We start from the raw sequence: 72,089 nt of genomic DNA on the forward strand, positions 1-72,089 counted from the left end.
TGCAAGAAAGGTTTTATTTCAAGAAAATTGACGAATATAGTGAGACATGCGACAATCCATGATGCATTGGTTTCTACTAGATTACAAAAAAGAAAAGAAAAGGTAAACCTATCATGACCAAATCATAGCATTTGGAAGTCTTATAAGCAGATAATGTTGCTACACATGACTATATTACTCGTTGGATAACTCCAGATTCCAGAAGATGAACGTGTGAAATTACATTAATGGATGTCAGATGCTCGCATATGTCTATAAGTATTCTCAATTTTCTTAAGTTTCTAATTATGGTGAATATCAACGACTAAAATAGCATATACTATTCACTATATAGTTAACCCTACTAGGCATTCTAATCATGTAGTCAAGTATGTCAGTAGATGACTCTCGTAGAAAAAATCAATAGGATTGCGGGGTCCATTCTTTTGATACAAGTTTATGAAATAATGATCTTTTAAGATATATTGTATAATAACAATGGGAGTAACTGTGTCTTAAACATATTCATGGAGGATTAAGTTATGAGTTTCATAAAAAATAAAAAATAAAAAATAAACAACAAATATTATTTATTGTGTATGTAAGGATGCAAGACAATAGGCTCACTGGGATTACAAAATGAAATTCATAAAAACGGAAGGTAACTATGAGATGGTGGGATGTTTAGTTGCTCCAACTTTTAATAGGAGAACCTAAAAAAATGAATATACTAATTCAAACACATACCCATGTCTTATTTCACATTTGAGTCCTAGTAATTTAGGTTTCAAATGATTTTACAAGTCAATAATTAACAAAAGTGGTGAGGAAGCATAAAGTATCCTCGCTCGTGCAAGTGTTTCAAGAATAGTTGAAAAGCTAAAATCTTAACATCAGCCATCCATGAGATATTTCCATACACTAGATATTTCATGATAGAGAAATTAGTTGTGATGACATAATTCAGATATTACTTTGAAGGATGGGGCCAAAGAACCCAACTTGCTTATTATAGTCGGCACTTTTCCACCCAAAGGGGCTGTTTGATGCAATCTCGTCATGACTAAATCCACGTGAAAGCTCTTGCAAGAAAGTGGTCGACAAATATAAACTCTTGGCTATCATCATCGTTGTTCGTCACTGATCTGTATTTGTCAGCATCAAGCTGCAAAGTTTATCGCCTGTCGGTTTCTTCTCTTCACTATCATCTTTCCCTTTCAACGTATCTACCTGTATATTTTGCAACATTGGATATAAAGAACTAATAGTTTATTGTCATCAAGACACGGTCACCATACTACAATTTCCCGGTAGGTCACCTTAAGAATTTACCCATTCCTCTAATTGCTAAAACTCACACCACCCTTTTTCTCTTCGTTGGCCCAAAAAATAAAAAGGAAAGAAAAGAGGATCCTGATAATGCCTCCATTAAACATGATATGCAACATTATTGATATTTATGGAAAAAAGGAAAACAACAATGAAATGACACAAATAAAAACAACAAAAAGTTAAAAATAAGAGGCAAAAACCCAACACCAAAAACTAACACAAGTCCATGGCTAAAGTTCAACAATCTAATTTTCAAGAGAAACGATTCAAGAACTAAAAGAGAAGACTGATGAAAAATGCAAAATGAAGTACCCAAAATTCTATATTAATTCCATGATTAGCAACTCTATTCTTTCAAAATGACTCATCACAATAAAAAAGAAGCATTACCTTAAAAGCATGATTATTCCAAGTTTAACTTTCCAGTTTGCACCTTTGCTGCAAGAAAAGGTTTCAAGCCAAGAAACCATGTTACCATAATAATCAGATAAATGTTAACCTTTACGCAAGTGTGACAATAAATGTGAATTTATATAGCTTCTTTTCTTAGATACTTTTCTTAGTTCCTTTTATTTTGTTTTCATTTTGAATTTAATGAATGAAAACCGAATGTCATTAACCAACTAAACTCCTAGTATAATAAGATCGACCTATTTGCTATATATACTTAACTAGTTGTAAGAGACCTCATTTCAATGTTTAGCGTTCAAGGTAATGTCGGAAGCTCAAGGTCATTTATTTTTCGAATGTGCTAGGTTCTCGAGTTTTGGACGTTATTTTTCAATTGGTGGCTGATTTCATTTTGCCCTGTGTTTCGAGCTTTTTGCATGGCTATTTAGAGTTTAATTTCACAAGTATTGTCAAAAGGTTATGGATTATTAGCTGCTATGCGATTTTTGGTTGGGGTGTAACGCGGCTTGGTTCGAAAGTAAACAATGGAAGATTACTGACATCTTCTTCTAATGCAAATTGAGAACATTGTATTGGATTCAAGCTCTGAAAGAAAATCTGTGTATCTTAGAGTCAACATGGTAGGATAACCGACTTTTATGTGTATCATCAAGCCGTGGGTGTGTTGTTCATAGAGGCATATTGTGGTCTCCACCTCTAAGCAGATGTTTCAAATTTAATGTCGTTTGATCCACAAGGGGTAAGTCGAGTCTAGGGAGATATTGGGGAGTCTTAAGGAATTCGACAAGAGATATTTCAGCACTGTTTTCTAGCCAGTCGGGCATTACCGATTCTAATGCGGTAGAGGTATTACCATCAAGACAACATTGAATACTTAGGAAAGTATTGAATGAAAGAATTTGGTTCCACTTATTATCTAATCGGACTCAGTTGTGGTGGAGAATTGGTGTCAATTTACTTTGTCTCGTCCTTCGAAACTTTGGGAGATGTTTAATCAAATCGACAACAGCATTTGTCAACTATAAACAACTGTGTTATGTCAACGAGTTTCAAAGAGGCAAATGACATGGTAGATGCACTTGCAAAAGTTGGAACAAATAGAACAAGTCTCTTATTGGCATGGTGGTGAAGCTTGCCAATTTGGTGTATTGTGTGCTGGTTTTGGGCCTTAAGATGGGGAGATTTTTCCTGATTAGGGTTTGTTTTATGCTTGTATATGGATTTGAGAGTATGATTTTTTCTGTATTTGTTGAACACTTTTTTTACTGGTGGTGTTTTGTCTGGTGGGAACATTGACTTGTCTTTGGGTCTTTATTTTGCCACTAATTTAGTGGCTTTCTTAATAATAAAGTTTTCTGCTGAGAAAAAAAAAAGTTTTGCTTGATTAGCTCAATGACCAAAGAAGTTGAAGCATAAAAAAATATTGAAACAAAAAAGGAGCAACAAAACATATATTTATCTAGTAGTTTCGCATGCATGGTGTATGGTGCGAGAAAATTTTGAGTAGCCTCTTCTCACTGCACCATCTGGAAGCATTTTACTAACAGACATCTTCTTACAAGGAAAAAGAAATATCTTCAATACCTACATTAATATTAACTATCGTGCATACAAAAATCCCTAACAAAAAATGAAAAAAATCAATTTCTTATTCACTAAAGAAAAAAATCATGTTATCCATTCCATTAACATAGCACGGTGTTGATTGTGTCGACCATTAACTTTGGGTGATGTGGCTAATCACTACACCAAAACAGACTTTTAGCGGCATATTTTGTGGCGTTTTGACGGAAAACGCCGCTAAAAATCGAGCATTAGCGGCACAAAAAATAAAACGCCACTAAATATCTGGCATTAGCAGCGGTTCCATCAAAACGCCGTAAAAGAACATCACTAGCGGCGTTTTTGGTTTTGCGCCGCAAAATCTCAAGACCAAAACGCATCGTTTTTGTCTTGATGTATACAATAATTAGTGGCGATTATGATAAAACGCCGCTAAAGCAAGTATTAGCGGCGCATTGCGGGAAGTGCCGCAAAAATCTTAACGAAAACGCATCGTTTTGGTATCGATGTATATTAGAATTAGTGGCGTTTACAAAAAAACGCCAGTAAAACAAGTCTTAGCGGCGCTTACGGAAAGCGCCGCAAAATATGATAACCAAAATGCAGAGTTTTGATCTTGATGTATATTAGAATTAGTGGCGCTTTATAGAAGCGCCGCAAAAAATGTTAACCAAAATGCAGTGGTTTGGTCTCGATGTATAATACAATTAGTGGCGTTAGGGAAAAACGCCGCTAAAGCATAACATTAGCGGCGATTTTCTAGAATCACCGCAAGATATGCACACCAAAACGCAGAGTTTGGTCTTGAGGTATATTAGGATTAGTGGCGCTTACTGTAAAACGCCGCTAAAGCGTACTATTAGCGGCGTTTCTCCAAAAGCGCTGCTAAATTTCTTAACCAAAACTCAGAGTTTTGGTCTTGATGTATACTATAATTAGTGGCGCTTACGAGAAAACGCCGCTAAATAATAGTATTAGCGGCCATTTGAGTTAAGCGCCGCAAGATATGCACACCAAAACGCAGAGTTTGGTCTTGAGGTATATTAGAATTAGTGGCGCTGATTGGAAAACGCCGCTAAAGTATACTATTAGCGGTGCGTTTTTAGATGCGCCGCAGAATATATTAACCGAAATGCTGCGTTCAAATCTTGATGTATACTGGAATTAGTGGCGTTCACGATAAATCGCCGCTAAAGCATATTATTAGCGGCGCTTTTTGGTAAGCGCCGCAAAATATCTTAACCAAAACGCACAGTTTTGGTCTTAACCATGCATTAATATAATGTAGGTTATTATATATTTAGTTTATCGTATTTGGGTTACGTTTAGGGTATTAGGGATCATTATATAATGTTTATTATTTTGGATTATATATAGTTTAGGGTTTAGGGTTTACTATGTAGGTATATTGTTTTTAGTTTAAGGTGTGAGAGTTTAGGGATTAAGGTTCAGTGATTATTATAAGTTAAAAAGTTTATCGTATATAGTTTAGGGTTTTAGGGTTAATCATTACATAATGTTTAATATTTTGTGAATATTAAAGTATTGAGTTTAGGGTTTATGATGTGAGTTATGGTGTTTTGGGTTTAGGGTTTAGGAGTTTAGTATTTGGGGTTTAGGCTACTTTAGTCATGTTAAGAGGTTAATTACTGTTTTAGGGGTTGATGCTTGTGGTTAACGGTTTGCAGTTTATAATTTAACGTTTACAATGCATGGTTTTGGGGTTTGGGCGATTTAGGGTTTAATGACTTATTTGGTACCAATTTCAAAAAAATGACAAATATGTATTGTTTTTTAATTATTATTATGTTACTATAGTTCTAAGTGACACAAATGACTAGTTTACTAATTAATGACGAATGACATATTTATATATTATATATGATGAAACAAATTATTTTAATATTGTGTTATTTACATATATATATTAATCATTTATATATTCACCTAAAAATAGAGTATATATAATTTTAAAATTATAATACATTAATTTAATAATATAAATAATTTATAATTTTAAATATTGATAATATTTAAATTTTAATGTATGAATTAAAAATAATGTCTACAACAATGTAAATAATTTATAAAAAGCTAAATATTAGCGGCGTTTGTTAATAAAACGCCGCAAAAATATATAAAAATGAAGTAGTACGACACCGTTTCGTTGACGAGTTGCAGGTTAGTGGCGTTTTTTGTGAAAACACCGCAAAAGTTGTGAAAGTAGTGGCGTTTATTCGTAAGCGCCACAAACATTATAATATAAAACGATGTCGTTTTCATAACAATGATCGATTAACTTTTCGGAATGCGGCGTCGTTTCAGTGTTGGCAAAAATTTTATAGTGGCGTTTTTGAAGGGAAACGCCGCAATAATTAATTAAATTTCTGGATTCGGCGCCGTTTCTGTACTGGAAAATAATTTAATAGTGGTGTTTTGTTATAAAGCACCGCAATTATATATAAACTTCGCCAATGCAGCGCCGTTTGTGAGCTTCAAAATTCCAATAGTGGCGTTTATTATAAAAACGCCGGAAAAAGCAATGCAAAACATTGCCGTTTCACTTACTAAAAACAATTTTGGGGTATACCCCCGAAGCAGTCTTCCCCTAGCCCCAAATTCGTCGCCCCCAAATCCCTAAATTGCCTTCTCTTTGAAATTCTTGCGTCCTTCTTGCCCAATTTCTTGAATTCCCAAATCCGTAAATCGCCTCCTTCTTGCCGAATTTCTTGAAATCCCAAATCCCTAAATCGCCTCCTTCCTCCTTCCAGAGAAGACGAGCGTCGCACAATAGGCCTTCAAAGGTTCGATTTTGTTCCGATTCTGCGTATGTAATCTTTGGGTTTTCTAGTGTTTATTAATTTTATTTTGTTTTTTATTCGTGAATTTTATTTTGATGTTCCTTACTTTAAAAATTTTCTCTTCCCTGATCTGTATAGGGTTTTCGTTCGTTTCAGTTCATCATCCTGCAGGTACTGTACTTGTTTGTTTTTACTTCTATTTGGGAATGGTTTCATTATTAGGTATGCAACTGATGTCATGTTGTTTCGGTGATACTTTTTAGGTTTATTTCATTTCGCCATTGAAAGTGGTTTTCCTCATCATCCTACAGGTACACTGTTTTTCTTTCTGTTTGAAATTGTTTTTCTCGAAATGGTTTCAGTGGGTGGCTTCATTTCATTTCATTTAACTGGTTTTAGGCAACATTTCACAGACCATTGCTGTTGTCTTTCGATGTGTTACTGTTTTTCTGCATTTTTTATGCATACTGGTCTGTTACTATTTTCTATCGATGTGTAAACTGTAGAAATCTTAAAGTATGCAGAAACATGAAGTATCTAGCAACAGAGCTTGGATTTAATCTATTTTATTTTTATTAAATTATTACATGTACTTAGGTTAAATAAATTTTTAGTATAATGTGTGATAAGTTACAGAAATTGAAGCTAAAATTGGTAATTTAGAATTGTCGAAATTAACAGATCATGAAATTGAGTATGTCATAATTTACCTAATTACTTGAAAATGTTGTTATGTTAAGATTTGTTTGAGTATTTACATATGCTAAATGTTGTGAATGGATTACTATGAAATGAGCCTCTATATTGAATGGTAATGATGTATGGTATTTGTACAGTTATGAATAAAGTAGTACTGCTGACAATTGAATTTGTTAAGAACATATTTAGCCAGAAATGTGGTATAAAAATGTGAATGGGCTGATTATGTATTTGCAAGTTGGTATCGAAAATTTGGTCTTTTGGGGCTCCGATTTTGTATACATTTTTTGCTGGTTTTCCTTTCAAATATTGGATGATTTTACTTACTTAAAATTTCCATCTAGTTTTCTACCTTATATTTTCTGCTTTAATCTGGCATCCAGTTTGCCATGTTTTGGTATTAAATTATTTTGGTCCTTCACAAATCAAAGACGGTATATTAATGTTTAGGGACTAATTGATGATACTTTGACTAAAGGAATCTAAATATGTTCTCATGTGTCCTGCCATCACCATTGCCGTTAATTACAGCATAAGTTACTGCATAGGATTCTAAAGACCCAAATATTATACAGCTCGTAAATTACATAATTATATAAAATTGAAAGTATCCTTTTTCAATCTACTTTCTTCTCACATTTAACTTTCATTAATAAATAATTAAATCTTCTTCCATTTCTTAAGTAATTCATTTCCAAAATCCCATTTGAAATGTGTAAATAATATTAACATGGATAAATAAATTGGTCCAAACTATACAAATATTTATATATTTTCCTTTTTCATTATCTTTTTATTTTAATTTTATGCTATTTTAATCACGAAAAATATATTTTGTTTTATTCTGTTTTATTTTTAATTTACCTAATTAAATAAATTGTATTTAAAGTTATATTTTAAATATTTTATTTTATTTTAATCACGAATTTTTTTAAATATTTTATTTTATTTTAATCACGAAAATTTTTAAATATTTAAATCTTTTTAAAGTTCAAATTTCACAACTTACGTAATTTACATAACTTACATAATTCATAACTTACATAATTTAAATTTATAATACATAACTTACATAACTTATTAATATATATATAGTTTTAATATATATATTTAAAATTTATATATATTTTTAAAAATTGATACATTACATAACTTACATAACCTACATACATAAGCTTACATATAATACATAACTTATATAACTTAAATTTAGCAATCATATCATAACTTACATACATAATTAGTAATCATATCACAACTTACATAACTTACATAATAATACATACCGTACATAAATTAAATAAGTTACAGAATATACAAAAACAAAAACTTACATAACTTACATAATATCTTACATAATAACTTACATAATATCTTACATAATAACTTACATCATAATGCGTACCCTACATAAATTAAATAAGTTACATAATACACAAAAACAAAAACGTAGTGTAACTTACATAATATCTTACACAATAACTTACATAATATCTTACATAATGACTTACATAATACATAATTTACATAACTTACATAAGTTTCATAATACACAACTTACACAACTTACATAACTTACATAATACATAACTTATTCCTAAATCCGAAACCCGTGCAATTTATTGTCAATGTCAGACTTCAAGAATTAAGAAATGGACCGTTCTTGGATGAATTTGTCAAGAGTTAGCGACGGTTATCGAAATGGAGTGCAGAGTTTTCTAAATTTTGCATTTCAATATGCAAGCCAAGAGAACATGATTCTTTGCCCGTGTAAGAAGTGTGTCAACATAAACTGGCATTATCGTGAGGTTGTATACGAGCATCTAATTGTTGATGGGTTTGTTCGGGGTTATAAGCAATGGCATTTTCATGGAGAATGCCTGCCTAGTACTTCCTCTTCAAAGATGGATGTATCTTATCCTGGTACTGCTAATTACCATCAGTCTAAAAGAGGGGATGACATGGAAGGTATGTTGCGGGATGCATTTAATATGCACAATCATGTTGTGCAATCATTCACAGTAGATTTTGTGGCATCTGATGATTGTAATATTGGTGGAACTGCATTTACTGAACCGGGCAGTAGTGTACCTCATGAAGAGCCGAATGGAGAAGCGGCAAAGTTCTACGCCCTACTTAATGACATGAACGAAGAACTGTATGATGGATCAAAGTTTTCAAAAATGTCATTCTGTGTTCGTCTCTTCCAGTTAAAATGTTTGGGAGGGTGGACCGGAAACTCGTTGACAATGCTGTTAGAGTTTTTGAGAGAAATGTATCCGTTTGCAAAAATCCCTCAGTCATGCAAAGATATGAATAAAATGATAAAAGATTTAGGCCTTGGGTACAACAAAATCCATAGTTGCCCAAATGACTGCATGTTGTATTTGGGCGATCGAAAAAACCAACAATGCTGTCATGTATGCGGCCGATCCCGTTGGATTAGTAGAAACGCAGAAGATGAGAACGACAATGAAAATGATGCACAGAGGAGAAAGAAGCCAATCAAGATTTTTTGGTATTTTCCCCTGATACCAAGGCTTCAAAGGCTTTTCATGTCGTCGAAGACAGCGGAGTCAATGACGTGGCACCATGATGGACGAACCGATGATGGATTACTAAGGCATCCGTCAGATTCTTTAGCTTGGAAATCATTTGACAATAAATTTCCAGGCTTTGCAAGCGATCCTAGGAGTGTGAGGCTTGGGCTAGCATCTGATGGATTTAATCCTTCCAAGATCATGAGCACTGCGTACAGTACTTGGCCAGTAGTGCTTGTTCCTTACAATCTGCCTCCGTGGATTTGCATGAAGCAATCTTCCCTTATCTTATCTATGATTATCCCTGGAGAGAAAGGGCCCGAGAATGATATCGATATTTATTTACAACCACTTATTGAAGAGTTAAAACAATTATGGGCTGGTGTCGAGACATACGATGTTCTGAGAATGGAGAACTTTAATTTACGTGCAGCTTTGATGTGGACCATTAATGACTTTCCCGCTTATGCCAATTTATCTGGTTGGAGTATCAAGGGTCGTTACGCGTGTCCTTGTTGTGCTGCACAAACATGTTCGCAATGGTTGTACAATGGGAAGAAGTTTTTTTACATGAGGCATCATCGGTGGTTACCGAAAAATCATAGATTTAGATTTCAGAGTTCTGTATTTGACGGCACTAAAGAGTTCAGAGAAGCTCCTTCACAGACCAGTGGCTCTTTCACAGACCAGTGGCTCTGAAATCTTATTCATGTTGGAAGATATGAATTCCATTTGTGGGAAGATGAACCAACCGCCAAACACGCAAAGAAACAGAAGATCAAATGATAAAGCTGATGATGACTCCGATGAAGAGGACGATCCTAATGAGGCAGACTTGTGGAAAAAAGAAGTATTTTTTTTGAGTTGCCTTATTGGGAGCATCACCTTTTACGACACAATCTTGATGTTATGCACATTGAGAAAAATGTCTGGGAGAACATTGTGGGTACAATTTTGAATGTCGACGGAAAATCAAAAGACAATCTTCAGAGTCGAATTGATTTAGTCCCAATGGGAATTCGGCCTGATCTTCATCCCAATCCACTTCCGAAGGGGAAATATCGGTTGCCACCTTCTATTTTCTCAATGTCCAAGACAGAGAAAGAACTGTTCTGTATGGTGCTGAAGGATATGAAGGTTCCAGATGCGTATGCATCAAATATATCTCGATGTGTTAGTGTTAAAGATCGAAGATTATATTCGCTGAAATCACATGACTATCACATCTTGATGCAAGATTTACTACCAGTTGCTCTACGATGTTGTATGTCCAAGAAGGTGACGTCTTGTATAATTGAACTATCCAACATAATGAAAGCCATTTGTGGCAAAGTTTTGGATGTTCAAGAACTTCAGAAGGTACAGGATCGAGCTGCTTTGACTTTATGCAACATGGAAAAAATCTTCCCACCTTCCTTCTTCACCATTATGGTTCACTTGATAATTTATCTCCCGCATGAAGCAATTCTTGGCGGACCCATTTTCTATCGATGGATGTATCCCATAGAAAGGTGTTAGTTAAAATTTTTAAAATTTTCCTTCATTCACCTCTATGCCTTTAGTTACAACTTTTGATAATGTTGTATATTGTGTTTAGGTTCCTATCCAAATTAAAGTCTTACTGCCGCAACAAGCGATATCCAGAAGGATCAATTGCTGAAGGCTACTTGGCAGAGGAATGTATGACCTTCTGCTCAAGATATTTGGAAGATGTTGAAACAAGGTTGAACAGACCAAATAGGAATGCTGGACTCGTTGACCATAACTTAGCCGATACTTATTTGTTCCAAAGTTTTGGAGAACCAATCGGCAAAGTTGAAATTGCAGAATTAGATCATTTATCGTGGGTACAAGCACATCGATATGTTATGTTTCACCACGAATCATTGGAACCTTTACGGAAGTAAGTTCTACAAATTTGATAAATATTTATCAAACTAATAATTGTTTATCTTCTAACAAAGTGAACATTTTTTAAGACAGTGAGTATAAACAAATATTGAGATCTCGTTCACGCTCCCGACGAACACAACATCGAGATATCAATAAGTTGTTTACAGAATCTTTTTATGAATGGTTAAGCCAAACGGTATGCAGTTGGAGCTTCCGCTTACAAATAATAATGTTTTTCATAACATTTTTAATTACTCAGTTTACTTTCCATTCAATAGGTTTGGAGTGGGAAGAACATAGACGACGAAGTTAAATGGCTCTCCCAAGGACAAAATCGAGTGGTTAAAAGATATAGTTCATTCCTCATCAACGGATTCAGATTTCATAAAAAATATCGCGAGAGGTTGAGGAGAATGCAAAATTGTGGAATAGTTGTTAATTCTGCAATTACAAGTTATGCTAGTGCTAGGGACAATAATCCTGTCGAGGGAAATGTGGAATATTTCGGACATCTTACTGACATAATTGAGTTGGATTACTACGGCAAATGGAAAGTTATCTTATTTCGAGGTGATTGGGCCGATGTTAATACTGCTTGTGGAATCAAGCATGATCAATTTGGTTTTACAATGGTGAACTTTGACCGATTGATTCACACAGGACAACAACTGATAGATGAGCCGTATGTATTCTCATCTCAAGTCAAACAAGTTTTTTACTCTAAAGATCCAACTGATGAGGGTTGGTACGTTGTACTCTGTAACATCCCTAGAGACTTGGTTGACATGGGCATTGGAAGTAGAGATAACATCGACGACAGATCAGAAACTTTGCCATTTCCAGAACAAAACTTAAACGATAATATCCCTAGTACTAGTGCACAATTTTAATAGGTTCGTCAGGATACGAATGAAGATATTTACGAATAATGATGTAGTAAGATTTTACGATTGTTTAATTATATCTAATATCATAATTTAAATCTTGGTCTTATTATATATTTCAACTATTTATATGTGCTATTATTGTTGTAATTAGTTATTAAGTTTACTTACATTTTATGTGTATTGCAGATAAAATGCCTAGAAGAAAAATTCTAAGGGAAAGCATTGTTCAAAATGATCCAAACTCGACAGAAACAAATAGTACTGAACAACAAGCAGCAATTGGATCTTCGAATGTTCCGATTACACCTGAGGATCCTACGGAAGTTCAAAGTAATTTTACATTTAATTTACATGCGTGTTGACTTATAATTGATTTATTTTTCAAATTCTTATATTATAATGTACCATTTGTAGCTAAAAATGGTGGGACACGCAGAGGTCGAGGATGTACGCTACTTAGAGAGTTATACGAGTTAGATCCAGTCCAGCGTGTCAAGGTATGCAGAAATAGTTTTGGTCAGCCTGTTGGATCAGAAGCTTGACTTTTAGCAGGATATATGGGCATTTTAGCACAAAATGCGAATATGTTGCCTATCAACTACGAGTCATGGCGTAAAATGCCCGATAGCAACAAAAACCAAGCCCTCGATAATATTAAGGTAACAAAATGTTAATGTCATCTGTAATGCTTGGGAAATAGTTTCATTTATATTTACTTTATTAACTTGTGTTTTTTTTAAGTGAGGTTTGCTTTAGAGGTCTCGGATGCTTATGTAAAGAAGGCATTGGGAAAAAGATGGAGAGACAATAAAAGTAATTTAAAGAAAAATTGTTATAAGACAAAAACAACCCTCGATGAGAAATTGCAAAATGTCCCGCCGGGTATGTTGAGGTACCAATAGGAAGATGCGGTTAGATTTTGGCATTCGAAGAAAGGCGAGGCACGACGTACTTCCAAACTATTGTAATTATTTTGGTTTATAGTATTTACTATTTCCGTACTAAAAATTTTATAACGTAGGATCGTGAACGAGTTGGAAAAAGCAGCCGGCAGCAACAAAAATTCACTCACACAGCCGGGTTGAGGAGTTTTGCATGTGTAGCTGAGGCGGAGGTATTTTTAATTTTTTAATATTCTCAAATATGTATAACTTTCTATTAAATAATATTTTTACTACTATATTGTAGGAATGGTCGTCCGGTAAAAAAGTTGGACGCCTTCAACTTTTTGAAATTACACATAAGAAGAAAGATGGATCTGCTATGACTCCTGAAGCTGGTGAAATTATGGTATGTTTACTTAATATGATTTGACTTGTTTTAGTTTTTATAGTGTTTATTTTCTAATGGTTTAATTCATTGCTTGTAATGCGACTATTGTTATATTGCATTTGTTTTTTTTTTAATATATATTGCGTTCCTAACTATGTGATTTATTATTAGGAAAAACTAAAGGATAAAAAGACGGAGTACGAAGCGATTGCTTCTAGTAATAGTTCTGTTCATCTTGAAAACATTGATAATCAGATTATTACTGAAGTTTTGGGTCCTGAAAGGTATGGTCGGGTTCGATTTGAAGGATCTTTTATCAGCCCAACCCAATATTTTGGATCCAGCTTGCACTAATACATGGCTTCGGGAAGTCAATCTCAAGCTGAAGTTCAGAGGTTAAAAGACCAGATGGCTCAGATGCAAGCGACCACATTTGAGGTTCAAAGGAAATATGAAGAACTTCAGCAACAACTTAAAGCAGAGGCGGCAGCGAGGGAAGCAAAGGCTGCAGTGAGAGAAGCAGATGCCGCAGCGAGAGAAGCAGCGAGAGAAGCAGAGGTTCAAAAGAAATATGAAGAACTACAGCTACGACTTCAAGCAGATGCGGCATCGAGAGAAGCAGAGCAGAGCAAAAAGTGCGACGAACTTCAACAGCAGCTTCAGATTATGATGAAGATGTTTCAGCAGTCGCAACTTCCGCCGTCATAGTGTATATTGCATAAATATTTTTATCATTTTAACTTTTAACGTTTTTGTAAAGAAAGTATGAATTAGGCTTTTATTTATTGATATTAATATTATTTTTGTCATTTAATTTGAAATATTATATAAATTTATTGTTTTTAGTTAGTTTAGATTTGGTTGCTTTTGATTTGTTGTTGCAGGAGGGCTGAAAAAAACAGAAAATTTTATTTTAAAAAAATCCCAAAATTAGTGGCATTTTCTAAAAAAGTGCCGCCAAAAGTCATATCATATAGTGGCATTTGTGAAATAAGCGCCGCGAAAGAACACTACTTTTAGTGGCGTTTTTTACCAAGCGTCGCTATAGAACATTACTTTTAGCGACGTTTTCTTCCTAAGCACAGCTAAAGATCATGTTCTTTAGCGGCGTTTTTTCCAAAGTGCCGCTATAGAATATTACTTTTAGCGGCGTTTTCTTCCTAAGCGCAGCTAAAGATCATGATCTTTAGCGGCGTTTTTTCCTAAGCACCGCTAAAGAACATGATCTTTAGTAGCGTTTTTTCGGTAGCGCCGCTAAAGAACTTGAGCTTTAGCGGCGTTTTTTTCTATAAGCGCCGCAAAAGTTAGCGACGTCGTATTTTTTGTGGCGCTTCCTCAAGCGCCGCAAATGCCTTTAGTGGCGTTAAGAAGCACCGCTAAATGCCTAAAAAATGCCCCTAAAAACCTGTTCTGGTGTAGTGAATAGAACGAATGATCGCACACCACATGTATTTTTGCTGACATGTATTCTTGCTGATGTGGAAAAAGTTAAATAATTGAGATGGGTTCATTGAATTCCAACGGTTTAAAAAAAGGAAAATTAATTGTAAAGTCCAACGATACTCTGGAATTGAACCAAAAGTATCAAACTTAAAAAAGGTCATTAATCTTCTGAAAAAATTCCCAACAATTTGAACACCCTAAAAGGGCTTGCCATTGTGATTGTTTTCTTCATCATCCATGAGTGATTTTGCTCTGCTGGATTTGATTTAAAGTGGGTTTTGTTTTAATATTTTATTTCAATTTTTGAGTTTTATTCTTTCATTCAATCGGGGGTTATCCATAGCCCCACTTATTCCTTTGTAATAATATTTTATTTTTCATTGAGTTTTTGAATTTTTTTATTTCTCTATTTAGGGTTAACAAAATAAGTTCATATTTTTCATTATCTCAAGTCAAATGTAGCAATCTCTATGATCGAATTTATTAGAAGCATGAGGGAGAAGATGTTTTATGCTATTATGGTAAAAAAAATGCCATTTATTGATGACATGGAAGGTTATTTAGTGGTTCAAACTATAAGGTGTTTGATTGTGGGTTTTTTCAAATGGCGTGATTTGGAACTAAGCGAAAGGGCAAAATTTTTTATTTATGAACTGAAAAAAGAACATAAGGAGATGATAAAATTTAGTCGAAGCCGAAGTGATGAAAAATTTGTAATCAAAGAGGTGGGATTAGAAATGAAATTAATGAAGAAGCAGTTGAATATAACGATGAAGAATGTAGAAGACTTGAAGAGGAAGAAGATGGTGTATTGAACTGGAATGATAATTTTCTGGATAATATGTGTGCTGATGGTGTTTATGATGTAATATTGTTAGTGTTTGTGTGCTTGATATAATGGTTTCCTTAATTTGTTTTAAGTTCAACTACTGAATTTCAGTGTTAGTTTTTGGTTTTATATACGGTAGTTTGTTGTTTTTGGAACAGCTGACTTTGGTTTATTTTTAGTGAAGTATGCAGTACAATCCAAAGATGCATAAATAAAGTAGTAACACCATCAATTTCCAAAAAAACAAATAGAACTCAATTTTTTCATTAATAAACCATCAGCAATTGTTTACAAAAAAAAAATTGTTACAAACGACTATTGAAGTTTCCAATATTCAACTTTAATTAATCAAAATACGGGATGAGACAATTACGTGACCAAAACACCTCGTTTTTATTAAAGTTTGGGTATAATATTATGTCTAATACTGAGGCCTTATGGGTCCATGCACTCCGAGCAAAATACAGGATGAAGGATAGTCTGTCGGAATGTATTGCGCAAGATGTGTTCGTTTCTTTGGAGGCCACTTTCAAAAGTCTGACATTTACTTCGAGAAAACTTAATTTGGTTAGTGGGTAACAAAAATAATATTCAATGTTGGAAGGACCCTTGGATCCCAAGTGTAGGGCCACTGATTAAGCAAATTTCTGCCTGTACTAATATTGTTTCCGATTGTTTCCGATTGTTTCCTTAATGAAATGGTCATAGAGGAAGGTACGTGGAATCTTCATCTCTTTCAAGTTTGGTTATCGAATAATGTTTTAAGGTGTATTGTGGTCATCCCCCCATCCTTCTGAGGGTCTTGATAACATTTCTTGGTGTGCCAATGTGCAAGAAAGTGGTCTATTTTGTTTCTTGGGTCTTACCCATATTTTTATGACATTAAATTGAGTTCTTGAACCCTCCTAATTAGTCTTTAATCACATGTTAATTAGGGAGAGGCGTTCTTGATCAATTAGCCAATCGGATCCCACAAATTGTGAAGTGTAAGTGGAATTAAGGGTAACTAGTTTGTTATTTCGACATAGTTGTTGGGTAAATGTTATGAATTGATTAAATAAAGGAATTTAGTCATTAATTAGCTAATAATTTTCCAGTATATTATGAATTAGGTGCTGACAAAACACCCCAAATCATCCGTAAAGGTGAAGAACGATTGTACATACAGTTTGCATCGATACAGTGTAAGGAATCTAACTAGTTTGGGTTCATAAAATAGTTATAATTTCAATGATTGGTCTGAACTTATAAGTGGGTGTTTGGGGGATGGTTTAATGGTAAATTGATTGAATTTATATTGAATTTTGGTTTTGGTTCGTTTAAGTAATTACTAAGGAAAATTGGAAGATTCGCTAGTGTGCTATGAGGAAACGAAAAACAAGGTGTGGGTCCTAAACTCATAAAATTGTTTGAAAATATTAAATATCATGTTATATATGATAAATTATCTTGCTGTTTAGATTGTCTTAATAGCCAAATTATTAATTTTGTGAGTGGGCGAACTAGGTATGTTTCGAGCCTTAAAAGATTGACATGTTGGCAAAATTACTAGTTTGATAGTATGGATGTTTGATTGAGTTTGTAATTACATATTTGAGTTATCAGATATGAGAATGTTTGACTGAATGATATAAAGTGTTGAGATATAAAGCTTATGTATTATTTAAACACATGAGATATTTGTTATATTGTGTACTGAAAAGGGTGTTATTTATGCACAATGAAAATCTGTAAAGTATGTGAAATTGAACGATATTAATTGATACCAACACAATGGTAATTTGAAAAATTGGAACACTGTTTCCATTTACTAAAAGTATGTGATTATTAAGGACATGCTGAGCATGTCAAATGAATGTGAAAAGTATTGAGATATGATTATGTATGAGATTGTGTGACATATTGCATATGCATTGGGTTGGGATTTTCTGGTTGACAGAGGAGTTCCGTGGAGTACTAGCGGCATATTAGGTCCGTATTATTCATAGTCAGTGGCATTGCACCTAGAGTACAGAGGGGAATAATGATTTATCGCATTTTTACTGGTAGCTTGTATTCATTTTTACTGGCAGAATTTTCTACATATTGTTATCGGGGTTTTACCATATCGAGCTATGCTCATAATGTTTTGGAGTTGGGCAGACGGGTTTTGGGGAACTCATGGTGTGTAGCGGATGGAAAGGGTAGGAACATTTTTGCATTGCATCATGTCCACGACATATTCGAATGTTATTGATTTATCCTACGGATTGTATTTTGTTGTATTAAATGGTATCGGAATTAATGATTGTTACTCGAATAAATGATGACCTATGCTCATACACCGTTTGACATCAATTTGATAATATCTATTGAATGGCATGAAATTCCTATGATGGTTCTGTTTTCTTTTGTTAATCTAACATGTTTCACTGTATTTGATGTTTTTGCCCATTTAAATAATTATTCGACTCACACTGAGCTTTTCATAAGCTCACCCCCCAATAATGTTTAACTTTTCAAGTAAACCTCAAAAGTAGGACTAGACTCGAAAATTGAAGAATCAACTCGGGCCTTGAATTATTATTTTTTAAATTAAGTATTATTCAGTGTTTATTGGTTTTGGCTTGTAATTTTTAATTATTTTTGGTCTGTGGCTTGGTAACTTTTCTTTTGGGGATTTTTGCATGCATGAATTACTCAAGCATAATAACCGGATATTGCATGATATCGGGCTTAAGTAAAATTTCATATTGCTCCCTAGTTTCCACTGCATTTCAAAGGAACTGTTCTTGAAAAACAAATCGATAAGGCAACTAATTTTCCAAAATGACTTGAAAAATAGTTTTTCTGCTGCATTGGTTTAACTTCGAGTTTGTTTTATAGAAGAGCGACAAGAAAATGGTGTTTCTAAAACAACACTATCAACAATAAAGTGAATCCTAAGTATGCACAATCTAATGAATGAATGCTTTTAAGCTATCTCAAAGTACAACTACAGTTTTCTTTAAAATGAGTTTACGTAAGTTAGCTTAGCCATTGTAGTGGCTAATGTAGCCTTCTCAATCTAGTCATAACGTCTAGGCTAAGTTTGGGAGGTTACACGAAGGATCACCATGATCATGAAAAGGATGAGAATCTAGAGAAAATGATCACTTGAAAAAGTGAGTCACTCAGTTGAATATTTTAAAACATAATATTTAAACTTATTGAAATAAGGTTGTAGAATTTTCGTTTACTATAAGGATGATAGAGGTTGGAAAATGGTGAAGAAAAGAGAAAGAACCACCCAAGCTGGTGGAGGCACGATAGTGACGGAGGTTCGGCTACGGAGGCGATAGTGCTACAATGGAGAATGAATAAGAAAAGAATATGACTTCTGTAACCTCCTAAACACAGCCTAGATGTTATGGTTAGATTGAGAAGGCTACATTAGCCACCGAAATGGCTAAGCTAACTTACGTTACTTTTGAAGACCTTAAATAAACTCATTTTAAAGAAAACCATAGTTGTACTTTGAGTTAGCTTAAAAACATTCATTCATCAGGTCGTATATGCTTAGGGTTCATGTTATTGTTGATAGTCTTACTTTAGAAAAACCGTTCGTTTATCACTCTTCTTTTAAAAAAACTTGATGTTAAGCTAATGCAGCCGAAAAACCATTTTTCAAGTCATTTTGGAAACTTAGTTGTCGTACCATTTTGTTTTTCAAAAACAGTTCCTTTGCAATGAAGCAGAAACTAAGGAACAATGTCAAATTTTATTTAAGCCCGATATCATGCATTATCCGGTTACTTATGCGTGAGTAATCCTTGCATCCAAAAATCCCCAAATGAACAGTTACCAAGCCACGGACTAGAAATAATTAAAAAATTACAAACCAAAACAAATAAAGACTTAATAATACTTATTAAGAATAGTCTGAAGTCCAAGGTGATTCTCCGAATGCCAAGTTTGATCCTAATTTCGAGGTTTACTTGAAAAGTTAAACACTATTGGAGGTTGAGCTTATGAAAACCTTAGTGTGAGTTGAACAATTATTTAAACAAACATAAATATCGAATATAGTGAAACAAATTAGCTTTAACAGAAGAAAACAGAACCATCATAGGAATTTCATATCATTACATAGCTATTATCAAATTGATGTCAAATGGTATATAAGCATGGGTCATCATTCATTCGAGTAACAACCATTAATTTCGATATCATTCAATACAACAAAATACAATACGTAGCATAAATCAATAAAATTCGAATATGTCGTGCACATAATGTGATGCAAAAAAGTTCCTACCCATGCCATCCGCTATACACCACGAGTTCTCCAAAACCCGTCATCCGAACTCCAAAAATATTATGGGCTTAAACCCACTGTGGTTAAAACCACCAATAACAATATGCAGAAAATTTTGCCAGTAAAAATACAAACTACGAATAATGTCGATTTAATATGCCACCAGTACTCTAGGTGCAGTGCACTAACTACGAATAATGTCTATTTAATATGCCACCAGTACTCCATGGAACTCCTCCCTCAACCACAAAATCTAAACCCAATGAATATGCAATATGTCACACAATCTCATACATAATCATATCTCAATAGTTTTCACATTCATTTGACATGCTCAGCATGTCCTCAATAATCACATACTTTTAATAAATGAAAACAATTTTCCAATCTTTCAAATTATCATCGTGTTGGTATCAATCAATATCTTTCAATTTCACATACTTCACGGATTTTCATTCTGCATAAATATCACCCTTTTTAGTACACAATATAACAAATATCTTATGCATTTAAATCATACATAAGCTTAATATCTCAACACATTATATCATTTATTCAAACATTCTCATATCTCATAACTCAAATATGCAATTACTAACTCAATCAAATATTCATACTATCAAATTAGAAAATTTGCCAACATGTTAATCTTTTAAGGTTGGAAACATACCTCGTTATGCCACTCACATAATCAATAATTTTGCTATTAAGCCAATCCAATCAACAAGCTAATTTATAAAATATAACATGATATTTAACATTTTTAAACAATTTTTTGAGTTTAAGACCCACACTTTATTTTTCGCTTCCTTGCAGCATACTAGCGACTCTTCCAATTTTCCTTAATAATTCCTTAAACGAACCTAAACTAAAATTCGATATAAATTCAATCAATTTACCATTAAAATAGACCTCAAACACCCACTTACGAGTTCAAACCAATCGTTGAAATTATAACTATTTTATGAATCCAAACTAGTTAGATTCCTTACACTGTATCGATGCAAACCGTATGTACAATCGTTCTTCGCCTTTACAGATGATTTGGGGGCATTTAGGTCATTACCTAATTCAATAATGTACTGTAAAATCAATAGCTAATTAATTATTAAATTCTTTAATTTAATTAATTCATAAATTTTACCCAACAACTATGTCAAAAATAACAAACTAGTTATCCTTAATTGCACTTACGCTTCACAATTTGTGGGATCCGATTGGCTAATTGATCAAGAACGCCTCTACCTAAGTAACATGTGATTAAATTCTGATTAGTAGGGTTCAATAACACAGTACAATGCTGGAAAAATATGGGCAAGACCTAAGAAACAAAACAGTCCCCTTTCTTGCACATAGACGCACGCACCACCACTAATGGTGGCCAAAATTGGGGCTAAATTTTAAAACGGTTTGAGATATCATTAAAATCTGGAAAAATACCTTTGAAATCATTTAAAATCCCTCGAGTTCCAGATCTAGAAATTTTTGTTTTTAATTGACAATATTAATCAAGAAATTGAATAGAAAAGAGATCTTACCCAAACTAGTTCAAAGAAACGACAATGACAGTTTCTTGGAAATGTTCGAGATCGATCTTGGGGTTCAAGATTTCAAATTTGGGGCTGATTTAGATGAGGATAAATGATGACAATTGAGTAAGGGATATGGTGCACAATCTTGATGCAAAAAAGATAAGAAAGAGATTGTAAAATGGGAGGTGTAGGTAACGACAACAACCGGAGAAAGAAAGAAAATTGAAAAGAAAAGCGAAGAGAAAAAGGGTGAACGGCTAGGGTTGGGAAAATTTGAATTAAAGGCTAAAAAATAAAATAAAAATTTGTATTTATACTTAGGGTTCAAGGTTATGGATGCCACACATTAAAAAAATAAGGGATTTTGCAAAATTTAATTATTTTTTAAGGGAAAGGATTTGAACTTGGGACCTTATTTAATTTCCGTGCTTTCTCATATTTCTTTTAACCATTAGGATTTTTCCTCATTCTTGAAATAGTTTTGCAATATTTATTTTTAAAATAAGACATGTCATATACTAGGGTTTATGAAGATATGGGACATCCTAGTGCAATAACAAATGTCTCTAATTTTAATGTAATGGAACCATTGAAAAACTTACATTTTGGTAAGGATAAGTTACAAACCGTGCCTTGCAGGAGTGTAGATATCGATGTTAAGCAAGAGGAATTATTGATTATCAGAAAACCAATAAGTGAAGCTGTCATTCACATGAAGGCCTCAAAATTAGAGCTCAAACCATTTCCAAAACATATAACGATTCTGATAGAGGAAAAGGCAAACTTAAACGGAGAAACTCAAAGATGGCTCAATCCACTGATGATGGGGGAATTCGAGAAGTGTTTAAAGAACAGTGGGCAAATGTTAAAACCTTTTTACAAGAACTTCCAAGTGCAAGAGATGAAAAAATTAATTCTTAATGAGCCAAACGGATAACATTTAAGGTCGTCGAACTAACGACGTTAAACAAAAGCGCTTTTTGGGAGGCAAGCCAAATTTGTTTTAATTTATTTAATTTTGAATTTTAGTAAAATTTTGGTTGAAAATAAAATTAATAATAACAAGATTATTATTTAATCCATTTAATGTTTTATTTTTCAGGAATATAGTGGAGGTTGTCAATTTTTTCGAAAATTAAATATCGATCGTCGTGTGGGCACGCCTTGTTCAGTACTGCCATTTATTTTGTTTACATCCCAAAACCAAATAAAAACAAACAAACACACCTAACCCAATCCACTTTTCTTCAAATAAACCTAAGTCTCCACAATTCTCGCCATCTTGAAAAGTAGCCACTACCAACGTCGACAACCATGTTAAATATACACGGGGAGTATACTTGACCTTTCTCTATACTATACTTTAATTCTTATACAATATGCTTGAGGATAAGCATAAATTAAGTAGGGGGTGTTGGATCAGTAAGTGTGCATATTGATTTTCTTTTCGTTGCATGTTCGCTTCTCTTTCGCATGTGTTAATTCTTATGTTGGATTATTCATTAATTTGTTTGACATTGAACCTCTAATTCCATTGCTTAGTAAATTTAGATAGTTGAGTGACTCTTGAATTAAAGTGTTCATTATCTAGTTTAATCGACATGTGTGCTATAAAGTTGATATATGTAATTAGGTTGTTTCATGAAAATTGATTGTTTATAATTGCTTGGAAAGAATATTGTATTTGCTTGTAAATAAATAAATAAAAGAGAAAAAAAAGTAATAATAATAAATAAAAATAACAATACTACTCTACTGATGGCTTAAGTTATGAGTGAAGATTTTGAAAAAGTGGCCAAATTTAGTAACCGGGATGAGATGCTTAGGTTGTCATCTCATTCGCGTAAAAAGGTTCGAGTGACAAACTGAAAACTTGCAAACATTTCGCTAATCGAGCTACCATGAGTAGGGATAAATAGTCCATTTGGAGACATGTCAAATTGAGTAACCAGGGTAAGGTGATTAGGTTGTCATCTTAGTTCTCATAAAAAGGTTTGACTATGTCCCAAATTTACTATATAATTAATTAAGAATAAATACCTTGCAAATTTTGATTCAAATTCAATTTAGTGAAATGATTGAATTACATTTTTAAATTTTATGGGCACCTGTTTAAATTAACAAAGAACACTTATTCATTTTCGCCTAAATAGTTTGCATTGATCATAGTTGTGGAATAGTGGCCCGATTTCTGATAAATTATTGGATAATTTCTAATGTAGGAACATACAATATGCTTGAGGGCAAGCATAAACTAAGTAGAGGGGATTTGATAGCATGTTTATTTTACATATTTTACGTGTTCAAATCAACTTGTTCTTGAATTCATTCTTGCTAATTGGTGAATTTTATGTTTAAATCTTGTCAGGAACAAAATTCAGATGTTTTAATGCAAAAACAAGAAAAAAAAGGATTCAATTTGAACATGAACAATAGAAGAGGGGTCAAATCAGAAATTTGGAGGCATTTAAGGGCTAATCAAATTTTTGACCTTGTAAATGTCAAATTTGGAAAAGAAAATATGATATTTTATTTCATGTAATTAGTGGTTTGGTGGGATTAGCCTAATTTTAGTGTATGACTTGTATATAAATAGGTTGTATGGTGGACTTGAAAAGACACGCATTGAATATGTAACATCCCAAAAGTTAGGGGGTTAAAATTTTTAATATCCCCCAAAAAATCCAAATGTTATCTTTTATTCAAACCATTTATATACAATTAAAATTCTATATATTTTTATTTTCTTATCCTAATTTGAAATAATATCTTACTTTTTTTTTTCAAATTCAAATAGAATTAAAATTTCATTATGTTTTTAACTACTTATCTTAATTTGAAATTCAAATTACTTCTTTTCAAATCCTAATAGAATTTATCTTTCTTATTTCTAATTATTATTTATTATTCCCCATTTGTTATTTTATTAGATTAAAACCCTAAACTCTCTCTTTCTATATATATCCTAGTTTCCTTTGAAAATTCTCTATTTCAAAACTCTTTTAATCCTTTAAATTTTGCTGAAAAATATTTTTTAAGTTTTTTAAAATTCAATCAAGTCCTCATCAATTGTCCTTCTCCAAATTGTTGAATTTTGAGTCAGTAGATCTTTGAGCTTTTTCAAGATCGACCCTTGTAGGTGATTGGATCGAGCTTGAATGAAGGGTAATTGCTCGAGACCTCAAAAAAGTCAGGTGTGTGTTCTTTTATGACCATGCACCTTGTGGTCGGTTCCTAAGTGCAGTTGCAAGCTAGCCCATTTGGTTCTCCAAGATTTGCAATGTGGTTGCTTGGCTTTGGATCAAGACATCATTTTTGGCTATGTATGCCTTCAACAAGTCTTCTAAGCCATTGGAAGTTTCAGCTTAAGGTTGCTTCTGAACTTGTTGGGTAAAAATAGGTGGCTGGGTCGGTCTAGGTTGGGCATAAATGTTACTGGGTCCAGCCCCTTGGTTACTCTGAGAGAAATTAGGGTGGTTTCACTAAGATGGGTTATAGAAATTGGATTGTAGTCCTTGCCTTCCTCAGTTTTTGTTCTGGTTACCCATGTAATTCACGGATTCTAGGTTTCATGGACATTCTTCGAACGAATGTCCTTCCTCACAATAAACATAGGCTATATTTTCAAATTGATTGGGTGGTTGAGTTGCAAAATTATTAAACCCATTAGTGGTAAATTTTTTCAGCATCAATGATATTGAGGATACTTGAGATGCAAGTTAAGTGGGAGCGTCCACTTCATGTACTTCAGCGACTCATCTTCTAGACGTTGCTTTATTGGTTGGCCATTGATAATTGTTACTGACAATCCTCTCAATGATTTCATAAGCCTCATTATAAGACTTAGAAGGAGAGCACCATTAGCAGAAGCGTCCACTACCATTCTCGTGTGAGCGTTGAGACCATTATAGAATGTCTCAAGTTGGATGCAATACGTGATTCCATGATGAGGGCATTTTCGTAATAATTCTTTGTACCTTTCCTATGCCACATACAAGGACTCGTCATCCATTTGTTGGAAAGTAGTGATCTTATCCTAAACTTAGCATTCTTGCTAGGCAGGAAATACTTCATGAGGAATCTTTTTGCTAACTCTTACCATGTGGAAATGGAATATGGTGGCAATGAGTTTAACCAGACTCGAGCTTTGCCTGTTAGTGAATATGGGAATATCTTTAATCGTAGTGCATCTTCGGGTACTTCGGCTAACTTGAAAGAATCTCTCACCTTTATAAACAGTCTTAAGTGAAGGTGAGGATCTTTGGTAGGCATTGTACTGAATTGTCCCACTGTCTGAAGCATTTGAACCACATAACCAGCTTCAGCTCGAACTATTGTGCCTTGATTTTTAGTCTCCTAATAACTGGATTAAGATCATGAAACCCTGACACGGCATACTGTTTTATAACTCTATCCCTATCATTAGCAATAAGGATAGGATTTTAAGCAGGGTTTACTCCATTTCCTTGATTCAGATTTTCATGGTTCATCTCTTCGGTCCTTCTCTGAACTGCTTGTCTTATTCGTTGTCAAAAAGTTCTTTCAATCTCAGGGTCTAGAAGGAGTAAATCGATAATTCAATCAATACTCATAAACACCTGAAACACCACAGAGAAAATTAACTAAGTGAAAATTGATAAAAAAAATAAACCAAAATGCAAAATTAACAAATTCACAAATAATGACTTTTAAACAGTCCCCAGCAACGACGCCAAAAACTTGGAACGATAGAAATGTGCAAGTGTACACAATTTCAACAAATAATAAAGTAACAAGTAAATGTCGAGTTATCGTACCCAGAGGGACTGTGTAAGAAAATTATTTATGAAATGAAATTCAAACACTTTGGTGATTAAAAATATTTTGATTTTGAGGAAGTGATTAAAAACTAAAATTTAACTAAGTAAAATAAAATAAAAAAAGGTTCAATGCACAATTTCAAAAGATGATTTTAATCAAGATGACATAATTGTGTTAGATTAATTACATTTCTTAACTTAATATTACTAAAACAATGTTCATGCTATTACGAATAAATTCATGACAACTTGGTATTTTGTTAACTATAACATATACAGACTTACTAAATTAACTAATCTCTTTAACATATTACTATTCCAATTCAAACAATTAATCAATTTAGACAAGCAAGTAAAAGATTAAGTGAAGTAACAATACATACCTACATTGAAACAGTTTAATCACAATAATCTAGCAAGTTATGCAAGGCTAATGTATCATTTAATACTGTCGCTAATTTAACCCTCAGCTACCTTTGAAGATTAAAAATACACTGATTAAGTATTGTGTCAATTAATTACAATTTCAATACGATTAATAATTAATTCATTAGTTACCTTACAATTTTAATGCAAGAATAACATAATCATGGTTTTACTTAATCAAACAATTTACCAAGACCTATAACAACACAAACATAATTTTAATAACTTAAGTGGATGAAATGTAACCAACCTAAAACAAATTAAATTTAAGCTATGTTAATTAAATTAATAATATCAACATAACAAGTATTCATAGACATGTTCATAACAACAACAATAAAAAGTTAAAGGATAAGAAACTGGAATCAAATCATGTGTTTCTCCGAAGCCTGACTAGTTTGCTCTGCTCCTCCTTCTCCACTTGTTCTTGTTGAACCAAGGCTTCTACAAGAACTTGAATTCTGCTACCAAAGGTGGTTGAATAACTCTTTTCCAAGAGGGAAATCGGTAAGGAAGGGACAAGAAAGAAAAATGGAAAACAAAGCAGAAGATTGAGTAAAAGTGAGAGAGAAGTGTAGAATGAGAGGTCTGAGAGGTGTGTTGAAATAAGTAGCAAATGGGATATTTATAGGTGTGAATGGCTGCTAAAAATAGCAAAAAATAGTAGCCATATACCCCCCTTGGCCGGCCACACATGTGGCAAGTTTGAATATTTCAAACTTGCTAAATTTAGGTAGAGGCTTGATAAATAGAGGGGTTTGAATGAAATTTCAAGGAAACTTCAAGGGCTGATTTGTAAGTCAAATAATCAGCTAATTTAAGCTGATTAGGTCAGCATGCTGGACGGTTTTGGGCAGCCCATGTGCTCGGTTAGACCAATCTTTCGGTTTAGCACAATTGAACCTCTTTTCATAATTTAATTAATAATAATTATTAATAAATTGGAATAAATTTAAAAGTAGTTATATTATGTATTAATAATCATAAATTGGACCGTCTTAGGCTGAGAAATTAATTCACCTCGATGCTTCAAAAATCGCTTCTCGATTTTGCGCTTCTAGTTGTGTCTGTCGAATCAATTTTCACCCTTTGTGCAAATATGTCGAAATTAAATCAAAATTTATGAAAATTTATTATAAAATTAATTATGTAACACCCCAAATCCGGTCTAAACGTTATGACGGAATCTGGCGATGTCACATTGTAACACCCCTTACCCGTATTCGACACCGGAATAGGGTGCGAGGCATTACTAGAACACGTACACTTATAAACATGTTAAACCAAGTTATAAAATTTCATTCAAATTTAAACTCTTCAAATTTTTAACATGCTTTTATAAATCTTCACGTTATAACTTCAAAATACTATATTTGTAACAAATAGGGATTCTGAGACCCAATACATACTCATGCAATTCAATACTTCATTTCTATTTCATTTAATTCACGATTCTCATGTTCACGATTCAATTCAATTTCTCAATCCAATATACATTTCAATACCACAATAATTCATTTAATTCACATCATATCATTTGCAATTTCCGTTTAATTCACGTACAATTCAATTTCATTAAGTTCAATACTAATACATACTTTTTGCATCATTTTACACTTCAAGCATGAACCTAGTATTTCATTTCCTTTCCACTCCCGTTTCCTATGCATATCACACAAGATATAAACATTACACTCAACCATAGTCGCAAGCAAGTCTTTTTGAAGACTAACCACATGATAAACCATTTTAATAAAGATTACAAACTTTAAACCTTACCACCCTTTTATGATCACAAGCATATTTCCATCTAGACATTTACCATCTCAATGCATAATTTTATAAATTTAATGTGGCGTAATCCAGCCACAACATGGCCAAAGCCTAAGCATACACACCAAACATGCTAGCCAAATAAACATATAGTATAAACATTATAAGCATGGATAAGCACCACATTTATTTATGTATCAAACTTATCAACATGAGTTAATTCATAAACCATTTCTGATATTGCTACATACCAAATCATATACCAAGTATACCACATACACATACTATGAAACTTTATTTTCTCACATGAACTTTAACTATAACTAATAATGCACAATTATAAACATCATTTCTTTTCAATCGTTTATCGATTATAATCGAGCATATGGTCAATTATACACAAATCATTCCTATGTTCTTCCAATTTTCCTCCTCCTCCTCTCCATTCCACATCCTTAATGTGTATAACACACTTAAACAACATTAACTACAATTTCACTATTCACTCACATGTATATTCAAAGCTGTCTATTCGAGTCAGAGTCACTAAATTATTTTTACTTGGAGCTACAGAACTCCAAATTAAGATCCGTAAATTTTCCCCAAAACTAGATTCACATATCTTCTTACCATAAAATTTTTAGAATTTTTGGTTTATCCAAATAGTACAGTTTATTCTTTAAATTTTCCCATGTTTCACTACTCAACAGTTCTGACCTCTCTTCACTAAAAATTAATTATCTCATTGTACAGAATTCAGATATTGTTTTCATTTGTTTCTCTCGAAAATATATTAACTGAGGATTCTAAAAATATAAACTTTATCCCATAATTATTTTTTTATAGTTTTTGAAAATTTCCAAAGTCAGAATAGGGGATTTTGAACTCATTCTGACTCTGTCTAACTAAACTTCAAATATCTCAAAATATATAACTCTTTTGCTTTCTTTGTTTCTTTTATGTGAAAATAGACTCATTCATCTTAAATTTCATATATTATTCAACCTCTAATTCAATCTCCACCATTTTTGGTGATTTTTCAAAGTCACACAACTGTTGTTGTCTAAACTATTTTATTGCTAAATGTACTCTTTCATAATTTCACTTTTTCACTTTCAATCACAATTCAATTCAAAATTCACTTTTCCATTTCTAAATCGATATTCAATTCAATTCCACACCTATATTCATTATTCAATTACACTTAGTTAATTTCTCGATGAACACTTTGGAATAATAACAGATACTCGGTGGATTCAGCATATAGCAACCACCTTATTAATCAATGATGTCCGGTGGAATCAGCACATAGCAACCACCTTAGTAATCAATGATGTTCGGTTCACATAGTAGCCTACACATAGTACTACACACGTGATCGAAACTCTCCGGTACGCATATTAGCCTACACATAGTACTACACATGCGACCTATCATTCCGGTACACATCGTAGCCTGCATCTACACACGTGACCATCACTTTCACTTTTACATAGTGGCCTACACACAATCCGTGCCATACATGTGATCATTTCTGTCACTTCATTCGTATCCCTTCTTATTCCAAAGATTCATTTGGGAATTTTTCACTTTTTCTCACTTTTCTTTTTATCGATCAATTTCAATTTTTCGTATTTCTTGATTTATAACAATACATTTAACTTATATAACCTTCACACTATTCACTCTAGTCCAAAAATCATGCTTTGGAAAAATTATGTTTTTGCCCCTAAAGTTTCACAAAATTACGATTTTACCCCTAGGCTCATAAAATAATTTTTATTCAATTTCCTTGCATTTTAGGCCTAGCTGAACCATTTTCATAACTATAGCAGTCCTCAATACTCACTTATTCACACACTTGTGACATGTTTTATAACTTTTACAAATTAATCCTTTTAGGCATTTTCATCAAAAATTACTTAGTACAAATCGTTTATCACACTCCAAACATTCATATTCTTCCATAAAACATCAAAATACATGCATATCATTCATGGGTAAATTTTTAAACACAAACCCTTGTTCAAAACAATGGTAAAAATAGGTAAATCTTGTTACGAGGATTTCAAAAACGTAAAAATCATTAAAAACGGGGATAGAACGGACTTAAAATCGAGCTTGGAAGCTTGAAAAACCCTAGCCATGGTTTCTCCATGCAATTTTCGGCATAGGGGATGAAGATGGACAAACGTTGGCTTTTAATTTTGTTTTTAATTCATTTTAATAACTAAATGACCAAAATGTCGTTAATGAAAAACTTTGGAAACATGCCTAACCATACCCATTTTTGTCCACCAACTTAACCAATGGTCTAATTACCATATCAAGACCTCCAATTTAAAATTTCATAACAATTGGACACCTCTAACATATAAAACTCAACTTTTGCATTTTTTACAATTTAGTTCTTTTGACTAAATTGAGTGCCCAAACGTCAAAATTTTCCAACGAAATTTTCATGAAATCATTTTGTGAAATCGTAGACCTTAAAAATATAATGAAAATAAATTTTTTTCTCTTTGAATTTGTGGTCTCGAAATCACTATTTTGACTAGCCCCAAATTCGGCCAGCCTGTTACAAATTCAAATTCAATATGTTAATAATTTAAGTACAATTTAATTATTTTATAATTATATTATATTTTTCGACAAGAATTACACCAAAACTACATGAAATTTGAGTTAAAAAGGGCATCAAAAAGTCTATATATTTTTGTGTTTCCACACCCCCAAACTTAATTCATTACTCGTCTCGAGTAATGCACAAATTGAAAAGAATTTCTTGGAAACACCTTTGAAAAATTCCTTCAGAAACATTCTTCTCAAAATTATGAATTTAGCATACTTATGCTCAAGAACAAAACTTTTGAGATTTATGCTACTTAAGTATACATATAATTCAAATTAATCTCAATAATTATTATGATAGCCAAAATAGACTAAATTCTTTCTCAATAAAGGCATGTTAAACCCCTAACAATTCAATTTTATTATCTTATTTTAGATTAAGCTACAATCATTAAGTTTAATTTATGCCTTCATATGTTGAACATAGCAATTTCTCTCCACTAATATAGGTAGCACAAAAATTTGAATCAATAGGTCTTTGAAATAGGTTGCAACGTGGCTAGGCTAGGGTTAATTAACAGATAGATAAATTTAGGCTAAAAACCCTAAACTCAGCTTGAATCGGACCTTCGGAATAATTACCTTCAATACACCAACTTATTTTGCTTTCACATCCTATTTTGTACATCTATTTCTTTTGAGTACATATGCTCTCTCTCTCTCTCTCTTTTTCATTATTTAGTTCTTTCTTTCTTTCTTTCTTTCTTTTCACGAGCATTTTGATGTATTTACTACAATTTTTTGAGCATTTGATACTTCTTTTCAACTCCCCCAAACTTATTTTCAAAGAATATTCTGAATAGTATTGAGTGTAGTGTTTGGGAAAATTTAAAGATAATTATGAAAGAAGATGGCTGAATATTGCAAAAGTTCAAATAAAAGTAGGCCATATAGTCTCAAAGTTGGGTTTCAGAGGATAAAAATTCATCAAGGTTGCCTTCAAAGGCTCAAATGGTCCAAACAAAATTTTCCTAAATCATTTTCAACATTCCATGCTTCCTAGGATTTCACCTCAAGAAATTACTAAGTCAATTCTAGAGACTTAAACTTTCATGTATACCTAGTTTTCCTAAGGAACTAAAAATTTTATGGTATGATTTACATACTTCATTAAGAGTACATTTATGTCATAATTCAGCTAATATACAATTATTGAAATAATAGAACTTTATTCATACTGAAGTTTAGCATAATTAAAAAAATTCAAATTCTTGAAAAAAATATAACCTAACCATAATTAAAAGAAAATTTTATTTTGAGAGGAAATAATTTCAATTTTTCGGTCCCTCTACTTAAGATGAACAATGTCCTCATTGTTAGAAGTGAATAGATACTATACACCAGGTAGGATTCTAGAAAAGAGGAGGTGAGTCAATTTGACTACTTAAGTACCAAGATCTCTCTAGATCTAATGTCAGATATGTACATATCTATTGCCACACTTCTCATTTTAAAACTTCATTTTTATTTATGATTTCCACCTCATGTTTTATTATGCAAAAAATAAAAATCCTAATAGGACCTAATCCTAACATATCCTAGGAAAGAAAATAACATAAAGTAAATATCCCCCTTTTTTATTTACAAATCCTTCAAAATCTGACTCATCTTTTGCTCCATCGTCTTTGTTTTTGCATGAATCACTTCGTTCCCTCTTCGATATTGGACTCTATGGTTCAAAATAAAATCTAGAAACTTAGGCACAAAAATAAATGGGTTATTGAATATTTTCGTAAGTGCGCCTCTCATTGAGTCATTCCGTATTTTTCAATATCTCCAGTAAGCTTGTTGCTGCCGCTGCATATGTTGCATTATGTCCATCAACTTTGACAGCTCATCTCGAAGATCTGGACGAGGCGATTGAGTTCTGAATGTTAAGGTTGGCATGTCAGGTTCGGTTATTGGTTCCATTGGTTCTACCTTATTAGGGATTTCAGTTGATTACATTGGGTTGATCTCTGTGGGATCTTCTTCTTCTTCTTCGAGATCCTCACTCTCTTCAACTTGTTACTGTAGAATAGGATCTCCAGCTATTTAGTATAGGTCCTAATCTATGATTGTGCCCTGGCTATAACCTGTCTTCTTTAAGTTTGCACGAATTTTAGCTTTCAAGCACAAAATTGTTCTCTTAAAAGAGAAATATGTTGGGCCAGAACGTCTAGCAGCATAATTTCGCATTTCCCTCAGAATGATTTTTCCTACATCAATGGTCTTTGCAGTTAAAATGAAGTATAACAAGACCATTCGCTTTAATGAAATTGTGGTCCCATGTGAAATAGGCATAAGCCTGAATCGAATGAAATAGAACCATACATTTGCTAATGATGTCAAATATTCTCTACGACATGTGTGAGTTCCATGTTTTGACACAGTCCACATAGAACCCGGAACTGTAAGTTCCTCGAGAATTACTTGTAGTTTTTCAGCCTCAATATTTCTCATCAAGGAAGAATATTCATCATCTTCAAAATCAAGTAATTCAAAGAATTCATTAACAACGTTTAAGCTTATCGATACCTTGATTACTCGGACAGAAACTTCCTTTAATTCGTTTAAGGTCAAATTCACATAAAATTCATGAACTAACTCTTCATCTGCACTAGGTCATTTCTCACAAAACAATTCCCAATTAAGAGCTTCAACAATTTGTAGAATGCGTGCCATGAAATCAATGTAGTTGATTTCTTTCAACGTTAAGCCTTTTTCTGGGTGCATTTGTTGATTCTTGAAAACACTATCCTATCTTGCTTTGGCTTCTTCATAGTGAATTTTGTTTTGTGATTCTTCAATTTGGACAAAGGCACGAGTTCTTTTAAGAGGCATGATTAACTTGAACATAAGATGGAAACAAATTTTTCTCAAAAATTCAATTAGCATAAAATATTAATAATTCAATAAATTGAAAAATTAATTAACCAAATAAATTTGAAATTTAAGAGAAAAATTCTCTTACCGTCTTTGTATAAAAATTAAGTACTCAATAAATAAAGTTAGAAGCAAAAGATTTTGATTGAGGGTTGGTTGGAAGGGTTGGTGGCTAAATGTGGAGGAAGTGTGGTGCAAAGGAAACAAGGGCCTTGAATTTTATGGCTAAGGTGTGCACAATTTGAAGAAAAGAACTGCAGCAGTGTACGGTAGTGGCGCGCAAGGCAAGCGTAAGGCGCAGTATTGTTGGCGCGCATGAGCTGGAGTTGGAAGCAACAGTGGTGTGCGCAGGGTGATAGGGCTGGTGCGCAAGCAGGTGTGTGAGGGAGCAGCAGGGCCTAGCGTGAGCGGCAGTAGCAGCATGCAAGGCAGGGCCGTGCAAGGCAAGTGCATCGACTGGGTCAGCAAGCAGGTGCAGACGTGAGCAGCTTTGGAGCTGGGCAAGTGCGCCAAGTGCATGAATGGCCGTGTGTAGCTGCTAGATGAATGGGAACTGCTGGGCAATGTTGAGACTGGAGGTTGGGAGCTGCGACACTAGGTGGGTGTTGGGGTGATTAGTGGTGATGTGAATGGTGGAAAAGGTTGGTAAAATATATAGTGAAGGGAGGAAGGAATTCAATTAGAACTCTTAGAAAAAATTTAATAATAAAATATTTTAAGTCCTAATTCCATACAAAGTTAATAACAATTAATAATTAATATGATGTATATTAAAATATTAATTGTTATTAATTTATTGAAATAAAATAAAAGCTGTTAATTAAAATATGATCAAATTTAAGCTAATTCTAATTCTATGCAAAGTTGATAATAATTAATATATATTAGTTATTATCATCGTATTTATTAAAAAATTTTAAAAAAACTTTATTTTAGCTGCCTTTAAAAATATTTACAAAAAGAGATAGCTAATTTTTAATATTTACAAAAAGAACAACCAAAATTTTCAAATAATTCAATTAAGGACCTAGACTTAAAGAAAATTTGAAAATTGAGGTGCAATCAAAACTTGGATAAAAATTGACCATTTTATTTGAAAAACTAAAAATTTATTTTTCCATTTAGGGACTAATTTCTCAGAAAATTATGTTAAAATCAATTCCCAGGAAAGATTGGAGGGGTCACAAGCAGTCTCGCGTAAGTTTCAATCTCCTAGACTTAATTTATTTTATCATACTAATCTCAAAAATATACCCTAAATCATTTATTTAAAAGAAAACAAGAAAAAATTAAGTATGCGATAAAATGAACGAGGCTTTATCCCACTTAACTTTATCTCCCTAGTAATGTTTTAAGTGCTGAGCATTAACTCGAAAATTACCTCCCTTACCTTGAAGTTCGATAACTCCATATGGAAAAACTTGGTGGATAGTAAATGGACCGAACCAATGTGATTTTAACTTACCTAGAAAGAACCTTAATTTGGAATTGAATAACAAGACTTGCTGACCTGCTTCAAATTCTCGAACTCAAATGTGCTAGTCGTGCCATCTTTTAAGTCTTTCCTTTAATATTTTGGCATTCTCATATGAGAACATTCAGAACTCTTCTAACTCGTTGAGTTGAAGCATCCGTTTCTCTTTAGCAAGCTTAAGGTCCAAGTTGAGTTGTTGGAGAGCCAGTAAGCTTTATGTTCTAACTCCAAGGGCAAATGACAGGCTTTCCCAAAAACCAACCTATATGGTGACATCCCTAAAGGTGTATTGTATGTTGTTTTGTAAGCCTATAAAGCATCGTCCAGTCTTTTGGACCAATCTTGTCGGTTTGATAAAATTACCTTCTTGAATATGCCTTTTATCTCTTTGTTTGCCAGTTCAACTTGCCCATTTTTTTAGGGATGGTAAGCTATGGCGACCTTGTGCTTCACTCTATGTTTGTCGAGTAACCATTTCAACTATTTGTTCACAAAGTGAGACCCATCATCACTGATGATAGCCCTGGGAGTTCCAAAGCTTGTGAACACATGTTTCTAAAAAAATTTCATCACAACCTCGCCCTCAACCCACTTAGACACATAGTCTACTACTACCAATATGTACTTGTGACTAAAAGACGGAAGAAAAGGACCAAGAAAGTCAATACCTGGAACATCGATTAATTCTACCTCAATGATGTTTGTTTGAGGCATCTTATTTATGTTGGTGACGTTTGCAACCCTTTGGCATTGATCACAACTCTTTACATAAGCATACGCATCTTTGAATAGCGTTGCCCAAAAGAATCTGGCTTGCAATACTTTGGTTGTAGTATGTGTACCTCTAAAGTGTCCCCCACTTGGAGCTGTGTGGAAATGATATAAAATCTCATGTGCTTCATCTTCTACCACGCATCTCTTGATTATTTGATCTACACACTTTTTGAACAAATATGACTCTTCCCAAAAATAGTAAACCCATTCCAAATTCTATTCCAATCAAACGATCTGCAGCTGCCAATATATCTCGCGATAACAAAAATGTATTGTTCTGAGGTATATTAAGATTCAATCTATGGTTCATATTTCGTCAACCAATCCTTCCTAATTCACATATTTGCTAAAAGAATTTCTTTTTGTAATTTCTTACACAAGGATTCGGAAAATATCGGATCCCCGCCTACACAAGAAAATTGTTGATAAAACTCCAAAATGGCATTTTCTTTTGACCCATTTTTTTTTCCTTATCAGTCAGGAAAGACAAGAAAATCTCAGGGTAGCAAACATTCTCTAAAATTTCTCTTAGATTCGAACCCATAACTAATGATAGAATTAGAATAGATATTTTTTGTTTCCTACTACTTCACATCGTGAAGCAACTTTTTCTTTTGTTGATATGTCTTATAAATAGCCATCAAACCATAAGCTAAGTAGTTAGCAAAATCAGCAAACCAAGTGGTACTAGTAAAATCAGCAAAATCAACTTATAATTGTAATTTTTCGAACAATTTGATTTAAATAAAATTTCATTGCACAATAATATCATTTGTAACTGTCTTGGCCAGGTTTTGCATGCAAAGAAAAATGTAAGTAAATATTGGATCATTGATTATCTAACGTTTAATTAGTATTATGTTGCATTATGTGGCTGGATCATAATGTGTGAAGACAATTTATATTAGTAGATAATCTAAACAGTTTGTGGTCTAATCGAAACTAGGAAAATCGATTGAAAGACTATTATGTTGTTTATCAAGTCAAATTGGGGAGGTGTCTTGTTTTCAGCATCAAAGCGAATGACTCCAATAAGTTAGAGACATAGATGTTATTGTCTAGACTACAATACATCAGACAGGATCCAAGTTAAATTTATCCTAGACCGGTTTATGGATTTATTCACTTGTGACGTTCATAGTGTAGCATATCTTAATCCTAAGTAGGTGATAGCCTCTGTGTGTGTGACTCGTGTATATTTAATGTAAATGAAAGTCTGAGTTCAAATAGATGAGGAATCGAAAGTTGGTACATTGTATACACGACTTCTACATGATGTAGCATCATTCCACAATAGTCGAATCATAGCCCTAGAAGGGTAAATGATGTTCTCTCATTGACATTACATGATTAATGAAAAAGAAACGTGGCCACGAGTCATTTGTCCTAAGATAAATGATTTAATTATTATGTGTTAGTAATTGACTTTTTCATATCTAAAGATTTAATAGAAACAATAAGATAAAATAGGATCATATTGGGAGAACAAATTTTATCCCAAAGAGATTAAGGATATCCTGTAACGGTAGCACACTTATGCCAAGGTCATTGGACAAACACTTAATCAAGTTGATATTGGAATGTTATATAATAAGCAAAAGTTTAGTCATGGTACTATAGTTTTATGACTCCACGATTAAATGAGTTTTAATTAATAGGCAAAGAGTCGAAACTTAATTAAAAATTATTTGAGCCCTAATTATACATGTCAAATCGATCCCTCCACTAGATCAAGATAACTCGAAACAAATTTCACATAGATCCGATAAACTGTGGAATGAATGAAAATGATAAGTAAGAGAAATAGATCGCATGTATAATTATTCGCAATGAATGCATTTTCTCGCTAAGTACAAAAAATGACTTATTAATTTAATTTTTTTGATTTATTATTTAACTGATTTTAATTAAATAATTGAAGTTTGAAGTGAGAATTAAATTAAATGATCATCACAGATTTGTTGGATAAAATTATTAAATTAATATTCTCATGGATTCTAATACGGTAAAGTTGTCATTACTTTAATGAAATTAGAATTGGGATGGTAAATTAAATTAAATTAATCAAATAATTACTATTTTGAGAAATACAAAATAATTATTGGGTTGGATAAATAATAAGCCTTAGACAAAAGTTCAAATAACACATATAAATATACTCAATACATAAATGACCCAATAAGGTCTAGTTTTAATGTGAGGGGCAACAAACCCTAGATACCCTAGGGATGCCACCCCCATTGTATTCTATTTAGAGTAGAAATTATATTTTTATTAAAATATTATTATTTAATTAGACTTTATTTGAACAGAACCCTTATTTGAACTCATGTCATTTATATTGTTAACTTATACACACAACTTATTCACACAACTTTGAGAGCACCGGTATTCTGTTGAAAAATATTGTTAATTTATTTTTAAGAATAAATTCTTTTTTGGGGGCAATGCTCATAGTTTCCATTTATAGAAAGAATTAACTTTCCCACTAAAAGTTAAGAAAAAAAATTTATTATGTGCATTTGGTTTGATTTGTTTGTGCCCACACTCAAGTAATTTGGGGTTTGAGGATAATTGAGAAGATCGATCAGTCGAAAGCCGAGAAACAACCTAGATTGCCTTCATACAAAGAACATGTATAATTTCGATTAAAAATTTATTATTATAAATATCATAAGGCTCGGTATTAAGAAAATTTTAAAACTTCTTTTGTGCCTGAAAGTATTATTTTTTAAACTGATTTTTTCAACAATAACATCTTAGAACAATTGAATAATCAATGAGTCTATACTCCAAATGCGCTTTGGAAGGTGATCTAACTTGACTGGCCACAACATTGACTATGGTCTAAGGTTGGCTCGACATGAGATCTTCCCGACAAAGACGCACATACAATATGTAATTCGCCTGCTAGAGACACATGTAGAGAACTTGCACTTGCAAAGGTGGTATAACAATCATTATTGAAATTACATATTAAATCAATTTTGTTAACTAATATTGAATATAAAAATATTTTCGTACACTCTAATTCAATATATATTGATATAGAACCACGGATGGAACAAAAGAGGTGCCTAGGGGTCCTTGACCGTTCAAAAACATGAAAAATTATTATTAAGTTCTTCAAATGTTTTGAAAATTTTATTTAGACCTCTTAAATTTTTTTTTTAATTTTAATTAAGTTATATAATAATTTTAAAATTTTTAATTAAATCTTTTAAAATTTTGAAAATTCTCTTTAATTTTCTCAAATTTTTAATTAGACCCCAAAATATTAAAAAAATTAATGCCATGTTCTACCCCTGTACAAAACTCAGAATGACATTACACAATATCTCATTAAAAAACGCAAGTCACACTAAATTTAAGTATTTCAACTACACTTTTTATAAATTTTAAAATCAGAGAAATTATGTGAGTAATTAGTTTGGTTGATGTTTAACATTCTTATTTTTAATTTTTTAAAGAAAGATATGTAAAATTAGAATTTTCATAATTATAAATAGTATAATCACTATATTAATATTTACATTTTTTTATAATTACGGTGTTTAACTGGTATCATTTGACTTACTAATAGTAGGTGTATTTAAGAGCTAAGCTTTGAGGGAAAATTGTAATTAAATTAGATCTGGCCCAATTTATTATTTAACAATAGTATTTTATTTAAATTGAATCATAAAAATATTTTTATTATTGTATAAAATAATATTTTTAACCTTTTGGACCAGTCTAGCATCGGCCCAAAATAAGGTTGGTAACCAAATAAAAGATTTTGGATTTTGAACATGTTTAATTAACCATTATATATAATAATAATAATAATAATAATAATAATAATAATAGAGTATGAACTCAAGCCGTAAGCCATTCGCTGAAAGGGAGTTTACCTGAGATCAAAATTTGATTTGTAATTTCGTTTGTGTGATAATGTAATATGTGTGTGCACTTGAGATGATTGTGGTTTATAAAAGAATATATATATATATTGGGTATGATCTTATCTCTAACATTTAATTTTTTATTCTCCTTCTGATATATAAGATGTCGGGCGACTCTTAGACGTATATGAAATAGAAATTTCTCCTTGGCATTGACTTATTATCTCACACAAAAGTCTTCAATCATTTGCACAATTTTGAGTGAATTAAAAGAAGATATATATATATATATATATATATATAAAGGAAAAGGAAAAAAAGAAATTAATAATTGGATAAATGATGAGCAAATACAGAAGGGAAATAGATCAAAGGAAATAAATAATGAACAGAAAATGGGTCTTATCTAAATCTGGAAAAGTTGTTTCCACTACATAATGTTGGAGTAAAGTAAGAACAGAATAATGGTAAGTAAAAGCAAATATATATATATATATATATGCTATTCCAGTCACTGGACACACACAAAGGTAGGCAAACATGGGATTTGGTTGGTATTCTTATGTTTGCCACCAATGTCTCTTCTTTGGCCCCCTTTCTCTTTTTCTCTTTATGTCAATTTTTTTCCATCTTTTATTTGATGTCTTTAAAACAAACACTTCTGGTTTAACATTAATTTCCAAGAGGATGCATGAAATATATTGGGTTTCGTTGGATAACTTTGGGTTATTTCGAAAATATGGATATCACATATATAATAAGAGTAATTACATGTTATTATTTACTATCATAATAGATTAGCCTAAATTAAAAGTGATCTAATTTGGACTTTAATTATTAAATAAAGTATGGGTCAAATATGTGTAGATACTTCTAATGATGGGCTAATATGCTAAAATTATATATTAGGGTTATGATGGTCCTCAAATTACACACATGCTAACTTTTCTAATATCCCATATTTAGAAAAGAGAGAATCACATTCTGTATATTATTTGTGTGCTAATTTAGAATATCAAAACCATAAGATTCATAGAATATTTCAAGTAATCGATGAATTCAAGTACACTTCCACATCTAGTTTTGTTATTGATGATTTGACATGATAGATCCTGATTTACAATTTTAAGTTTATATCAAAGTTGGTTTTACGACTCTAACACAAGATGGTTCAAAATGGGTATATCTAATTAAAAATATATATATTTGAGAGAATATAAAATATTCCAATCATAGCATAAGTAATTTTTTGTTGGTATCGTTTATGTCTATTTTATTATTTATGTTCGGGATTTGTGATTGTTCTCTCCAATAATGTCATCTCTAAAATTCAAATTTCAAACTTGTATCTCCCTTTAATAATGCAATGTGCCTTACCACTGCATTAAACATTTATTGATATAAATAATTTCTTTTAAATATTTTCAAGTTACATATTATTTTATAACGAATTAAAAACATTTAGAATTCAAATTTAATATATTTAAATTTGAGGGTTTAAATTCAAGTGTTATGGATACTATATCAAATAGGGTATATGATATCAAATGCCATTAAGGATAATTATATATCAAGGATAATTATATCATAAAATTATCTGCTAAATTAACTTAAAGCTTTACTTAATATTTTATTAATATAAATGACATGAGTTCAAATTATATCATATAAAAATTACCTATTAAATAATTTTTTTTCTTTTATCTAAACTACCACATAAAATAATTATTCATTTGAAAAAATTAATAGAATTGCCTTCTAGATAACACATGAAATCTAATTAGTGAGCATATATTTTAACACAAATGCGCTTTCATCATCAGCAATGTTGATCTAGCAAAACAATCCTTAATTGTTGTAGGTAATTCCAAACACTCATTATAAATGTTCCATTTTTAATAATTTAATAGAATGAATAAATATATTATTAAGAGTTTAGATTTATATATCAATGGAATCCATACAAACAATGCATTAATATAGCTAAAATCACCTATAAACGTAACATTATAATTGGCTCTCGTATAGACATGAATGGAAAACATAATCATCATATAGAATATAGAGGTAGGAATATAGGGAGTTTGAAAGGAATTTGCTCCCTATAATTCCCCTTTGGGAAACCATCCTAAACCTATGGAATATAGAGGATGGCGGAATCTTGTTGGAACGCAACAAATTTAATTGCTTGGATATTTAACTTCAAAGACTTATGGTTCCATTTCTTTAACAAAAAATACATATATATATTTTTGAATTCCAAATTAGTTTCTTTGTCAAAATTTTGTTTGGTGATTGAGAAATTAATCCAAATTTTTCCGTTAAATCGAAATCAATAACTCAACAATTTATATGCACATAATTAATAGAAAACGACAATTCAATAATTTATATATAACAAGCAAGAAATAATCAATAGTTTAAGTTCATATATCTATCAATAATTGAACTAACTTTTTAAATTTTTGTAAAATAAAGGGATGGAATTCAGAATTAAACCAAACAAAAAATATTGAAAACAATTCAAAATTAATATTTAGATACCTAACTTAAAAAGGTATAATTTGAGGATTGTTTATTTAAATTTTCACATATAATATGAGTGTATAACCAACAACCTCAATAACATTTATATCGTGACACAAAAATTTTAGTTATATTCCTAACTATCTTACTTGACCCTCAATTATCTAAAAAAATATGATAGTGGATAATAGTTTTTTAATTACGGAATAAAGAAAATGATTGGTATAAACCAATTATAAGATATGCATAAACACTCATTATATGCTTTATGCTGCCAATTAAAGGTGGGACTTGTTTACCAATTACAAGCTGATAATTAATTAATTGATGAAGTTTAGGGTTCTTTGCTTATTCTTTTTTCTTGGTAAAATGAATTTATTGTCATAAAAAGGTCCAAATACATAGTCCAGTGAAAATCAGAAATTAGGCAACACATTATAACCAAATGATGTCAATTTTGAGTGTTTTGATATGGATCCAGTATACATTTTTTAAATAGATATTTTTATTAAAAGTTTGATAATGCATCCATCAAATTTCTATTATGAACTATACTTCTAATCTTATTTTTACATATTATTGATTTTCTCATTGGCTCTTTCAAATTTTTATAACCGCATCAAACGATACAGAACATGGTAACAGCTTAGAATAGAAGTAAGTCTATGTTTGTAGGAGAAATTATTTTATTTTTTAATTAAATAATTGAGATTTATAACAATGTGTTTTTTTAGCTCAACAGAGTATAGTGTAAATTTGACATTATTTTCAGAAAAATGAATCGATTAAAGCTGATACAGAATTAAAGGAAATTTTAGCATATTGGTGCCATTTTTTTAAATACTAAAAAGGCTTTCTATATATCTTTAAAACTAACTATTCACAAATAATATTATAAAACTTCATTATTAAATAAAATAAATAAATCCTCATAACTTTGTTAAAAAAATAGAGAAAGGCATCATGTAATATTGAAGAAACATTCACTCAATTCATTGATAATTCTAAAAATATGTGCATGTTTATATACACAAAGTATCACGATAAATAAGGAAATAATATTAAGTTATCCCTAAAAATCTGATGCTAACATCCTTAATTAGTAGTTGTCAAGGCTGTCAATAAGTCAACATTCTCCCTCAAATTGGTGCATAGATACCTCGCATGCCCAACTTGCAGAGTAGATTATGGTAAGCCTTACAACTAAGCCCATTGGTAAAGACATTTGCCAATTGTTTATCTTACGCTAAATCAAATAGGCTCAAGACACTAATGGCCACTTTTTCTTTCAGAAAATGACGATCGATTTCCATGTGGTTGGGACTATCATGTTCCACTGAATTTTGAGCTACAATAATGGTCACCCTGTTGTCATAGTCCAAGGATGACCCATTCTCGTCCAACAACCTCAGTTCTTCCAATATCTTTCACAACCATAAAAGCTCATAGACACCTTGAGCCATAGCCTTATATTCAGTTTCTACACTTGATCGAGCAATAACACTCTGTTTTCTGCTTCTCCAAGTGACTAAGTTTCCTCCTACAATAGTGCAATAACCCATTGTAGACCTTCTATATGTTGGATCTGGTGCCCTAAGTGTAGTATTTTCATCTGTGTACACTTTTAATTTTTTTGAACAAGTTGGTTAATAAAATCATTAATGATTACATTAATACCCTTTGTATATTCTCTACACGTGGTTTTTGCATGGAAAGAAAAATAGAAGCAAATATTGACTCACTAGTTGTCTAATGTTTAAACTAATACTAAGCGGTATTACGTGGTCGGATCGTAATATTGAAAAACAACTTGTATTAGTAGAAAAACCTAAACATGTCGTAGTCTAATCGAAAATGAACAAACAGATTGAAAGGCTAATATGTCGTCTATCAAGTCCAATAGGGGAGATGCCTTGTCTTGGGCATCAGACCGAATAACTCCTAGAAGATAGAGACATAGATGTGACTGACTGGACTGACAATACATCAGACTGGACCTAAAAAAAACAGATCATGAATTCATTTATGGATTCACTCACTTGTGATGTTCAAAGTGTGGCATACCTAAATCTTGAGTGGATGACAAACTACGTATGCATGACCCACATAATTTGATGTAACTGAAAGCATGAATTCAAATAGATAAGGAACTAAAACCTAGTACATTGGATATGCGACTTCTGCAATATGTAGCTTCATTCACAACGGTGGAATTCATAGCCTGAGACATGGATAAATGATGTCTTCTCATTGGTATTACATGGTTGATGAAAAGTAAACGTGGCCATGATTTGTTCTTCTTTTTGATGAATGACTTGATTACTATTTGATAGTAATTGAATTTTCATGAAGGAAGATGTAATGGTTATCATGAGATGAAATATGATCATATCGGGAGAATAGATTTATCCTAAGTGATTAAGGACATCCTATGAAGGTAAAAAACTTATGACAAGGTCATTGGATGAGAACTGATCGAGTTGCTTTCATAATGGTATACTGTTGGGGAGAGTTCAATCACAATACTATAGTGGAATGACTTTGTGACTAAATGAGTTTATAATTTATAGGCGAAGAGCCGAAACTTAATTATAAATCATTTGAGCCCTGATAGCATAGGTCCAATCGGTCCCTCCGTTAGCTTATTAAAACCAGATTGAATTGCATGTTGAATCAAATTAACATAAATGGATATAAATGGTAATAATGGAGAAATGGAAAACATTTGGAAATGAATGTGGTTTTCTTCAAAATGAAAATAACCTGAAAATGAATTAATGGTTTTCGAATTAAATGAAGTTCAAAAATAAAAATAAATCATTTGGTCATAGTAAACCCATTGAATGTAAAAACATTAAATATATTTTCTCATAGATTCTTTTATGGTAAATTCATCATGATTTTAACAGAATTAGAATTGGGTTGAGAAAATTATTTAATTGGGAAATTAAATTAATTTCAAATTTTTTTGGGAATAAAAAAGAAAATCGGGTTGATCGATTTATAAAGTACAGGTTAAAAGTCCTGGAAGTACTTGTAAGTGGACTTGATATGAGAGAGTCCTAAAAGCCCCTCATGTTTAATGCTACAGATGAAAAACCCTTGTTTGTTTAACTAGGGTTGTCACCCCACCTAATCCTAGTTAAACTAGTAGTTCGTTTTTCTATTGAAATAGACTTCTACAATTCAACAAGAGTTTCACCTCTTCTCTCCATAAATAGATGGCACCAATAGGGTAAAAAGTACAAGCTTAAGATATAGTTGTTTTCTTGAAAATAGTGAGAGTTCATTCTTTAAGTATTAATTCTATTTTTGGGAATAACGATTTTATCAGTTTCTATTGAGAGAAGTTTTGTTTTCACACTGAAAGTAAAGAAAACTATTTCTGATTCTATGTTTGATTCGAATCATTTGAGCCCACAATCGAAGTAGTTCGTGGTATAAGAATAACAAAAAAAGATCATTCGATTGAAAGGAACAAACAATAAGAATCCGTCTAATCGAAAACACATATGCGATTTCAGTAAAAGGTTTATTGATATAAATATCACAAACCGACTCGATTTTCAAAATTTTTATTTTTTGCTGTTCAAAAACACCCTTTTTAAACTGGATTTTTTTCCAACACTATCATCCAAAAAGCCAACCCAATTTTTATCCGTAAAGGCCTCTATCTTGATATGGCCATTATTAGATAAGAGAATACATTTTCCTGGTGTAAACTTTAGGTAGCACAAAATTCGCAATGCTGCCTACATACGAGATTCTCGAGGATCATGCATGAACTAACTTACTATACCAATTGCATGTGTTAAGTTAGGTCGATTCTGAGAAAGATAAATCAATCGTCCTACAAGTCTTTGATATCTCCCTATTATCCACCATTTCACCACTCTTTGCTTGTAACTAGTGCTTGCTCTCAATGGGTGATTCTGCTAGTTTGCAACCCAACATGCCAGTCTCTATTAAAAGATCTAAAGACATACTTCCTTTGGAAAATAAAGATTCCTTATTTTGATCTGGCCAATTCTATTCCAAGGAAATATTGCAACTTTCCCAAGTCCTTAATTTTGAATTTCTAATCCAATCATTTTTTAAGTTGAACCATTTCTTCTTTGTCATCTCCTATCATAATTATGTCATCTACATAAACTATAAGGAGAGTGATTTTACCCTTGTGATGTCTCATAAAGACGGTATGATTGGCATTACTCTGCTAATAGCCAAAACAACACATGGCCTTACTAAATCTGTCAAACAAGTCTCTAGAGATTGCTTTAGTCCATATAGGGCATTTTTTAGTCTACACATGTAACATCCTAAAATTGGGCCTAGTCGGAACAGTGGTTTTGGGACCACAAATGTAGTATTTTGAAAATTTCTACAGTAAGATATTATCCTTGGTATAATAAAATAAGGAAATAAAGTGATAAAAAGGGTAATATTGAGTTATGTCAACATTGGGAAGTATATTATGACATATTAATTCAAGAAAGGATTAAATCGCAAAAGTGAGAAAAGTTTTGTGGGTCAAGAGTAAATATTCAAAATTTGAGGGGTTAAAGTGTAAATACAAAAAAGTTGAAGGACCAAAGGTGTAAATATTTTAAGGGTGGAATGATCTAGAAACTAAGAAAAATGGATGGATTAGGACCAAATTGAAAAAGGTGAAGAATTTTGAGGAACTAAATCTTAATTTTACCAAATTAAGTGATGACTCAAGGATGGAATTTTAAAAGATCATAAAGGGCAAAATGGTCATTTAGAAGGGAGAGAAATCTAGAAGATAATGATGATGTTGGAGATATTTTAGATTAAATAAATAAATATTAGTTTATTAATATTTTAATTTGATTTTTAAATAATATTTTATTATTTTATTATTTTATTGTTTAGTATATATATGTGGAAAGAAAGATGAAAAAAACCCAACCAACCATCATCTTCCATGCATCCAATGTGAGGAGAAGAGAGAAAGAAAGAAAGTTTTGCTTTCTTTACAATTTGGTCCCTCCTTCAAACAAATTACCATTTTCACCTAAAAATCAAAAGAATTTCCATATTCATCAAGAGAGAAAGATAACAAGGAGACTATGGGGAGCTAGAATATCAAGTTAGATTCAAGAAATAGAGGTTGGAGGAGAGAGAAAATCAAGTTAAAGATTGAAATCAATTGAGCAAGGTAAGAGCATCAAGATTTCAATATATTTTTGAGTTTGATATTATTGAAAAAGTATGAAATTGATGTTAATGTAGGGTTTTATTATATAAGGTTTTATGTTCTTGGTATGTTAGTGAAAAGAAAATAAGAGAAAGTGATGAGTAATAGTGTAGAGAAGGAAAATAAGAGTGTCATAAAGTTAGTAATCAATATTTTGCACTAAAACAGTTTTGGACAGTAGCAGTAGGTTAACTTTGAAAAATCACCATAAATTGTGGAAATATAATTAGAGGATGAATAAAATATGAAATTAAATCTTATTGAGTATAGTTTCTTATAGAAGAAATGGTGTAAGCAATAGAATTGTAAATCATGAGATATAATAAATTTTGTGAGACAAGGTCAGAATGATTTTGGGTTCCCCTGTACTGACTTTGGAAAATCATAAAAAATTGGATAAAAATAATTAGAGGCTTAAATTTATATGTTTAAATCCTTAATGAGTCTATTTTCAATATAAACAAACAGAAACATCATTAGAATTCTGTACGAGAAGATAATTAATTTTTAGTGAAGAAGGGTCGGAACTGTTAGACTGCAGAATAAGGACGGCTTTAAAGAATAAACTGCACTTATTGGCTAAGCCAAAAATTCTGAAAATTTTATGGTAAGAACATATGTGAGTCTAGTTTCTGATAAAATTTACGGATCTTAGTTTTAAGTTCTTTATCTCAAGATATAAATAATTTAGTGACTACAACTCAAGTAGACAGCTTTGAATGAATTTATATAAGTAAATGGTAAAATTATAGATAATGTTACCTATAAGCATGTTATATACATTAAGGATGTGGAATGGAGAGGAGGAGGAGGAAAATATATGATTATTTAACTAGCATGAGTTTTCATTAAAAATGACCAATTTACATGATTTAGGTCCAGGGACTAAATTGAACAAATGTGAAACTTTAAGGGTAAATTTGTAAAAATGTCAAAAAGTGACCAAATTACATGAAATGGATTGGTTATTTATCTAAATTTCAAAATTGAATGAAATTTAGAACAATATTGGGTGGAAATATGAGAAAAATAGAAAATTTCCAAAATGTCCCTGAATTTTGGTATTTCTGCAATTTAGTCCGGTGAGCGCGTATGAGCTATATTCTATATAATTTTAATTGAAGTGAATGTTATTTGGTAATGAATATTATATATATGTGTGTTTTATTATTGAAATCGAATTATTATTGGTAATATGTATAATTATTTGATGCATTTAAATGATTATCGGCAGCTCGATTGGGTTGGAAGCTTGTTGGAGATATATCACATTATCCATTAGTTCTATTGGCAATTTTGGATGATTTGATTCTGGTTATAATGACTTGTATAAGTTAAATTGGTTAATGTTAGCTCATAAATGTTTTGATTTTAATTGGTCATAAATATGAATGCTTGATGAAATGAAATGTCTGAAAATTAATTTGTAAACTCCGGTAATGCTTTATAACCCTATTCTGGAGAAGGATACGGGTTAGGGGTGTTACATTTAGTGGTATCAAGTTTAGTCGATTCTCGGACCGAACGTAGCATATGTGAAGTCTAGTAATACATGTCATGCTATTACTTGTGATAGTGTGATATCTTCGGGCTTTAACAAAATTGTTTTGTTAAGTCAGGGATGATTTTCAATCGAGCTATTTTTGATAATGTTGAAAACAATATTGAGATAAATGAAATATGCTCATGTTATGTTGGAATTTGGAAAGGTAAGAATAGAAATTCATGAAAAAAAAAATACATTTTGTGATAAGCTCATCCAAGTATGTTGGTGATCAGATGATGCTATGTACTTAACATATTTGATTAATTGAATATGATAAGCGAATTTACTTAAATAGACGAAATGTGTGTTTATATACATTTACTTGAATAAGTGAGAATTGTGGACTGCTATAGTTATGAAAATAGGTTGGCTAGACCAAAAATTAAAGGAAATTGAATAAAAATTATTTTACGAGTCTAGGGGTAAAATCGTAATTTTGTCAAACTCTAGGGGTAAAAATGTAAATTTTCCAAAGTGTGATTTTTGGACTGGATTGAATAATGTGAATGTTATATAAGCTAAATATGTTATTATAAATTGAAAAAGACGAGAAATTGACATTGATTGGTAAAAAGAAAATTGAGAAAAAGTGAGAAATTTCCCGATTGAACATTTGGAATAAAAAGGGATATGAATGAAGTGACAGAAATGATCATATGTGTGGCACAGACTGTGTGTAGGCCACTATGTAAAATTGAAAGTGATGGTCACGTGTGTAGTACTATGTCCAGGCTACTACGTGTACTAGAATGATAGGTCGCATGTGTAGTACTATGTGCAGGCTACTATGCGTACCGGATAGCTTCGATCACGTGTGTAGTACTATGTGCAGGCTACTACGTGTGTCGGATAGTGATGGTCACATGTGTAGTACTATGTGCAGGCTACTATGTGAACCGATATCTTTGAATATAAAGGGGGTTGCTAAGTGCTGATTCCCCAAGGGGTTGCTAAGTGTTGATTCCCCGATTCATTGGTGGTTGCTAAGTGCTGATTCCACCGTATCATTGAATGTGAAAGGGGTTGCTAAGTGCTGATTCCCCGAATCACTGGTGGTTGCTAAGTGCTGAATCCACCGATAACAGATAACATTCCGAGTGTTCAATGAGAAAATTTGAAAGGTGAATATATATATGGTGGACAAGATTATGTGAGAAATATTTGGGTTTGAAACTTTACCAACCCATATGTAAGATGGGAGGAAATATCAAAAGTACAAAAGAGCAATTTTAAATACAAAACTGTTTTGAACAACAACAGTGGGGAAACTTTGAAAAATCACTATAAATGGTGTAAAATGAATTAGAAGTTGACTAATATATGAAATTGAATCTGAATAAGTCTATTTTCATATGGAAGAAAAATAGGAAGCAAAAGAGTTTTATATTTGGGGATATTTTAATTTTATTGAGACAGGGTTAAATTGATTTTGAAATCCCCTGTTCCAACTTTGGAAAATCACCAAAAATTGTAAAAAAATAATTATGGCTTGAAATGTACATGATTTATTTCCTTAATGAGTGTATTTTTAATATAAAGAAATGAAAAAATTGTTTGAATTCTGTACAGGGAGGTAAGTAAATTTTAGTAAGGAGAGGTCAGAACTATCAAGCAGTGAAACAGGGGAATCTTTAGAGAATAAACTGTACTAATTGGATGAACTAAAAATTCTGCAAATTTTATGGTGGAGAGGTATATGAGTCTAGTTTCGTGTAAAATTTACGGAATTCAATTTGAAGCCCTATAACTCTACATATAAATAAATTAGTGACTGTGACGCAGAAAATCAGCTTGCTGGAAATTGAATTAGAAGATTAAATTAAGTAGAACGCAGGAATGAGTACTTTCGGTAAGTGATATGTGATTCGTTATAGGACCATAGCTGGGCTATGGCATCGGTATATGATATGTGATTACATGTAAGACCATAGTTGGACCATGGCATCGAGAAAACGAGGTACTCAATTCTGTAAGACGTTCTCTAATTTGACAAATTGTGGTAAGTGTTAAGCAAATTTTACGTGATAAATCATATTGAACAGTGAAATTGAACTCAATTTTTAAAGAAATATCAGATTGTTAGTGAATGGAATAATGTGAGGTCCGTGATAAAAAAATTAGTGAGAGAAATGATAATTAAGTGGTAAAGATGCCTATATGTGACGATTACAATCAAAATGAACACGATGATTTTTTTTCTGGATATTCTATATATAAATTCTTTTATCTTCAGAGATATGTGTATAATTGTTCAATTTCTAATAGAGTTCTTCTGTTATGAGAATGTTTGCTAATTATAATGTCAGACGAAAGCTCTATTGGATGGCCGGTTTGTGATCGGTTATTGTTCTGTTTTGCATGCATATTTAGAAAGTGTATTGTTTTGCTACGATGAAATTCCAGAGCTAAAATGTGGTGATTCTGGTGATTTGCATGGTAAAAGAATGTTGAAAGATTGTGTGTTTGAGATATATTCTCAACATGAAGAAAAGAGTATTTTGATATGTTAATGTTCGATAGTTGAAATCAACTCAATTGTTTTATTAGAGTGAACTGATTTATCGAGATATGATTTGAGTTGTATGTATTTAAGCATGCGTATTCACGAGTATAAAGAGGGATAGTCGAAATGAAAAATCTATATTTCAGAAAGTATGATATAGAGATATATTTATTGGAAAGAGATATATGAGATTAAATCGATTAGTGATTCTGGAAAGTTAGTGAAAGTGTTTTATAAGAGTTACAAGTAACTTCTCTTGGTAAGATTTTCGAGGACGAAAATCCCTAAAGGGGGGAGAGTTGTAACAGCCTGAAATTGGGCCTAGTCGGAACAGTGGTTTTGGGACCACTAATGTAATATTTTGAAAATTTCTACAGTAAGATATTATCCTTGGTATAATAAAATAAGGAAATAAAGTGATAAAAAGGGTAATATTGAGTTATGTCAACATTGAGAAGTATATTATGACATATTAATTCAAGAAAGGATTAAATTACAAAAGTGAGAAAAGTTTTGTGGGTCAAGAGTAAATATTCAAAATTTGAGGGGTTAAAGTGTAAATACAAAAAAGTTGAAGGACCAAAGGTGTAAATATTTTAAGGGTGAAATGATCTAGAAACTAAGAAAAATGGATGGATTAGGACCAAATTGAAAAAGGTGAATAATTTTGAGGGACTAAATCGTAATTTTACCAAATTAATTGATGACTCAAGGATGGAATTTTAAAAGATCATAAAAGGCAAACTGGTCATTTATAAGGGAGAGAAATCTAGAAGGTAATGATGATGTTGGAGATATTTTAGATTAAATAAATAAATAAATATTAGTTTATTAATATTTTAATTTGATTTTTAAATAATATTTTATTATTTTATTATTTTATTGTTTAGTATATATATGTGGAAAGAAAGATGAAAAAAAAACCAACCAACCCATCATCTTCCATGCATCCAACGTGAGGAGAAGAGAGAAAGAAATAAAGTTTTGCTTTCTTTACAATTTAGTCCCTCCTTCAAAAAAATTACCATTTTCACCTAAAAATCAAAAGAATTTCCATATTCATCACGAGAGAAAGATAACAAGGAGACTATGGGGAGCTAGAATATCAAGTTAGATTCAAGAAATAGAGGCTGGAGGAGAGAGAAAATCAAGTTAAAGATTGAAATCAATTGAGCAAGGTAAGAGCATCAATATTTCAATATATTTTTGAGTTTGATATTATTGAAAAAGTATGAAATTGATGTTAATGTAGGGTTTTATTATATGAGGTTTTATATTCTTGATATGTTAGTGAAGAGAAAATAAGAAAAAGTGATGAGAAATAGTGTAGAGAAGGAAAATAAGAGTGTTATAAACTTAGTAATCAATATTTTGCACTAAAACAGTTTTGGACAGTAGCAGTATGTTAACTTTGAAAAATCACCATAAATTGTGGAAATATAATTAAAGGATGAATAAAATATGAAATTAAATCTTATTGAGTCTAGTTTCTTATAGAAGAAACGGTGTAAGCAATAGAATTGTAAATCATGAGATATAATAAACTTTGTGAGACAAGGTCAGAATGATTTCGGGTTCCCCTGTATTGACTTTGGAAAATCATCAAAAATTGGAGAAAAATAATTAGAGGCTTAAATTTATATTTTTAAATCCTTAATGAGTATATTTTCAATAGAAACAAACAAAAACATCATTATAATTTTGTACGAGGAGATAATTAATTTTTAGTGAAAAAGGGTCGGAACTGTTAGACAGCAGAATAGGGATGACTTTAAAGAAAAAACTGTACTTATTGGATAAGAAAAAAATTCTAAAACTTTTATGGTAAGAACATATGTGAGTCTAGTTTTAGATAAAATTTACAGATCTTAATTTTGAGTTCTGTATCTCAAGATATAAATAATTTAGTGACTACGACTCAAGTGAATAGCTTTGAATGAATTTATATAAGTAAATGGTGAAATTATAGTAATGTTACCTATAAGCATGTTATATACATTAAGGATGTGGAATGGAGAGGAGGAGGAGGAAAATATATGATTATTTAACTAGCATGAGTTTTCATTAAAAATGACCAATTTACATGTTTTAGGTCCAGGGACTAAATTGAACAAATGTGAAACTTTAAGGGTAAATTTGTAAAAATGTCAAAAAGTGACCAATTTGCATGAAATGGATTGGTTATTTATCTAAATTTCAAAATTGAATGAAATTTAGAACAATATTGGGTGGAAATATGAGAAAAATAGAAAATTTCTAAAATGTCCCTGAATTTTGGTATTTCTGCAATTTAGTCTGGTGAGCTCGTATGAGCTATATTCTATATAATTTTAATTGAAGTGAATGCTATTTGGTAATGAATATTATATATATGTGTGTGTTTTATTATTGGAATCGAATTATTATTGGTAATATGTATAATTATTTGATGCATTTAAATGATTATCGGAAGCTCGATTGGGTTGGAAGGTTGTTGGAGATATATCACATTATCCATTGGTTCTATTGGTAATTTTGGATGATTTGATTCTGGTTATAATGACTTGTATAAGTTAAATTGGTTAATGTTAGCTCATAAATGTTTTGATTTTAATTGGTCATAAATATGAATGCTTGATGAAATGAAATGTCTGAAAATTAATTTGTAAACTCCGGTAATGCTCTATAACCCTATTCTGGAGAAGGATACGGGTTAGGGGTGTTACAACACACCTTCGCTTGAGTATCCTCATCATTGAATCGTAGAGTAACCTTCATATACATTTATTCTCCAGGTCTCCATTTAAGAAGGCTATTTTTACATCAAACTGTTGTAAGTCCTAGCTGAGATTAGCTGCAAAAGATAATAAGATCCTGGCTGTGTTCATTTTAGCAACCAAAGCAAATGTTTCCTGATAGTCTACTCCGTATGTCTAAGTGAATCCTTGAACTACCAATATAGCTTTGAATCTTTCGACCGATCCATCAGCTCTATATTTGATACTAAATTATTGGATTTGGTGCCCTAAGTGTAGAATATTCGTTTGAACACTTGTAATTATTTTTGAATAGATTGGTTAATAAAATTATTCATGAACTACATTAATATCCTTTATATAACTTCCTCGCGTGGTTTTTACATGTAAAGTAAAATAGAAGCAAATATTAGTTCATTGGTTGTCTAATGTTTAACTAATACTACGCAGTATTACATGGTAGGATTGTAACACAGAAAGACAACTTATATTAATAGATGAACCTAAATATGTCGTTAGTCTAATTTGAAATGAGCAAACCGACTAAAAGACTAATATGTCATCTATCAGGTCTAATTGGGGAGATGCTTTGTCTTAGGCATCGGAGCGGATGATTTCCAAAAGATAGAGACATAGATGTGACTAACTGAACTAACAGTACATTGGATTGGACAAAAGTAGAATAGACCCTAAATCCGTTTATGAATTTATTCACTTTTGACGTTTAAAGTGTGTCATGCCTAAATCCTGAGTGGATGACAGACTATGTATGCAAGACCCATATACTTTGATGTAAGTAAAAACGTGAGTTCGAATAGAGAAAGAACTAAAAGCTAGTGCATTGGGTATACGAATTCTGTAGTATGTAACATTATTCACAACAGTGGAATTCATAGCATAAGATATGGGTAAATGTATCCTCTCATTGGCATTACATGGTTGATGAAAAGTAAATGTGACCATAATTTTTTCGTTTTTGTGATGAATGACTTGATTAATATTTGATAATAATTAACTTTTTATGAAGGAAGATGTAATGGTTACCATGAGATGAAATATGATCATTTTAGGAGAACAAACTTATCCCAAAGAGATTAAGGATATCTTATGAGGGTAACACACTTATGACAAGGTCATTGGATGAGCACTGATTGAGTTACTTTCGTAATGGTATATCGTTGGGTCGAACTTAGTCACAATACTATAGTGGAATGACTTTGTGGCTAAATGAATTTATAATTAATAGGCAAAAAGTTGGAACTTAATTATAAGTCATTTGAGCTCTAATCACATATGTCTAATTGGTTCCTCCGTTAGCTCGTTGAAACTAGAATTGAATTGCATGTTGAATCAAATGAAAAAAAAATTGATAGAAATGAATTATTTTATGGTTTTTGAATATTATTTAATTAGTTAATTAAATAATTAAAGTTCAAAAATTGAATTAAATTAAATGATCATTGTGAATCCATTAAATGTAGAAAGATTAAATATATTTTATCATATATTTTTGTATGATAAAGTTGTCATGATTTTAATGGAAACAGAATTAGGTCGAGAAAAATTAATTTATTTAAATTAATTTATACTGTTTATTTTGGAAATAAAAAAAACATGTATTGAGTTGAATTAAATTATAAAGTGCTAGTTTAAAGTGGCTCAATGCCCCTCCTATTGAATACAAGGGGATGACAAACCCTAGTATTTTAAATAGGGTTCCCACCCCACGCTCTCCTAGTTCAATTAGGGGATTGTTTTTCTATTAAATAGACATCAAATGCATTCTATTAATTAAACTAGGGTTTCACTTCCTCTCCCTATAAATAGATGGAACCGGTAGTGCTAAAGATACAACAATTTATATACAACATTGAGGTATTGTTATTCTGCCCAAAAATAGTCATAATTTATTTCTAATTATAAATTATATTTTTTGAGAATAACAATTCTATCAATTTCTATGACAGAAAGTTTTACTTTCCCACTAAAAGTAAAGAAAATATTTTTTGGTTAGAGGAACAATGATTTTAGTCAAATAAGCTATACGCACACTATCGTTAGGGGAACAAGGATTTTAGTTCAATAAGCTTTTTTTTAACCTTGTCATATGTCTATTCGCACTAGAATTAATAATCCAATATTTAAAAGTAAAGTGGGGATTTAAAGTAGTATCTAATTTCATGAAGCTAGATTTGGAACTCGAGGTAGAGTCCAGTTGAGAAAAAAGACGATGAAGATGTTGAATCTCATCAAAGGAGAAACTCTCAACAAAAGTTGACTTGTCCTTTGTACCCACAAATTCAGATAATTTCGTTTGGGGTCGGGAATTGCTTCCTTGTTTTCCTCCATGACCTTTAATGGGTCGACCATGCAATTTCAAACAAGAATTGCTAGTGTGCCTATGCTTGCCACAATAGTTATAATATTGATGATCTTTTTCAAACTTACCACTCGAATGACTGTCCTAGCTAACAAGAAGGCCAACTTTATCAATAGGTGGAGTATAGAGCATAACAACATGCCGACTTTCCTCCTATTGTATGTAGGATTATGCCTCCTAAAGAGAAGGAAAAGGAGTTTTACAAAGTGCTTGAACCCAAATCTGAACACACTCGACCAAAAACTCATACACTAGTTAATTTTACACCAACTTTTGAAACTTCACAACATCACTAGGACAATCTGCCTGAAAATTATATTAATATTCTAGTTCCTTCCATAAGCACTTAATTCAGAAAAATATTAAGAAATAGTTAGCTTACCATACTTCGTATTATGGACCTTATTACGAATATAAAAAAATTGAGCATCATCCCAACACTAGAGTAGGTGAGAGCAACAACATTCCATATCTTTTCTGCAATATCAAGCATCAAGTAGGTTTTAGAAATATGAGGTTGCATGGAGTTTATAAGCCAAATTGTAAAAAGAGAGTTCTTCAAATCCTACTAATTAAAAGTTTTATCAGTGAGTACATGTTTCTCTATAGTATCGATGATATATTCCTACAATCTTCAAGCCTTGATAAACAACAAACATGTCCTTGACCAAGCAAGATAGTTACTCCTATCAAGCTTTACGAGACTGATAGTTACTCCTATCAAGCTTTACGAGACTGACTTGCAAAGAAGGATTTTTAGTCGTAATAGTGTGTTTCTCATTTTGCAACGTAATAGAGCTTTAAAAGTAAACCAAAGCCTCAAAAGCACTATCTGATAAAAAAACCCAAAATAGTCCAAAAACCATAAAAAGGAACCCCAAAAACACACTAGCCCAAGTATCCCACTCGTAAAGGAGAGTGATAAAAAAAATAACACCAATCGAGGTGTGGTATAACAACCCATTTTTTAGTGGTACTTGAAATGGTGGTTTCAGAACCACATTTTCCAATGATCAAAGTTGTGAATATTTTTGTTTAATATTTACGAGTATGAATTTCAGTCTAATAATTTTATTGAACGAACAGTTAATTAAAGTATAAGGACTAAATCGTAAAAGTGGTAGAAGTTTAATTTTTATGGATTTTTAATTAGTGAAAGAACTAATTAAGTAATTGGACCACTTGTTTGTGCATACACGGTAGTGGATGAGATTAAATTTCACTAATTTTTAGTTAATATGTTTAATTTTAATTAATTAAGGATTATACCATTTAAGAAATGTTGATTAAGTTATAATTAAGGTATATAAGATAACCTAAAGTTTTCATCTTTATTTTATCTTTCTTTCTTCCACAGTTTGAGAAAGAAAAAACCTAAAGAAGCCATTTTTATAACCTTAAACATTCAGCCCATCAATTTGTATGTGATTTTAGTTCTGTTTCTTGTAATTTTTATGTTTTTGAGGCCATGAGAGCTTGATTTGGCTAACCCATGCATTAATTTGTGAAACTGTTAAAGTTTTTAAAAGTTTTCATTGATGATTTCTTGAATTTCTTGGTGTTAAATGGTTAGATTTTAAGGTTAAAAGTGAAAAATGACTAATTTTTAAAGTGAAAGTTGTTAATTTTGAGCATAGGGACTAATGTGTAAAGAATTTGGAATTGACACAAAATTTCTATAATTATTGATAATATAGGGCTGTAGAATGATGGAATTGTGACCAATTTAAAAATCAAAGCTCAAACTTCAAAGTTATAGTAATTTCAATTTTAGAGACTAAATTGAATAAAATGCAAAACTTTAGGTAACATTCAAAAAATAAAATTAAACTTTCATTTGCATAAAATAACATGCTATAAAGTATTTGGAATTGATAAATTTAAATGAATTATCATATAAATCGAGAATTGAACCAACCAAAAGATAATTAAGGAAAAGGGAAAATTACATATTAGTCCCTAACATCTTGTCATTGTAGTTTCTATCAGGTAAGTTCATATGGTATAATTATGTGTAATAGTAATATAAATATGTTTGAATTATTAAATTGTTTGTGTGTAAATGTAATTTTGAATTTGTTATGATTTGGTACAGAAAGGTGAGACATGGACTAAATTGTAAAGAAATGGTCTATGATGGAATGATATGTATATGATAACTCTATAGTGATTTAAATGATATGAATACAATATTTATGCTCGCGTGAACTCAATAAACAATTAAGATACGATTGGCATGCCAATAAGGTTAGTTGTGCGCTTGTATGGGTTTAGCACTTTTGTGCTTTTTGTTCAGCACTTTGGTGCTCTCTATTCAGCACTTTGGTGCTCTCTGATCATCACTTTGGTGCTCTCTGTTTTGCACTATGGCACTCTCTGGTGTGGTGTAGTTACCCGTGTATCCGAGTTTATTTACTCAAGTTTATCAGGCTAGTTGAATAATGGAAAGAGAATTGAAAATGGTATGTTACGAGCTTAATGCTCAATTTGTATATGATGACCCGATAATGTATATGGTATTGAAATACAAACACTATATGAATGGTACTAATTTGATTAGCTTATTGTATATGGAATTGCTATATGACTCGATTTATGATGAACTCATCTATTATTTGTGAATATGTTCTGTCAGGTATAATGTGTCACATTATTTAGTTTAATATGTTTAATTGCATATCGAGGTAAGTTATTGTATATTACCTATGAACTTACTAAGCATTCAAAATGCTTACCTAGTTATTTTTCTGTTTCTGTAGATTATCGTTTGCGGAACTCGTCATTCGGATCAGCTCGAAGATCACACTATCCCTCTATCAACTCAGTAGACTTTTATTCGTTTAAGCTCGATATTGTGACATGTGTTTAGGAGCTTGTATATGTGTTAACTTGTGAATGAATGATTAATTTAAACCTTGGTTAATGTTTGAGTTTAAAACTATTGTTCATATATGTTTCAAGATATGTTTTGGCAATACGGTAAACTTATATATGTGTTGTGGCATGAATTGGTTATATGTGAGGTCATATGAGTTGTGTTTAATGGCAAGTTTTGAATGGTTAAAATGATATACTTGAATGTATGTTTGGTTGTTGAAAAAAAATCTGTAAATGAAACCTAAATTTGATATCATGTTAAGAATTAGAGAAATGCACCAAGTAATATTGAGGAAACATTCACTCAATTCATTGATAATTCTAAAATTATGTACATGTTTATATATGCAAAGTATCATGATAAATAAGAAAATAATACAATGTTAATCCCTAAAACATGCTAATATCCCTACTTAGTAGCTATTTAATAAGTTAAGGTTATCAACAAACTTTATTTAAACATAATTAAATAGCAGTTAATTATAAATAAATGCTAAAATCTTAAACCTTAAGTCCTAGACCATTAAATTCAAGATTCTCGATGGGAGAGTTATTAATTTTTATTTAGAATAGTTACAATTAATGTTTATTTATTTTTAAATAAAATTTTTAGTATTTATTTATAAGTCCTCTATATTTTTTGTTTAATTTAATGATCATATATCATGTTATTATTTACTGTTTGTGTATGGAACTTATGTATCGATGATACATCAAATATTATTCCTAAAAAATGGAATTAATAATAGATACATTCACATTTTTATTGCAAATCTATAATGCATAAATTTGTTACAAATTTATGAGAAATTGATGAAGGAAAAATAAGACAGGAAGGGAAGGAATGGGATATTGCCATGGAGATGGCAGAGGCACAAATTAAAACACCTTCAAACAAGAATAATGTTCTAAATCAGAAAAAGGAGCATCACAAACTCCAAAGCATAAAGCTGAGAAAAAAAAAGTAGACATTAAAGAAAAAACAAACATATATGTAAATACATTTATGATTTATATATGAAATTATCAAAAGAAAGATATGAAAGGTAATGAACTCCATCTGCATGTTTCGATTTGCTTCCAAATTCTTGCATAAATGCAGTGCAAATTGATTCAGGTTGAAACCATGGTTGTAGTTGTGGCCAAGATTTTAGGGTTTCCAGGCAGATACCCATACTACAGGTTCTTCTTTCCATGTTAAGTAAAGTCCTGTTTCATTTTGATCTGGTTGTGCGAGTGCCCATCCGGGCTTGTACCTTTTTAGCAATGCCTTGACGTCGTCGACAACATCGTCGCTAAATCCGACCGGTGAGAAAGCTTCCTTGAGTCTTTCGGACCATTGGCTCCCTCTTTCTCTTCTCTCACGCTCTCCTTCATTGTCTTGGTCATCGTCACAAGCTAAAACCCTAACTATGCCCCTTGAGCACTCCCTCTCCAGCATAAGCTTCTCATTGCTGGTTGGGTTGAAGCTTTCTTCAAGCATTTCAAAGTAGACAGTGTAGAATCTCAGGCATTCTTCAAAGCACTTGACGAAGTCGTCTCGAGTTCTTGAAAAATCAGCTTCTTCCTCAACAACGGTTACGACTTTAGGCCCCAGCGACCGGAACATCCCGATCACTGCAGCTCTTTCCTCGACGGGGACTCCTCGCAAGGCTCCCATACAATTAACCGCGACAGCTTCATCTTCAACAACACCGAGTACATCTTTTGTGAGTTGGCCCAAATGGTTTAGCCCACTTATTACATTAAACTCAAAGGGTACACCCATTAACCTAGCAAACTTCTCCATTCGCTGGCTTATTTCCTTCATCACCGATCTTACAATATTAGCAGTGACCACAACAGTGAGCTTTAAGTGTGGGGTGTCATCATTTCGAGTGGCCAAAGCTTCGAGCAAAGTAGGCCATTGAGTGCAAAGGGTATTGCTTATATCGATGATGTGAAGTTTGGGCTCACCATCTAAGGCTTCCAGGATTGCACCATTGGCGGCTACGTGACCGAAAGTTGTCCATGGACTCACCTCTTGGAACTTAAGGATTAACTTCCGAGCTGAATCAAAGCAGTGGCTCTTTTCTGCGACTAAAGTTAGGGTTTTAAAGCATCTTTGTCCCGACTCAGTGGCCTTACAAAACAGAGCCTGCAAGAAATACGATGCTAGTTTCTGTTCACAGTCTCCATAAGGGGAAGCCAGTTCGTTTAGCATCCAAAGAAGGTGATGGATTTTGCTAGAATCCTTGTCGGAGATGGCTCTAGCACATTCCTTTAGAAGCCTTGATGCCCATTTGTTACCCGTCGCACTAGGGTCCCCGTCACCGCCGGCCGAGTAGTCTGATGAACGGCTGGTTGGTGTGTGGCTATTTTGAGGCTGATGATGATGATGATTGTTGTCGTTGTTATTGCTGCTGCTGTTGTTGTACATGTCTACCGCTACTGATGACCATTGCTCCAGCTGATCGACCGGTTGAAGAGGAAGGATCGAGTGGTGGCTCTGCCGTTTCGAGTGAAAAGAGTTCTTATGATGTCCTCCATGGCTTGGGGAGGCCCCCTTTGACTCTTTAGAAATCTTTGCAGAACTCAATTTCATTTGAGTTCAGAAATGGCCTAGTACAAAGCTCTGAATTCTGAAATATTGCCCATACTATTATATTTAGGGTCATGGTCGTGCTATGTAATGTATCTACCATATGTATTTGGCTTGAGTATCATATATAAATAATTTTTACAATAAACATATTTTAGTAAGGTATATATAAATATAAAATGTTGGAGTGATGCTATAGCGATAGGCAACTATATGGTTTTTCTATGCAATTTCTAATTATAAGTTATAAATTAATCCTATATATATTTAGTTGACAGTTTGTAATATAATTATGATGTCAAACATTCTTGTATGGCTTCATAAAATATATATATATATTTCTCTACGAGGGTGGTTGGTTTGTCGAATATTAAATTAGGTTTCTTAATAAAATTATGAGAATGTAAGATTATAGGTGAAACGTGAGATTACTTCATTTGACTCATTTGGCTGAAATGTATATTGAGAAGATGCTAAAGAGCAAATTAATCTACGAAATTTATATAACCTTGATCACAGGAAAAAAAACGAAAAACTAAAATCCTATATAAAAAGAATTTGATTGAAAGTTATGGCTTTAATGAAATTTTCTATCAAACAATAATTTAGATCACAAACAACAAAGCCAATAAACTTCAAATATCAATCTATAACAATAATATTAAATTAATTAAATAAATGTTAATGTTAAAATTTAAATTTAAATTAAATTCATAATAAAAAACTAACAAAATTAAATTAAATTAATAAAAAAACTAACATTTAAAAACTAATTTTAAAAAGAATGTATTGATGGGCATCCGAACTATAACTAAAAGTTTGTTTCAAACATTTTTAAAATGGAACGATGTGTTTCTGCAGTGCACTAAAATATATTATGGGTAAATCTTTAATATATCCACTAAGTTATAGTATGTGTAAATATTATATATATAAAATATTAATTAATTAAATGTTTCTTTTAATTTAAATATTATAAATACATTCATATATATAAGTATAGACATATGCATTGTTTTATAATTATAATCAATATTATCATAAGCACACATTAAATTATTTAAATTTACTTATTAGCTATTTATTATTAGATTCAAAATTTGATAGATCTCTAGTTCAAAAAAAATTATTTTTGATAGATCTCAATGCTTAAGATTATAACTAATTTATATACTAAATAAGTCCGCGCATCATAGGTAAGAAAACTAATTATAATATAAGAATTTCTCCTTCCTCCAATTTTTATGTTTCCAAGAGAATTACATTTTTTTCCTTTCTCCCCCACTTCTAGCATTATTTTTAATTAATATTTTTTATTTCTTCCTTAATTTTTAAGGATAAATTACATTAGTAGTCACCCAATTATTAGTTTTTTTTTGGTCTTCCAACTATAAAAAGTTACAAAATGATCACCCAACTATTAATAAATTTCTTTTTTGATCACTCAACTATGAAAAGTGACAATATGGTCACCCAATTATTCAATTTGTCTTTTCTTTGTCACTAGCTAACTCTAGTAGCTTTTAAAATTGGCAAAATAGCAACTTTAACCCTCAACATTTATACATTGTTCCAATTGAATCTTGATTCTAAAAAAATCTACCCCCTAACATTTACACATTGTGTAATTTGGTCTTTTTATATAGTTTTTTTTTAATGACTCTTTCACCAAAACCTAAAAAAATAAATTTATTAGCTAAATTTGATTGAAAGTATACAAAAAACGAAAACATCCAAAAATCCAAGATAATAAATTTTATTTTTCCTCATTCTTTTAAAACTAACCTTGAATGTCATAAAGAAAATCAAAATAGCAAAAAAGAAAAAATACCTCAAATTACGCACAGAGTAAAAGTCAAGGGTTCATTTATTTATGAATTAAGACTAAATTGACATAATTTATAAATGTTGAGGGCTAATGTTGCTATTATGTCAATTTTAAAAGCTACCACCATTAGCAAGCTAGTAACCATAAAAGACAAAACTAAATAGTTTGATGACCATTTTGTAACTTTTCATAGTTAAGTGATTAAAAAAGAAATTTATTAGTAGTTGGGTGACTATTAGTGTAGTTTACCATTTTTCAAATTATTCAATTTGAGAAAATTTATAAGCTATTAAAAAAATAATTCTAATTTTCAAACTTTTTCAAATATATAGTCGTATAAAACTACATACCAATTTTATTTGGGTTTTATTTTATAAATTATTTTATTTATGAATTATTTTCATTTTAAAAATATTTGAATTAAATTTATTTCATAGGCATATAAAGAATTTATAAAAATTCAGCATGTAATTTTATACCTATAATATTGATTTTTTGAAAAATATAAATTAGAACTATATTATAAAATAAACAAAAACTATTTCATCAAGTCATAAAAAATATGAGTTAATAAGTTTTTTTTCCCGTCATTCAGGATAAAAGTAACACTTCATAATGTAATACCTTAGTTTCACTTAACATTTTTTTCTGCCAGTCAATTAAACTATTTTAGTACTGATATTATTACCTTAGTTTCACTTAACATTTGCCAGTCAATTAAACTATTTTAGTACTGATATTATTACAAATATTTTAGCAAAGATGTAGTAACTAAGCTTTTTCTTATGTTATTACATTAACCAATCAAACAAGGCATGAGGGTTATACTTAATTAGAATGTGATGTGTCATTAATGAGATAAAATATATATAAATATCTTAAAAATAAATAGGAATAATTTTGTTTAGGACTCAAAGGATCAAGTTCGGGGGCAAAGGAGTGGCTTAATATAATAAATTTGATCCCATTATATCTACGAAAGCCCATGAGAATGTGATCAACCTACTTGAGTCACAATTGAAAATGAAGGCAAGGGACTTTATTGTGATTAAGGATATTAGGATACATAGAACTAGTTTATGGAATTTGTACAAAAAAGAAGAGCAAGTATGATCGTAGAAATTGAGGCTTAAATGGTTCTAGGAAGGTGATCAAAATACTAGGTACTTTCATCTAGTTTCTTCAACTAGACGTACAATGAATAAGATCAAGTCCTTATAAATGGGAAACAGGGTTCTACTTCACCCTAGGGAGATCAAAATGGCAATAAAAGAGTTATTTGAATTTCTGGTATGGATTGCAACTTTAATAGGGTTAACAATACAAGTGTTGCGAAACAAGGGAAAAAGTTAGGCTGGGTTTAAACCATATGAATAGGAAGTGAACCCTCGGGTCTAATGACTTTAACTTTAGATTTTTCAAGAAGTATGGGACTTCCTCAAAGGTGATGAAATTAGATTTTTTAGTAAGTTTCATTCGAGGGATGTGGTAGTTGAAGGCCTTAATCACTCTTTCATCAATGTTATCCGTAAGATGGTTATTGACCTGTCATCAATTGTGATGATATTGAAATTATATTTAGGCAATTAACGAGCTTGTTTTCTTAGCATTTTATAATTAATTATCGCATTTTCATATTACTAGGTTAGAAATTAAATATTAACAAAATAATCATTTTTATGCATTTTCTGTTGTTTCGAATACCTGTAAGGTTAACTTGGGCCTCGTGAGTGATTAATGAGTTATTTAAGTGTGTAGGATGCCAATTCAGGTCCAATAATATAAGGGATGATGATCGGGCCGTGAGACAAGAGAGCTCAATAGAAAGCAAAGCTACCAAGGTTAGGAAAGCACTCCACGTTGTGATGAGGTCGTGACGAGGAGTTTTCCCTCATCACAATGACACGATGAAAATGGAAAGGATTTCACGGTGGCAAAGTTGTGACAAGGAGTCTTCCCACGTCACAACGACACGACGATGGCAGGCCAAAATGGAGTTGAATTCTTGGACGACACACTTGGGATATTTCCATATTTAGACCCTAGAATTTATTAGAATATCGCATTAATTGGTATCTAAATGTATCTAGGGTTTAGTGGTCACCAAGTAGCATGTTGCCTGTATAAGCAACCTTAGGTTCACCGGAATTGGTGGACAGACTTAGGCAAACAGTTTTTCCTATTCAGTTTTCTTTGTATGTTTGCTTAGTCAGAATTATTCATATTCAGATGTTAAGACATTTACGAGAAGAGATTGCTCCAGGATCGTGCTTCAATATATATTCATGAGCATTCTCTTATCTCTTATCTTCTATTCTTTTATTTATATTTCGTTGATTTGGCGAATTAATCGTTGTATGAATATTAGAATAGATTATTCTACTTCATTCATATTTTGTATGATTCGGTTATTAAACTGAATTATCTATTAAGTAATTATTTATCTAAAATTGGTTGTTTATTCAAGCGTACTTAGTATATTAGGGAGTGACACCCCTGATAGAATATCGAGATAAGTGAGACTAGAAGGATATTGTAACACCCTATACTCGGTCCAGTCGCCCGACCCGAGCTATAAGGTGTTACGACAATAAACTTTGAACAACTTTCATTAAAGCATTTAATAATGATCAAATAATTCAATATCAACCATTTACATGCTAATAAATCAATTTAGGGCCTAAATCGAGCTTATAAAAAATTTAAAACAAACCGGTATCAATTCTGGGTTAAATTGAAACTTTTTACAAAAAATTAAGTAAAATGTGTAAATAGGGGTCACACGGCCGCGTGGCTACCCCACATGCTCGTGTTCTCAGACTATGTACGATTCGAATATAGGCTCACACAACCATGTTGCCAGGCCATGTAACTCTTTGAGACAGTGTGAACAATCCTGCACCAAAAATCAAATAGGTCACATGGCCGTATGGAGTGACCGTGCGTGGCACACGACCGTGTGACAACCCGTGTCTCAGGCTGTGTGCACCTAAAATAATTTAAAAAATAAGCCATTTTCTCAACCATTCTTTAGGACCCAAGCCAAACTATTTCCAACCATTTTTACTTATTCAAAACACATTTAAACATGCCAAAATATACCATTTCAAATATAACCTATATGTCTAAACAATGTGCGGCATATGGAACCACAATTCAATGTGAAACATAAATCATTCATGCCATTCATTCTAAAACCAAAAATTACCATAACATATACCTACCAAAACACATAATAAGCTAACCAAAACTTGACCAAATTCACTTCATTACACCCCAAACCTGGCCTAGGTGTTATGGCCGAATTTGGCGGTGTCACATTGAGGTGTTTAGCGTAAAACTTGTTGTTGTTGAAATCTTTAAAATCAATTAATCATTTTGTTATTAAACAGTGATTCCAAAACGGGTTGTTCATTTCCAAGCGTGCATCATTAAAAACTAATCACTTTTAAAACGTTATAAATTTTCAAAAATCTCATTTATTGCGAAAACGTGGTGTCTTTGAAAACGGTTACCTTTTGAAAACCCATCTTATTCTACAACTATCAATTTATATCAAACTAAATAAATAAAAACCCCAATTTAAAGTTTATAACTTTAGAGAGGCCTTTTTACATAAAAATACCTGAATTCAGTTACTTATAAATCAAAAGCTAAAAACGAAAGCTGATGCGGTTGTGTGGCCAACTCCGAGTCCCTCGCAGCACCGAATCAACTATGGCTGAGAATTACCTGATGCGATTTGCAAATTCCCTTCGATCCGAACACTCTTATTCTGCAAATCAATGATCATCGTACCGCAGGTTGGAGAAAGCGACGAATACCTCTCCACAACAACAATCTCCCCAAATCCCAATATTCTCTCCTCCAATCTCTCCAAATATCCCTCCTTGATATCATCCATAATAGGCTCCAAGACCCATTCAAACTCTCACCCAACAGAGTTCAAAACCACCTCAAACTCCTGCCTCATGCTAGCAAAATAAATATCCTTTTTGCTTGCAATGAGATTCGAACCCAAGCCCCCCTCAATAGCTCAACACGCCACTTACCTCCTTGTCATAAGCTCTTTTGTGTCACATTTTGTCTTCAATTAACTAAAAGGTCCAAAGGCCAAAGTCCAGGTTCCTTTAAAAGAAAAACAAAATAAATTGCAAGAGCCAAGACTTAAATCCAGGCTCCCTTGCAACCTTAATGACGTCACAACCACTAGACCACATGCTTCCTTATGACATTTTTTTAGCACAATAATTTAAAAGGCCTACATCCAAGCACCCAGGGCCAACTATATATCAAATAGGTTCTAAAGCAGACATACTTTTGTACACAGTTTCCAACTCCTCTCAGGACCCTTAACCACTAAAGCAGACATACTTTTGTACACAGTTTCCAAACCGTTCCCTTGCCCAAGGCCCAATACTTCTAAGCCCAAATTTTGAGGCGTTACAACTATATATCAAATAGGTTCTAACATTCAATACATCTAAGTTTCATCAATCCCATTCACAACCAAAATACCAAAACATGATTTTTAGCTTGCACATAAACATTCTATAAACATGCCACAAGTAACCCAACTATGAAACTTCAAAAATCTATTGAATCAAGAAATAGTAGGTGTGAGCTCCTTATTGATCCGATCGACACGTCTCAAATGTCCATAATCTACAGAAAAATAAGAATACAGATAAGTATATCAATTACTTAGTAAGCTCATGCAATTTAAATATCACTTACCTCAAGTCCTATCATATACAACTCAAATTGAAATACAGTTTAACCTATCAAAATTCAATCCACATAATTAATATAGGAAATATGCCTGAGCTCAATCATATGAACATCTATAATTATTTCCAATTCCAAGTGAATAAACTATAATCCCATAAGAAAATCACATAAAAATTTTAATCAATTTCACATATAAGTCTCCAAGACTTTAAAGGCAACCTTTTTGATGAAATTTCGTAAAATACCTCAGTATACAAATGAAAATAATAGTGCCTGGTTACCCGATAGAGTAAACCTACACGATAATTTGATTGGCCAGGGCTTAATATTTTATATTCTCCAGTCCGCAACATATGCAGGAGCTAGGAACCAGTGCAAAAATCACAAATCTGTAAACGAGCATTTACTAATTTCATCGGGACATACTAAGATATATTATAAATCCATAACAAAAACAAACAAATATCAATAATCTTAGTATAACAAGTAAAAATGAATGAGTAAATTCATAATGTATGAACTTACCTGTCGAAATGGTAACGATTCAACTATCAAGGACTAATCGATAATTTTACCTTTTCCTCGTACGTCCTCTAATCGTTGATATTCTTGGTCTAAATATAATTTGAATTAATTAACCAATCCAAACAACATAAAAAAAATTAAATCTCATGTTCCAATTCAATTTAATTTATACTAAAATCTCTCAACTTAAACATTTATCACAATTTAGTCCCTAAAGCCAATACTATTATAATTCTCACATTTGAGTTTTAATTTCGAAATCAAACTCAATTTAATCCTCAAAAAAGCCATTAATACACAAAAATTTAGAATTTTCCTACACATTTTGGACTTATTGCATTTTAGTCCTTATGTTCAAAACTATCAACTTTTATTTTACAAACTAGTCCATTTACATATCTAAGCTTCAAAACTAACCAAATAACCATAAAAGCTTCAAGAAAAAATCAATGGAAACTTTAAAAAACTTAAAAAGTTTCACAAAATAGTCCCCGAGTTAGCTAAATCAAGCTCGCAAGATTCCAAAAACAAAAAATTACAAGAAACGAGCTTGAATTCACTTACCAATTGAAGAAACAAAGTTGAAAATAAAACCCTAAGCTTCCCCTAACATATGACCATGGAAGAAAAGAAAGATTATGACAATTTATTTTTTTTCACCTTTTGGTTTCTTTATTTTAATATATATACATAGGTAATATTGTAATTATTAAGAAATTTAGGATTAAGTTAAAATAATTATACCATTAACTAAGTTTAACCATCCTTAACAAATAAATATGTCATCATCCATTAACTAAAGTGATAACAGTGGCCCATTTGCTTAATTGAACCCTCAAACACTAAGAAATTCTATAATAGTATTTTTTTTAAGTTTACGATTTAGCCATTTTCCTTAATTAAATATCTAAATATCAAAATTACTGAACCAAATTTTAATACGACATCGTACAACCTCGTAGATAATAAATAAATAATATTTTCTAACTCCCACATCGGAATTGTGTTCCTGAAACCATTGTTTCTAAAACCTTTGAAAAAGAGATTGTTACAAGTATCCTATCGTGTATAACTTGTAACAGCCCGATTTTAGGCCTAACCGGAACAGCGGTTTCAGGACCATAAATTCGACGAGAAAAATTTTTATTTTTTATTATATTTTTATGTTCTAAAATTTCACAAAATGATTTCATGAAAATTTAGTTCAAAAATTTCGACGTTTGGGCACTCAATTTAGCCAAAAGAACTAAATTGTAAAAAGTGCAAAAGTTGAGTTCTACATGTTAGAAGTGTCCAATTGTTATGAAATTTTAAATTGGAGGTCCTTAAATGGTAATTAGACCATTGGTTAACTTGTTGGAAAAAAATGGACAAGAGATAAGTGAAATATGAAATTTTTAAGTTGGGGGCATTTTGGTCATTTAGTAATTAAAAGAATTAAAAAGGCCAAAATAGCCAAAAATTTGTCCATCTTCTCCATGGTGAACGAAATCAGCAAGGGAAAGCCATATTTAGGGTTTTCAAGCTTCCAAGCTCCATAGTAAGTGATTCAAAGCCCCATTTTTAATGTTCTTTACGTTTTTGGAGTCCCGGTAACTTGATTTAGCTTATTCTAGCAATAATTTAACCTAGGGTTCATATTTTGAAAAATACCCATAGGTTAAATGTGTTTATTTTGATGTTTTATGGTAGAATATGAAGCTTAAAATTGTGTTAAATAACTTTTGCTAGTTGATTTTAAGTGAAAACGAGTAAATTGACATAATCGGTAAAAATACCTAATGTTCATAAGTGTTAGAGTGAGAATTTGATGTTGCCATAGAAGGGAAAAATGTTCAGCATGTCATAAAACATAAGAAAAAGGAATAAATTTTAATTTACAAGCCTAGGGGCAAAATCATAATTTTGTGAAACTTTAGGGGCAAAAATGTAATTTTCCAAAATGTGATTTTTGGACTAGATTGAATAATGTGAGTGTTAAATAAGTTAAATGTGTTATCATAAGTCAAGAAAAACAAGGAATTGACTTTGATTAGTGAAAAAGAAAAAATGAGAAAAAGTGAGAAATTTCCCGATTGAACATTCAGAATAAAAAGGGATACGAATGAAGTGACAGAAATGATCACATGTGTGGCATGGACTGTGTGTAGGCCACTATGTGAAAGTGAAAGTGATAGTCATGTGTGTAGTACTATGTGCAGGCTACTACGTGTAGCAGAATGATAGGTCGCATTTGTAGTACTATGTGCAGGCTACTATGCGTACCAGATAGCTTCGATCACATTTGTAGTACTATGTGCATGCTATTATGCGTACCGGATAGCTTCGATCACGTGTGTAGTACTATGTGCAGGCTACTACGTGTATCGGATAGTGATGATCACATGTGTAGTACTATGTGCAGGCTACTATGTGAACCGGTATCATTAATTATAAGGTGGTTGCTATGTGCTGATCCTAACGGATATCATTGATTACAAAGGGTTGTTGCTGTGTGCTGAATCCACCGTGTATCTGTTATTGTTCCGAAGTGTTTATCAGGAAATTGACTAA

The 72,089-nt window shown here is 31.8% G+C and overlaps 1 protein-coding gene and 1 non-coding gene across 2 annotated transcripts; one reads left to right on the top strand and one right to left on the bottom strand.

Annotated features, from left to right (window-relative positions):
- Nucleotides 1-25,395: 25,395 nt before the first annotated feature.
- On the top strand, nt 25,396-25,501 carry LOC121222807 (small nucleolar RNA R71). The gene has a single exon (XR_005920178.1). It is a non-coding gene; the product is annotated as a small nucleolar RNA R71 (small nucleolar RNA).
- A 35,116-nt stretch (nt 25,502-60,617) lies between these two features.
- On the bottom strand, nt 60,618-62,611 carry LOC107914649 (protein SHORT-ROOT). The gene has a single exon (XM_016843620.2). The coding sequence runs from the start codon at nt 62,453-62,455 to the stop codon at nt 61,022-61,024; it is 1,434 nt and encodes a 477-aa protein (XP_016699109.2). The 5' UTR covers nt 62,456-62,611; the 3' UTR covers nt 60,618-61,021.
- Nucleotides 62,612-72,089: the final 9,478 nt, after the last annotated feature.

Source organism: Gossypium hirsutum, chromosome D10 (assembly GCF_007990345.1).
Source record: "Gossypium hirsutum isolate 1008001.06 chromosome D10, Gossypium_hirsutum_v2.1, whole genome shotgun sequence".
Classification (NCBI taxonomy): domain Eukaryota; kingdom Viridiplantae; phylum Streptophyta; class Magnoliopsida; order Malvales; family Malvaceae; genus Gossypium; species Gossypium hirsutum.

Bases quoted from the DNA above. Each gene is read 5' to 3' on its own strand.
- LOC107914649 (XM_016843620.2), bottom strand. From the start codon at position 62,455: ATGAAATTGAGTTCTGCAAAGATTTCTAAAGAGTCAAAGGGGGCCTCC.